This window comes from Indicator indicator, unplaced genomic scaffold (genome assembly GCF_027791375.1).
Source record: "Indicator indicator isolate 239-I01 unplaced genomic scaffold, UM_Iind_1.1 iindUn_scaffold_61, whole genome shotgun sequence".
Taxonomy (NCBI): domain Eukaryota; kingdom Metazoa; phylum Chordata; class Aves; order Piciformes; family Indicatoridae; genus Indicator; species Indicator indicator.
This window is the reverse complement of record NW_026539192.1, coordinates 258,278-326,195: the sequence shown is the minus strand read 5'-3', so window position 1 is coordinate 326,195 and position 67,918 is coordinate 258,278. Positions and strand designations below refer to the sequence as shown.

The window sequence follows — 67,918 nt, the reverse complement described above, 5'->3', positions numbered from 1 at the left end:
CAGCTGCCAGCTCTGGAGAGCCCAGATGCTGACCTCAGATAGTGCATTGCTCAGGACCTCTGCCAGCTGCCTTGCAAAGGGCTGCTTTGTGCAGCAGAGATCACATGAAGTGTTGCCAGGGAAGAAAGCAGGCAGCTGGGAGGGGGGGAAGCATCTAAACCTCTCACATTTTAAGGTGCTCTTTCAGTTTTGGGGTCAAGGAGAGAGGATTTGGGTCAAGGAGAGAGAACTGGGGGAAAGGAAAGAGGATTGAGGTCAAGGAGAGAGGATTGGGGTCAAGGAAAGAGGACTGGGATCAAGGAAAGAAGATTGAGGTCAAGAAAAGCGGATTGGGGTCAAGGAAAGAGGATTGGGGTCAAGGAAAGAAGATTGAGGTCAAGGGGAGAGGATTGGGGTCAAGGGGAGAGGATTGGGGTCAAGGGGAGAGGATTGGGGTCAAGGAAAGAGGATTGAGGTCAAGGAGAGAGGATTGGAGTCAAGGGGAGAGGATTGGGGTCAAGGAAAGAGGATTGGGGTCAAGGAAAGAGGATTGGGGTCAAGGGGAGAGGATTGGGGTCAAGGGGAGAGGATTGGGGTCAAGGGGAGAGGATTGGGGTCAAGGAAAGGGTTGGGGTCAAGAAGAGAGGATAGGGGTCAAGAGGAGAGGATTGGGGTCAAGGAAAGAGGATTGGGGTCAAGAAGAGAGGATTGGGGTCAAGAGGAGAGGATTGGGGTCAAGAAGAGAGGATTGGGGTCAAGAGGAGAGGATTGGGGTCAAGGAAAGAGGATTGGGGTCAAGAGGAGAGGATTGGGGTCAAGAGGAGAGGATAGGGGTCAAGAGGAGAGGATAGGGGTCAAGAGGAGAGGATTGGGGTCAAGAGGAGAGGATTGGGGTCAAGAGGAGAGGATTGGGGTCAAGGAAAGAGGATTGGGGTCAAGGAGGGAGGATTGAGGTCAAGGAAAGGGAAGGAATTCTTTACTCTGAGGGTGGTGAGACACTGGAATGGGTTTCCTAGAGCAGCTGTGAACACCTCATCCCTGGATGTGTTTATGACCAGGCAGGATGAGGCCCTGGGCAACTTGGGCTAGTGGAAGGTTTCCCTGCCCATTGCACACTGGATGACCTCTAAGGTCCCTCCCAACCCAACCCATCCCAACCCAACCCAACCCAACCCATCCCATTCCAGAATTCTATGATTCAGTGAAACTGAGCAACAGGCTCTGAACCCTCAGCACCTGAGACCTCCAGCTTGGAGCTGAGGCCCTGAGCATGCCCCAGGGTGGGGGCTGAAGGGTTTGGCTGGCAAGGAGGTGCTGCAACCCAGCAATTATGTCAGAGCCAGCAGCCATCTCCTCAGCAGCTGCTCCTCTTTAGCATCTGCTCTTGGAGGGACTTGAAAGGAGCCAGTCCAAGGGAGGGAGGACGTGGTGGGGACAGGGAGCCTTGGCTCTTTGTCAGCCCTTAATTGAAACCAGGCCAGCCAAGCCATGCTGGTCCTGCTCAGTAATTAAAGGGAAAGTCAGGGCCTCTGTCTGTCCTTTGACAGTTGTCTGTCTGTCTGTTTGTGAGGCTCTGCAGCCTGGGGACGGTGCTTGGGTAAAGAACAAAAAAAAAAAAAAACCAAAAAAAAACAAAAACAAAAACCAACACCTGGGAGGGGAAAAAAAAAAAAGAAAAGAAGAAGAAAAATGCCAAACAGAATCAGAATTGTCAGGGCTGGAAGGGACCTCAAGGCTCAGCCAGTTCCAACCCCCCTGCCATGCCCAGGGACACCTCACCCCACAGCAGGTTGCTCACAGCCACCTCCAGCCTGGCCTTGAACACCTCCAGGGGTGAAGCTTCCACCACCACCTCGCTGGGCAGCCTGTGCCAGGCTCTCACCACCCTCCTGGGGAAGAATTTCTTCCTCACATCCAATCTCAGTCTCCCCATTTCTAGTTCTGCTCCATCCCCCCAGGTCCTACCACATCAAGTGTTCCAGAAACCTGTGGCCATGGCACCTGGGGCCATGGTTTGGTGGCCATGGTGGGGTTGGGTTGATGTTGGCCTGGATGATCTTGGAAGGCTTCTCCAAGCCAAACCATTCTCTGATGCTATTCAGAGCTTGCAGTGCAGGCTCCCAGGTCTGGAGCAATGGTTGGTGCCAGTGTGGGCACAGCTGTGGCCACCCAAGGAGGAGCTTCCTAATGCAGGAGATTTAGGTCAAGAACTGAAGGGAGTTCCCCTCAGAGGCAGAGTGAAATCCAAGCAGGACTTTGCACCTCTGAAGGCACACAGGAGGACACAGCTCTGGGAGGAGGCCTTAGCACTCCCCACCCTTGCTCACCTTTATCTCCCTGCCCTGCTGGTTTGCAACCATTCAGAGAGTTCACCTCTGGAAGAGGAGCAAGTTCCAAGCCCTGCAGGCTTCACTGAGCTGTGGTGGCAGCCCAGGGTCCCAGCTGGCTGCTCTTCAAACCTTGGGTGGCTTGGGAACAAGAGCTGGGCTGAGTAGAGGTTGGGTGGCCACCTCCTTGGGGGACAAACTCTTTATATCCCTGCCCAACCTGCTGAAGACAACCAGCAGAGAGCTGCTCCTCCAAGCTGCCAGCTCTGCAGTGATGCATCCCAAGGTTTTTGTGTTGGGTTTGGGGTATTTTGTGTTTTTTTTTTTTTTTTTTTTTTCTGGGGGGGGTGTGTGTGTGTGTTGGTGGCCAAATGAATCAGAGAAGTGACTCCAACCATTCATTAAAGCAATGAGGACATCCTCTGGAAAGCTCTGCCTTCTGTGATCTCCTTAATCTGAGTGTCCATCTGGAGAACCTTAATGAGTAGCTGCTGCTAACCACAGCATTGCTGCTCCTCCTGCCTCAGCTTTGCTGCTGCCATTCTGCTGAGGTTGGTAGCTGTGCACAGGGAGCCACCTCCTGCCCCCACGGGCCTGCAAAGTGTGACTCTGTGTCTCCAGCTTCCCCAGGGCTTGGTGACATCACCAAACCAATCTTCTGCCTTGATGATCCCAAGCTTTCTCTCGTGGACTAAGCATGGAGCCCACACCTCCAGCCCCAGCTTGCTGCCTGCTTTTTGTTTTCTCAGGCAGGAGGACTCCCAGGCCAGAGGTGGTTTAGTCCTCTTGGGTTGTCTCCCCTGCCAAGCCTGTTTCACAAGGGTCAGCAGCAGGCTTTGCTCCCTGAGGAGCATCTCCCCTTGCCCCCTGTCTCTCCAGGGGGGTGCTGTTTAATTCATGCAGTCCTAGAATCATTAAGCTTGGAGGAACTCTCTGAGATCATCCAGCCCAGCCATGGCCACCAAACCATGACCCAAAAGGGGATGCAGGGCAGGCTGTGGATGAGGTCTACCTGGACTTCAGCAAAGCTTTTGACACTGTCTGCCACAAGAAGCTCCTGGCAAAGCTGGCAGCTGGTGGTTTGGACAGATTCCCTCTGAAATGGGTCAAGAACTGGCTGGAGGGCCAGGCCCAGAGAGTGGTGGTGAATGGGTGAATGGCTGTCAATGGGTCCAAGTGGCTGTCAATGGCTCCAGGTCCCAGTGGGGGCCAGGGACAAGTGGAGTCCCTCAGGGCTCAGTCCTGGGACCAGGCTTGTTCCACATCTTTGTCAGTGCCATGGACAGAGGCATTGAGGGCACCCTCAGCAGGTTTGCTGATGGCACCAAGCTGTGTGGTGCAGCAGACAGGCTGGAGGGAAGGGATCCATCCAGAGGGATCTGGACAGGCTGGAGGGAAGGGATCCATCCAGAGGGACCTGGAGAGGCTGGAGGGAAGGGATCCATCCAGAGGGAGCTGGAGAGGCTGGAGGGAAGGGATCCATCCAGAGGGACCTGGAGAGGCTGGAGGGAAGGTATTCATCCAGAGGGATCTGGACAGGCTGGAGGGAAGGGATCCATCCAGAGGGATCTGGACAGGCTGGAGGGAAGGGATCCATCCAGAGGGACCTGGAGAGGCTGGAGGGAAGGGATCCATCCAGAGGGATCTGGAGAGGCTGGAGGGAAGGGATCCATCCAGAGGGACCTGGAGAGGCTGGAGGGAAGGGATCCATCCAGAGGGACCTGGAGAGGCTGGAGGGAAGGGATTCATCCAGAGGGATCTGGAGAGGCTGGAGGGAAGGGATCCATCCAGAGGGACCTGGAGAGGCTGGAAGGAAGGGATCCATCCAGAGGGAGCTGGAGAGGCTGGAGGGAAGGGATCCATCCAGAGGGACCTGGACAGGCTGGAGGGAAGGGATCCATCCAGAGGGACCTGGACAGGCTGCAGAGGTGGCCACAAGCCAACCTCAGGAGGTTCAACAAGACCAAGGGCAAGGTCCTGCAGCTGGGTTGAGGCAATCCCAAGCACAAATGCAGGCTGGGCAGGGACTGGCTGGAGAGCAGCCCTGAGGAGAGGGACTTGGGGGTGCTGGGGGAGGAGAAGCTCAGCAGGAGCCAGCAGTGAGCACTTGCAGCCCAGAGAGCCAAGCAGAGCCTGGGCTGCAGCAGCAGAAGTGTGGCCAGCAGGGCCAGGGAGGGGATTCTCCCCCTCTGCTCAGCTCTGCTGAGACCCCACCTGGAGTGCTGCATCCAGGTCTGGAGCCTCTGTTCCAAGAGGGATCTGGAGGGGCTGGAAGGTGTCCAGAGCAGGGCCATGAGGAGGAGCAGAGGGCTGGAGCTGCTCTGCTCTGAGGACAGCCTGAGAGAGTTGGGGTTGTGCAGTCTGGAGAAGAGAAGGCTCTGAGGTGACCTTCTGGTGGCCTTCCAGGATCTGAAGGGGGCTCCAAGAAAGCTGGGGAGGAACTTTGTAGGCTCTCAGGAAGTGACAGGACTGGGGGGGAATGGAACAAAGCTGGAAGATTCAGGCTGGAGGTGAGGAAGAAGTTCTTCCCCATGAGAGTGGTGAGAGCCTGGAATGGGTTCCCCAGGGAGGTGGTTGAGGCTCCATCCCTGGAGGTGTTTGCAGCCAGGCTGGATGAGGCTCTGGCCAGGCTGAGCTGGTGTGAGGTGTCCCTGGGCATGGCAGGGGGGTTGGAACTGGCTGAGCCTTGTGCTCCCTTCCAGCCCTGAGTGATTCTAGGATTCTATGATGATTCTATGAATGGTGCCACTTGCCAGTTGGGGGCCAGGCACTGGTGGTGCTGGGCCCCATCCTGTTCAATATCTCTATTGATGATGTAGATGAAGGAATTGAGTCCATCATCAGGAAGTTTGCAGATGACACCAAGTCAGGAGCAGGTGTGGATCTGTTGGAGGGTAGAAGGGCCCTGCAGAGGGACCTGGCCAGGCTGGCTGGGTGGGCAGAGGCCAATGGGATGAGATTGAACAAGGCTGAGTGCAGGGTTCTACACTTTGGCCGCAACAACCCCAAGCAGTGCTACAGGCTGGGGACAGAGTGGCTGAGAGCAGCCAGGCAGAGAGGGACCTGGGGGTGCTGGGGGTAGCTGAACATGAGGCAGCAGTGTGCCCAGCTGGCCAGGAGAGCCAATGGCATCCTGGCCTGGATCAGGAATAGGGACAGGACAGGACAGGAGCAGGTCAAGGGAGGTTATTCTGCCCCTGGACTCAGCCCTCAGGCCACACCTTGAGTCCTGTGTCCAGTTCTGGGCTCCTCAATTCAAGAGAGATGTTTGAGGGACTGGAAGGTGTCCAGAGAAGGGCAATGAAGCTGGGGAGAGGTCTGGAACACAAACCCTGTGAGGAGAGGCTGAGGGGGCTGGGGGTGTTCAGCCTGGAGAAGAGGAGGCTCAGGGCAGACCTCATTGCTGTCTACAACTACCTGAGGGGAGGTTGTAGCCAGGTGGGGGTTGGGCTCTGCTCCCAGGCACCCAGCAGCAGAAGGAGGGGACACAGTCTCAAGCTGTGCCAGGGGAGGTCTAGGCTGGGTGTTAGGAGGAAGTTCTTCCCAGAGAGGGTGATTGCCCCTTGGGATGTGCTGCCCAGGGAGGTGGTGGAGTCCCCATCCCTGGAGGTGTTCAAGAGGAGCCTGGATGAGGCACCTGGTGCCAGGGTCTGGTTGATTGCTTAGGGCTGGGTGCTAGGTTGGACTGGATGAGCTTGGAGGTCTCTTCCAACCTGGTTGCTTCTGTGACTCTATGATTCTATGACCTTCACACAATCTCTGACCAACCTCCAGGGATGGGGACTCCAGCACCTCCCTGGGCAGCCTGGGAGCCTTTGCTGGGAAGAAATTGTTCCTCATGGCCAACCTGAACCTCCCCTGGGGCAGCTTGAGGCTGTTTCCTCTTGTCCTGTCCCTTGCTGCTGTGAGAAGAGCCCAACCCCGACCTGGCTCCAGCCTCCTGAAGGCAGCTGCAGAGGGTGATGAAGTCTCCCCTCAGCCTCCTCTTCTGAAGACTAAACAACCCTCAGCTGCTCCTCATGACCCTTGTGTACAAGTCCCTTCCCCAGCTTGCTTGCTCTTCTCTGGACCTTCTCCAGCCCCTCAGTGTCCTGTTGATGGGAACTCACTGGAATTCAGTGCCTGAATTTCCCTCCTCCCACACTCTCCCTCTTTGCTCCACTGCTGGAGGACATCTCTGGAGTCCCTGCTTGGCTCAGGGCATGATGGAAGAAGCTTTCTGGTCACTGAGTCACAGAATGGGTTTGGGTTGGAAGGGAGCTCAAAGCTCAGCCAGTTCCAACCCCCTGCCATGCCCAGGGACACCTCTCACCAGCCCAGCTTGCTCAGGGCCTCATCCTGCCTGGCCTTGAGCACCTCCAGGGGAGGAGGCAGCCACAGCCTCCCTGAGCAACCTGTTCAGACTCTCCCCAGCCTCACTCTCAAGAATTTCTTCCTCCTCTCCAGCCTTCTAACCTCCACAGAAGAGCCAAATGTCCCTTGGCTTGCTGCAGCAATCTTTCCAACCTCAAACCCCAGAGCTGGCTCTCCAGGATGCTCTGGACAAGGGTCACCCTCCTGGCCCCAGTGCCACCCTTGTGCCCTTGGCATGTGGTTGCTCTCCCTCTGTGCTGACACTTCCCAATGCTTAGTCCCTGGCTGCTGTGCTTTCATCCTGACCCTGCCATACCAATCCCACCCCAATTACTCAGTGCCCAAATATTCCACCAGGCCCTGAGTGATGGCACAGAGCTGGGCAGGTGATGCAAAAGTGCCTGGCAAATTCCTATGCAAAGGAGGAAGGCTGCAAGGGCAGGAGGTGGACACTCAGAGGTGCTTGGGACAAAACCTTTTGGTCTCTTGCAAATTAGGGTGGGAAGAGGGTAGGGAAATGCTGGCACAGGTTGCCCAGGGATATGGTGGAGGCTCCAGCCCTCGAGATATTCAAAGTCAGGCTTGATGGGGCTCTGGAGATGTCCCTGCTGAATGCAGAGGGGTTGGACAAGCTGAGCTTTGAGGATCCCTCAGCCCAATGCATGCCATGAAATAAGAACCACCAAGGAGAGTTTCTCAGCTTGGGTCACCTGGTGACACCAATCACAAAGGAGACTTTGAAACCCACAGAGGCATGGAATGGGTTGGGATGGAAGGGAGCTCGAAGCTCAGCCACCTCCAACCTCTCCTCCATGCCCAGGGACAGCTCTCAGCCAGACTCAGCTGCTCAGGGCCTCATCCAGCCTGGCCTTCAGCACCCCCAGGCAGGAGGCAGCCACAGCCTCCCTGGGCAGCCTGTGCCAGAGTCTCAGCAGCCTCCTGCTGAAGAACTTCTCCCTCAGCTCCACTCCAAGGCTGCTCTGCCTCAGCTCCAAACCCTTCCCCCTTGGCCTGGCTCCAGCCCCCTCAGCAAAAGGCTCTCTGCAGCCTCCCTGCAGGATCCCTTCAGGCTCTGGCAGGCAGCTCTGAGGTGCCCCTGGAGCCTTCTCCTCTGCAGGCTGCACCCCCCCAGCTCCCTCAGCCTGGCCTCCCAGCAGAGCTGCTCCAGCCCTGCCAGCATCTCTGTGGCCTCCTCTGGCCTCCCTCCAGCAGCTCTGTGTCCTTCTCCTGCTGGGGACAGCAGAGCTGGACTGGGGACAGCAAAGCTAGACTGGGGACACCAGAGCTGGACTGGAGACACCAGAGCTGGATGCAATCCAAAGAAGCTGCCTTGCCCTGCTACTGGACTCTCTCCAGCAGCTCTGTGTCCTTCTCCTGCTGGGGACACCAGAACTGGACTGGTGACACCAGAGCAGGACTGGGGACACCAGAGCAGGACTAGGGACACCAGAACTGGATGCAATCCAAAGAAGCTGCCAAGCTGCCTTGCCCTGCTGCTGGCACCCTGCCTCCTGCAGCCAGGCAGCCAGAAGTCCCTGAAGCTCTGTCTGAAAGCCACAGCTCTGCACCCAACATTCAGGTTTTCCACCACACGAGTAAAGAACTGCCCAGAATGTGATCAACTTGCCCAGAATGTGCCCAAATTGTCCTGAAGGAAGCCTCTGGATGCACTGCCAGGGCACCAAGCATGGCCAGTGCAGTGCAGAGGGCACCCAGGAGCTCTGGCTGGGAGGTTGCTCTCTGTGTTCCTGGCATGGGACATTGCCTTTGGCAGTGATTCTCTCTTCTTCTCATCTTCCTGCCACCATACTCCTCCTCATCTCATCCCTACTGGTGACAGGACTGAGATTGGGCACCCTCAGCACAGCAGAAAGGTTGCAGCAGGAGGGTGAAGCTTCTGTGAGGTCTTGGCTGGCAGCAGTGTGAATGGAGGTGGTGCCCCTGGCCAGAGAGCACTGGGAACAGCCTGGAAGGAGCTCAGGAATTGTCTTGTCCATCTTTCTTTTTTTGCCCCAGAGAGACATCACTGGCCAGGGCCAAGCCAGGCTGAGGGTGAAGAGCTGCAGTGGAGGAAGGTCAGTGAGAGGCAAGCAAAAAGTGCCCAGGGGTGAGGGCAGTAGCCCAGACCACCACCTCTGCCCTGCTCCCCACAAATCCACCTCCTGCTTTGATGTGGGAGCAGAATCAAGCTGCAGTGAAGACACCTGAGGAAAGGTGGCCCCATGAAAGCAGAGGGAGATGTCCCAGGGGCCTCATTATCCATCTTAGTGGTGACTTCAGGAGCCCTCTCACCAGCAGCCACACAAACTGCCCAGCCTGCAGGCAGGGAGGGGGAGCAGCAGCGTGGCCAAGCCTCTGCCAACCTCATTTCATCAGCAGAGGGTCTTCAGGAGTGGGAGAAAGCAGGCTGGGAGGGCTGGGGTGTTACAGCTGCAGTCCTAAGAGGAGCTTGGGAAATCCCCCAGGCTCTCCCTGTCTGCAGGGATGGCTTAACAAGACCCAGTCTGGGAAGGTGATTAAGCAGAATTATTTAATCCTACTGCACCTGGCTACCTGTGAAGCTCAGAGGTGTGCAGCTCCTGATGGTTCAAGGACTGTTTAAGACAAGGACCTCAGAGGTTTTTCCCCTTCCCCCCCTAAATCTGGGTGAGAGCTGCTGCTGGAAAGCTTTGCTGGATCTCCCCAGCCTGAGAGCAGAGGATTCAGAGAGCCATGGAGCTGCTGGGGCTGGGAGAGCCCTTGGAGATCAGCCAGCCCAGCCACTCACCCACAGCTCATAGCACCACTGCTGCTGCTGAGCCACCCCCACCACTGAACCACAGCCCTCAGCACCACAGCCCTCAGCACCACAGCCAGCTGGCTCTAGAACCCCTCCAGGGATGGGGACTCCACCACCTCCCTGGGCAGCCTAAGCCAATGCCTGGGAACCCTTGCTGGGAAGAAATTGTTCCTCATGGCCAACCTGAACCTCCCTAAGTGCAACCTGAGGCCATCTCCTCTTGCCCTGTCCCTTGTCCCTTGGCACAAGAGCCCAATCCCCACCTGGCTCCAGCCTCCTCTCAGGGATTTGCAGAGAGCCAGAAGGTCTCCCCTCAGCCTCTTCTCCTCCAGATTAAACAACCCCAGCCCCTCAGCCATTCCTCATGGGAATTGTGTTCAAGACTCTTTCATCCCCCTGTGCTCTGCTCTGCTCTGCTCAGACCTCACCTGCAGCACTGCCTCAGCTCTGGGGCTGAGCACAGGAAGGACCTGGAGCTGCTGGAGAGGCTCCAGAGGAGGCCACCAAGAGGCTGAGAGGCTGCAGAACCTCCCCTGTGGGGCCAGGCTGGGAGAGTTGGGGCTGTGGAGCCTGGAGAAGGCTGCAGGGAGAGCTCCAGCAGGAGCTGAAGAGGCTCCAGGAGAGCTGGGGAGGGGCTGGGAGTGGCAGGATGAGGGGGGATGGATTGGAGCTGGGAGAGGGGAGATAGAGAGTGGAGAGGAGGAAGAAATTCTTTTGAGTGAGGCTGGGGAGAGCCTGGCACAGGCTGCCCAGGGAGGTTGTGGCTGCCTCCTCCCTGGAGGTGTTCAGGACCAGGCAGGATGAGGCCCTGAGCAAGCTGGGCTGGTGGGAGGTGTCCCTGGGCATGGCAGGGGCTTGGAGCTGGCTGAGCTTTGAGCTCCCTTCCAACCCAACCCATGCTATGATCTATGAAACTCTTCCTTGTCAAGGGGAAGGTCAATCTCTTTCCACAGCTCTTCAGACACTCTCTGACCCACAGTGTTCCAGGGCAAAGCATGGAGACAATCCCAGAATGGTTTGGGCTGGAAGGGACCTTAGAGATCTTCTGGTTCCAAGCCTCCTGCCATGGGCTGGGACACCTTGAAGAAGGTCTCTAGGACAGGGCCAGATGAAGAAGGTCTCTATGAAGAGGACTTTTTCCACCTGACTGGAGCCTGTGCTGTCCATGTCTGTGGCCAACACAACAAAACTCCCTGCACTTCTCCTCCTCAGCAGCCCAAGTCCCACCGGGGTGCTTCCCCCTTTGAAGCTGCTGGGAGCAGTGCTGAGGGCTGCCAGCATGTGACTGTGAGCTGGCTTTGTGAAAGCTCAGCAGATGGAAACCACAGGCACTGCCCTGAACCTCTGATGTGCAAGGTTGGGCACCTGGGAGAAGCCACTTCTTAGGGCTGTGAGGAGGAGCCAAAGGTGGAGGTGCAGGTTTGATGCTTTCAGCCCATGGGGAGCAGCCTGGCAGCAGGGTGCACGTCAGGGGGGGACCTCAGGGCTTGCAGCTGGGGGAGGAACTCACAGGCCCTGGGGCTTGGAGGGTCTGCAGCCTTCACATGATGTGTGTGGCACCCCTGCAGCACCCTGTGGTGGGTGGCCAAGCAGAGGTATGGAGGACAGCAGGGACCTGATTCAAAGCAGACCCAGAATGCTCCCAGCTGGGAAATCTGGCAAGCTGCTGTCCTGAGGGAGGTGGAGTTGTGTCCTTCTTGCCATGAAAAGGAGCCACAGCCTCCCTCTGTGCTCCTGCTGGAGCAGTGTGGCTCTTGGACACCATCCCTGATGCCTCACCTGTGCCCCAGCACAGCTGCACCATGCCAGGGACAGAGCAGGACCAGAGCCACTGGTGCCAGGAAGCTGGCAGCCTGGCCTCTCCCTGCTCCTCTGCCTGCCCCTGGCTGTGCTCACCTCAAAGAGCTCCTGGGAGTCCCAGAGTGGCTCAGGTTGGAAGAGAGCTCAGAGCTCATCTCCTCCAACCTACCCTCCATGCCCAGGGACAGCTCTCAACCAGACTCAGCTGCTCAGGGCCTCATCCAGCCTGGCCTTGAGCCCCCACCCCAGGCAGGAGGCAGCCACAGCCTCCCTGGGCAGCCTGTGCCAGAGTCTCAGCAGCCTCCTGCTGAAGAACTTCTCCCTCAGCTCCACTCCAAGGCTGCTCTGCCTCAGCTCCAAACCCTTCCCCCTTGGCCTGGCTCCAGCCCCCCTCAGCAAAAGGCTCTCTGCAGCCTCCCTGCAGGATCCCTTCAGGCTCTGGCAGGCAGCTCTGAGGTGCCCCTGGAGCCTTCTCCTCTGCAGCCTCCCTGCAGGATCCCTTGGTGCTGCTTTCTCCCATCCATGAATTCCCTGTGCTCCAGCTTTGGCTTCAGGCCAGGCACCCAACCATCCTCCACAGCTCTGGCACCAGCACCCCAGCACAAAAAGCCATTTCCACCTTCCATTCACTGGAGAGAGTTGCTGCTGCTTGGGTGACCTCAGGCAAGAGGGACAGGAAGGACACAGTGCCCAAAACTTCCTCTGCTTGCTCCAGCTGGGACTGAGATGGATTGAGACTGAGACTGAGACTGAGACTGAGGCTGAGACTGAGACTGAGACTGAGACTGAGACTGAGGCTGAGACTGAGGCTGAGACTGAGACTGAGGCTGAGACTGAGACTGAGACTGAGACTGAGACTGAGACTGAGACTGAGACTGAGGCTGAGACTGAGATTGAGACAGACTGAGACTGAGATTGAGACTGAGGCTGAGGCTAAGACAGATTGAGACTGAGACTGAGATTGAGACTGAGACAGACTGAGATTGAGACTGAGACTGAGACTGAGACTGAGACTGAGACTGAGATTGGAATTGAGATTGAGGCTGAGATAGATTGAGATTGAGAGTAAAATTGAGAATGAGATAGAGACTAAGATTGAGATTGAGACTGATATTGGGATTGGGACTGAGATAGATTGAGATTGAGAGGGAGACAGAGTGAGATAGAGACTGAGACTGAGACTGAGATTGAGATTGAATTTGAAATTGAGATTGAGACTGAGACAGATTGAGGTTGAGGTTGAGATTGAGACTGAGATTGAGATAGATTAAGATTGATAATGAGACTGAGATTGAGATTGAGATTGAAATTAAGACTGAGATTGATTGAGACTGAGATTGAGATTGAGACTGAGATTGAGGCTGGCATTGAGCTGTAAGGTTGAGATCTTACATCTGACTGAACATCTCCTTGCAAGATCTGCATCCTGAGACACTTGGACCAAGGCATCCATGGTGGAACCACTGCAGGGTTATCATGGGATGGGTTTTTATAGCTCATTTTGTAGAGCCATGGAATTGCTTCAGCTGGAAGAGACCTTTCAGGTCATGGAGTCCAACCATCAACCCACTGTGGCACCTGGACAAGACCTTCACCAGCAGAGACTCCACAAATATTCTCACAAATAGATTCATGGAATGGGTTGGGTTGGGTTGGAAGAGACCTTGAAGCTCAGCCAGTTCCAACCCCCCCTCCTGCCATGGGCAGGGACACTTCCCACCAGCCCAGGTTTCTCAAGGCCTCCTCCAACCTGGCTTTGAACACCTCCAGGGAGGTGGAATCCCAACCAGCCTAATTCCTTTGCATGACTTGGAATTCAGGACAAGCTCTTTCCATGCCACTGTCTAGGAATCCTCCCACAACCAGCATGGACTTCTTAGGGCAAGCTCTGCCCTCAGCTGTGATTTTCATTGAGTCACAGAAGGCATCAGGTGGGAAGGGACCCTCTAGAAGGCTCATCTAGTCCAACCCCCCCGCAGTCAGCAGGGACAGAGAACCATGGAGTGGCTTAGCTTGGAAGGGTTCTTAGGGATCATCTGCTCCATAGAATCACAGAATGGGTTGGGTTGGAAGGGACCTCCAAAGGTCATCCAGTCCAACCCTCTCTGCAGGTTGGAAGGGACCTCCAAAGGTGATCCAGTCCAACCCCCTCTACAGGTTGGAAGGGACCTCCAAAGGTGATCCAGTCCAACCCCCTCTGCAGTAAGCAACCAGAGCAGGTTGCCCAGAGCCCTGCTGAGCTTCACCTTGAACATCTCCAAGGATGGGGCCTCAGCCACCTCCCTGGGCAACCACTTGCAGTGGTTCCACCACCCTCATGGGAAAAAAATTGATCCTGAGACGAGATCAGGTCTGAGCTCCGATGCCTGGCTGGGCGGTCAGAGACCTTGGCTGAGGCAGAAGAAGGAAACTTTCTCTCTTCCCAAGCAAAAGCCCCATGGGAGCGGGAGGGAAGGAAATGTTTGGCTGCTGGTACACCGTGCGCATGATAGGGTTACTTAGGGGGGCATTACGGGGGGGGGTTGGGGTATATGGTGCTGGGGGGTTGTTGATGGGTAGCATGCGGTATGGCCCGCTTCAGCGGGTGGTATCGACTCAATCGCCACTGGCACTAGATGACCTATGGAATAGAGGCCACTCAGCACCTAGACACTAGCAACAGATCAGACTAGATCGCACATCGTAGACTTAGAATAGCAATCGAATAGATAGACTACGACATAGACATAGCACATCAGCTAGCATGACATACGACATAGCAATACGAATAAAAAGATAGACTCAGACATAAGACTCGAAACGAAATAGACTGCGTTAGAAGAGAATAGCACATACGCGGTCCCATCGCATAAGAATCGAATAGCGCGACCCTAGCATCGAATACGCTAGGCAACTAGAATCGACATAGCACTAGAACATCGCATAGCATAGCCTGGCGGACTAGACTAGAATAGAATAGAAATAGATCGAATAGATAGAATAGCATCGAATCGCGGGACAAATAGACATTCGACATAGAATAGCATAGCATACAGGACCTAGCACATAGTAAATCAGATAGAATAGAATACGAATAGGAATCGAATAGAGGCAACTGAATCGATTCGCCTAGCCATAGAATAGCAATCAGAATCGAATAGAGGAAACACTACGACATAGCCATAGCCTCGAATAGCTAGGAATCCGCAATAGAATAGGTAAAATAGCCTAGATACGACTAGCACGAGGTCAACATAGAATAGACTCTAGATCGAATCGAGAATAGAATAGATAGCATAGAATAGAATCGAATCGATAGACTAGAATACGAGTACCATCGAATAGATAGATAGAACTAGACATGAATAGAGGCCACATAGAATAGACTAGCATAGGAATTAGATTCCGCAATAGCCTAGAATAGATAGCATAGAACTAGCCTAGAGTAAAATAGAATAGAATAAGCATAGATTGAATAGACACTCGAATAGAATAGAATAGATAGAATCGAATAGAACTCGAGGACACCTCAGCATAGAATGTATAGAATAGCTAGAATCGAATAGCATCGCATAGAATCGAATAGAATAGACATTGGATAGCACACTAGAATAGAATCGACCTCGAATAGATAGAATGATTAGAATCGAATTGAATAGAATAGAATTGGGATAGAATCGCATAGAATAGAATAGACTAGCAATAGCAATCGAACTCGACGGCGAAAACACTAGAAACATCGCATCGATAGAATAGAATATAATAGACATAGAATGACAGAATAGACCTTAGACTTGGCTCGCCTACGAATAGACTAGCATCGAACGCCTCGCCTAGCATCGACCATAGATCGCACTCGATAGACTAGACTAGGCAATCGGACTAGACTAGACTCGAATAGATAGCATAGAACAATCGCTCGGCCATAGGATAGAACTCCCGAGGCACCATCTAAATCGCTAGCAATAGACTCGCATATCAATCGAATAGGATAGCCTAGACTAGAATAGAATAGATAGGAAGAGAATTCATAGCGGACAACATAGAATAGGCATAGCATCGCAAATCGCTACGAACTAGCATCGAAGACATCGAATAGAAAATAGAATAGATAGAATAGCATAGACAATCAATAGAATCGCAAATTGGATAGACATACGAATAAACCTAGATCGCCTAGAATCGAATCGACTCGAATAGATAGAATAGAATAGGATAGGATCGGATGCATAGAGGACCAATAGACATAGATCGCCATAGAATCAGATAGAATAGGGTAGAATAGGCATAGCCTAGATACGACTCGAATAGACACCTAGAATCGACATAGCATCGACCATAGCATCGCTCGACCAATCAGCAATAGATAGGACGAGACATCGAATCGAGGAAATCCGAATAGACTCGCATAGCATCGAAACGCGCGACACACTAGCCTCGCACTAGAATGCGACCTAGAATCGCCTGAATAGCACGACAAATAGGCCATAGCCATCGCAGTACAAATCGCACTCGAATAGAAATAGAATTGGGATTGACTAAAATAGAATAGAATAGCCCAATAGACTAGCGTCAAATAGAATAGAATCAGAACTGGAATAGAATAGAATAGAATCGAATGGACATAGAATAGAGGCATAGAATCAGAGTAGAATACGACACTTAGCCACGAACTCGAGTAAACTAGAATCAGAATAGACAATAGGGAATCGAATCAGCATAGAATAGGGGGGTGCAATACGCATCGAATAGAATAGGCACTAGCGTAGAATAGAATATTCAGAACTCAAGAATCAGAATAGAGTCAGATGGCACACTCGACATGGAATAGCATCGAATAGAGTAAACTAGAATGGGGAATACGAATAGACTAGACATTGGATCGACTCAACCTCAGACTAGACAATACGCACATAGACAATAACGTCACAAGATGCAATCGACATGAATAGACTAGCCATAGCGTAACCATAGAATGGCAGTTAGACTAGAATAGCCTCGAACTTGGATACGCACTACACAATAGACATCGCCTCGAATCGCCAAGAGTTCCCTCGCATCGACATGACATCGCTAGAATGGAATAGCGTAAACACCACTGAAATATCCTAGCCTAGCCAAAGATCGCCTGGACCTGCCATAGCATCGCACTAAGCCTAGTCCTAGCCATCGACTCTCCTTGCCCACGCCTCTCACTACGCCACGAAGGCCTCCACTCTTCCACTCCATTCCACTCACCACTCCACTCCACTCTACCACCTCCACTTACCCCATCCACTCCACTCCACTCCACTCCACTCCACTCCACTCCACTCCACTCCACTCCACTCTACCCCACTCCACTCTACCCCATCCACTCCACTCCACTCTACCCCACTCCACTCTACCCCATCCACTCCACTCCACTCCACTCCACTCTATCCCACTCCACTCTACCCCATCCACTCCACTCCACTCCACTCCACTCCACTCTACCCCACTCCACTCCACTCCACTCCACTCCACTCCACTCCACTCCACTCCACTCCACTCTACCCCACTCCACTCTTCCACTCCACTCCATGGCAGCTGCAGTCCCATCACCCCCAGATGCTGACCTCAGTGGATACCTTTCCCTCCCTGCAGCTCAGCCTCTCCCAGAAAGCAGCAGCATAAGGGTCCTGGAACAGCTCAGGGACCTCAGAGCTCATCTCCTCCAATCTCTCCATCATGGGCAGGGACACCTCCCACCAACCCAGGATGCTCAGGGCCTCATCCAGCCTGGCCTGGAACACCTCCAGGGAGTGGGCAGCCACAGTCTCCTTGGGCAACCTGTGCCAGGGTCTAACCAAATGTCCCCTTTCTGGTTTTCCATAGAATTTCAGAATGGTAGAGGATGGAAGGAACCTCTGGAGGTCATTCAGTCCACCCCCATCCTGCTCCAGCAGGGTCACCCAGGGCAGGTTACCCAGGAACACATCCAGGTGGGGCTTGAAAGTCTCCAGAGAAGGAGACTCCACAACCTCTCTGGGCAGCCTGCTCCAGGGCCCCATCAGCCTCACACCAAAGAAATTTCTCCTCATGTTGAGGTGGAACCTCCTGGGGTCCAGCTTGTATCCATTGTCCCTTTTCCTGTCACAGGACACCACTGGGCAGAGCCTGGCCCCTTCCCCTTGCCCCCCACCCTGCAGATATTTGTAAGCATTGATCAGCTCTGCCCTCAGCCTTCTCTTTTCCAGGCTAAACAGCTCTCAGGGTTCTCATTGCCACCAGGATTTAAAGGCTGCCTTAGATCTGGAGGTGCTGGAAGGTGTCCAGAGAAGGGCCATGAGGATGAGCAGAGGGCTGGAGCTGCTCTGCTCTGGAGACAGCCTGAGAGAGTTGGGGTTGTGCAGGCTGGAGAAGAGAAGGCTCTGAGGTGACCTTCTGGTGGCCTTCCAGGATCTGAAGGGGGCTCCAGGAAAGCTGGGGAGGGACTTCGGAGGGTGTCAGGGAGGGGTAGGACTGGGGGGGATGGATCCAAACTAGAAGTGGGGAGATTGAGATTGGATGTGAGGAAGAAATTCTTCCCCAGGAGGGTGGTGAGAGCCTGGCACAGGTTGCCCAGGGAGCCTCATCCCGGGAGGTGTTCAAGGCCAGGCTGGAGGTGGCTGTGAGCAACCTGCTGTGGGGTGAGGTGTCCCTGGGCATGGCAGGGGGGCTTGGGCTGGCTGAGCCTTGAGGTCCCTTCCAGCCCTGACAAGTCTCTGATTCTCTGGTTCTGTGGTGCAGTGGTGGCCCTGCTAGAGTTAGATGCTGGCTGGACCTGACCAAGGTCTTTGCCACCCATAGTGCTCCTCAGCTCCATGCGTTCCAGGGGGCACCTGAAGCCCAACTGCACCAGGGCCTCAACTCCATGCCTCTGAGCCCCCCCTGATCACCTCTTGACCAGTTCCATCCTTGGCTCCATCTCACACAGGGTGGGAAGTGAAGAGAAGCCCCAGCCCAGCCCCCTCAGATCCCCTCAGGCAGCATTTTGGGGCCAAAACAGGGATTTTTTGTGGCCAGCTCACTGGGATTCACAGAATCAATAAGGTTGGAAAAGACCTCAAGGATCATCAAAGTTCAACCCAGTGGGAAATGACCACCACATCCCCCAGGAAATCCAGGAGCCTTGGTGAGGCTGGGATGCAGATATGGAACCTCCCCCTCCACCTCCAACCCCATCCTGCTCCACGAGGCCACCACCCACTGCCCCCCAGAGCCTTACCACGAGAGGAATGCTGACGAGAAGGCTTCCACCAAGCTGCTGCCACGCTTGGGCAGGGCCAACCTTCCTCCTCCTCCTCCTCCTTTACCATCTCCAGTGGTCATTGCTCAAGAACCAGCCCCTGGAAGAGGAGAGGCATTTGGGAGAGGGGTGGGGGAGGTGGGGAGGGGGCGGGGGGAAGGTCTCCTTGGAAGCCTCCCTGAACGCCAAGGCTGTAAACAAGGGCCAGGAATAACCAACCCCTTGGAATGATTTGCCTCAACTTCTAATTACACAATAAGGAAGCAGATTAATTAAGTCAAATACAAGCCCTGACCCCGAAGCTTGCAAGCAAAGCAGTTTATTTTAATTTCCCCCTTATTTTGCAGCGAGATAGAAGCGTTTGCTGCGGCTTGGAGAGGTTGGAAGCCAATTCCTTGCTGCCAGGCAGAGACCAAACCCAGCAGAGAAATTAAATTTCTTTTTTTTTTTTTTTTTTTTTTTTTTTTTTTTTTGCATCCCAGGCACCTCCTCGAAGGTATAAAAGGAGCAGGGCAGTGCCTGAGAGAAGCTAAAGGAGCTCTCCTTCTTCCACTCCTTGCTCCTCTCTCTTGCTCTCCTGCCTCGCTGCCACCCCAGGTCGTCCTCCTCCACCACCACCACCACCATGAGTCGACAGTGCTACACCTCCAGCTCCCTGCTGGGCAGGAGAGGCTTCTCCTCCGCCTCTGCCGTCTGTGCCCTGGGCAGGGGCACCGCCAGCTCGGCCTCCGTCTGCCAGCCGGTGGGGCGGAGGTGCGGGCTCGGGGGGGGCTTCAGCAGCCGCAGCGTCTGTGACCTGGGCAGGGGGCAAAGGATTTCCTTCGGGGGCAGCTGCCGGGGAGGCGGCGGAGGAGTCGTTTACGGCGGGGCCGGGCGCTGCGGTCTGGCCTATGGAGGAGGTCGTTTCGGCGTGGGCACCGTCGTGGGCTTCGGGAGCTGCGGAGGCTACGGAGGGCTGGGCGGCTACAGAGGGCTCGGGGACGGCGTGGCCGTGGGAGGCTACGGAGGCGGCGTGGGGATGGGCGTCGGAGGGAGATCCGAAGGGATCCGGGGAGTCAGCATCCACCCGGAGCTCCTCAAGCCTCTCTGCGTGGGGGTGGACCCCGAGGAGTGCCAAGTGAGGACCCACGAGAAGGAGCAGATCAAGAACCTCAACAACCAGTTTGCCTGCTTCATCGACAAGGTGAGACCCTGCCCCCCTCCCGGGCCCGGGGCATGGATGGGCTCCAGGGAGCCCCTCGGGAGTTGGCTCTCCTGGCACCTTCCCGTGGTAAATGCTGTGCTGCAGTGGATGCGAACTCCAGCACAGGAGGTTCCACCTCGACACGAGGAGGAACTTCTTCTTCACAGAGCCCTGGAGCAGGCTGCCCAGAGAGGTTGTGGAGTCTCCTTCTTCTCTGGAGACTTTCCAGCCCCATCTGGATGTGTTCCTGTGGGACCTGTGTTGGATTCTGTGGTCCTGCTCTGGCAGGGAGGTTGGACTCAATGATTTCCTGAGGTCCCTTCCAACCCCTAACATCCTCTGATCCTGTGATCCTGATAGGCCCTGGTGGTCCTGCTGGGATCTAAGCCTCCCCACAGGGGGTACCACATTGGTTTTTGACCTTTGGATGGGCACCAGCCTGCTAAAGAGCTAAAGCAGGAGCACACTGTAGGGATGCAGTGAAGCCAAAGCTGTGAGAGAAGGGCTGGAGACATGGAAATAGGAACAGGCAAAGGAGGAGGTTTGGTCACAAGTGAATTCTCTGAGGTCGCCAGCACAGCTCTCTGAACTCCGAAGGACTTCTGCACCTTTAGAACAGGTCCTGGGCTCCACCAAGGAGATGTAGGAAGAGATGTCTGGCCAGATTCAGAGAGTCAAGGAATGGGCTGGATTGGAAGGGACCTCAAAGATCAGCCAGCTCCAACCCCCTGCCATGCCCAGGGACACCTCCCAGCAGCCCAAGCAGCTCAGGGCCTCATCCAGCCTGGTCCTGAACACCTCCAGGGAGCAGGCAGCCACAGCCTCCCTGGGCAACCTCTTCCAGGCTCTCCCCATCCTTACTCTCCAGAATTTCTTCCTCCTCTCCATCTCCAATCCATCCCCCCTCATCCTGCCATTCCCATCCCTTGTCCCAAGGCTCTCCCCAGCTCTCCTGGAGCTCCTTCAGCTGCTGGAAAGCTTCTCTAAGGTCTCACTCTACAGAATTTCTTCCTCATCTCCAGCCTAAATCTCCCTTTGTGAGATGAACAATTCCAACTTCCCTGTTTCTCTGCACTTTGATTGAAAGAATTTGGTGGCTTCCAGTTTGAGCTCTCCCTGGTTTCTTGGCTAAGCCCAAAGGTTTTCACTCCTGGTTGGAGATGTGCTACAGGAAACCATTTTGCCAGTGGCAGAGAAATCTTTGCTCTGTTTGATCTTGATTCTTTTTTTTTTTTTTTTTTATCTTCTGAGCTATTCTGCAGCTGGAAAAACCAAACCAGCCCTTAACTCCTGTTCCTGCCATTTGAAAACACAGACAAAAAAATGATTTATTCATGCCCCATAAAACTCCTCCAGAGCCTTTTAATCTATGAGTGAAAGGCATGAGAAACATCCATGGCTGGAGCTGGAATCAGATACAGGCAAATGAGAGCCTGCATGGAGCTTTGAATGCCATCAAGGCTCATCAGAGGAGGCAGTGGAGTGGTGGCAGGGGGAGAGGTGGTGCTGGGTTTGAGCTGAGATTTGGTTAAACAGAGGATTGGCCTCACCACAGCGTTGCTCAGCCTGTGCTGCAAGTCCTGGGTGGGACCAGGTTGAGCAGGGAGAAGATGCTGGTCTCACTCAGCTCCTAACCATTTGCATTTCTCCTTTTATTCTGTTCCTTCTTTCATTCTTCTCCTTTTGGAAATGGAGAACCCCCCAAGTGCCTTAGTTTGGGACCAGGAGGAGTTGTTGCATGACCAGTGCAGAAACTCTGCAGGTGGAGTTGTTGGACAAGTGGAGAACTCCCAAAGTGCCTTAGTTTGGGACCAGGTGGAGTTAGTTTAGGACCAGGTGGAGTTGTTGGACAAGTGGAGAACCCTTCAAGTGCTTTAGTTTGGGACCAGGTGGAGTTAGTTTAGGACCAGGTGAAGTTGTTGGACAAGTGGAGAAGCCTTCAAGTGCCTTAGTTTGGGACCAGGTGGAGTTGTTGGACAAGTGGAGAAGCCTCCAAGTGCCTTAGTTTGGGACCAGGTGGAGTTGTTGGACAAGTGGAGAAGCCTCCAAGTGCCTTAGTTTGGGACCAGGTGGAGTTGTTGGACAAGTGGAGAAGCCTCCAAGTGCCTTAGTTTGGGACCAGGTGGAGTTGTTGGACAAGTGGAGAACTCCCAAAGTGCTTTAGTTTGGGACCAGGTGGAGTTGTTGGACAAGTGGAGAACTCCCAAAGTGCTTTAGTTTGGGACCAGGTGGAGTTGCTGGACAAGTGGAGAACCCTTCAAGTGCCTTAGTTTGGGATCAGGTGGAGTTATTGGAGAAGTGGAGAACTCCCAAAGTGCCTTAGTTTAGGACCAGGTGGAGTTGTTGCACAAGTGGAGAACCCTCCAAGTGTCTTGGTTTGGGACCAGGTGGAGTTGTTGCACAAGTGGAGAACTCCCAAAGTGCCTTAGTTTGGGATCAGGTGGAGCTGCACAAGTGGAGAAGCCTTCAAGTGCCTTAGTTTGGGACCAGGTGGAGTTGTAGCATGAGGAGAACCCCCCAAGTGCCTTAGTTTGGGACCAGGTGGAGTTGTTGCATGACCAGTGGAGAACCCTCCCAAGGTCCTTAGTCTGAGGTCCCTATGGAGTTGGTGCCTGACCCTCCTCCCATCTTTTGCTTCCCCCCCAGGTGCGGCTGCTGGAGCAGCAGAACAAAGTGCTGACCACCAAGTGGGAGCTGCTGCAGCAGTATGTCCTGCCAGCTTCCAGGAGGAACCTGGAGCCTGTCTTTGAGAACTTCATCTGCAACCTGAGGAAGCAGCTGGAGTGTGTGCTGGGGGAGAGAGAGAGGCTGGAGAATGAGGAACGTTGCCTCAGGGACCTGGTTCAAGAGTTCAAGTGCAAGTGAGTAGCAAGCAGGGAGAAGCTGCAGACCAGAGCCTGGCCCTGACTGCTGCTCCTGAGCCTGAAACCAGGGCAGCTGCACTGGCTGGGGCTGAAAAGTTGGGCACAGGATGGGGAGCAAGGCAGGCAAGGCCAGCATTGGGCTGGTTTCCCCTACTGGGGTCCCCTTGCTGCCCCTCAGAGGCTGTGCTGGACTGGGACAACTCTCCAGCCCCAGGGTTTCCCAAGGGAGAGGGGCAGGGAACCACTTTTCCTCTCCCTGATGCTCCTGCTCACCACCATGGTTGGCCATATCAAACCTCCCACCACCATCTGTGCCTGGGGCTCCCCCGTCTCTCCTGTCCCTGCTGCCACAAAACCCTCAGCCTCTTTGTCTCCACCCCAGGCTTTCTCCACTGGGGTTCCCAGAGGGAATTGTTTGCTTTAATCTGACCTGCAGATGTTCCTCAGCAGCTCCCTGTGTGCCCTGCTAAGCCACCAGGCAGGACACTTGGTGGCTGGTGGCACACAGCACAGGTTCAAAGAGAGATTTTTTTCTCCAGAGACCTCACAGTCAAGCAGCTCAGAGGTTTTTTTTTCCTTGCTGAGCCAGCACCCAAGGAGGTCAAACTCATGGAATCATCTTGGCAAAGTTCTCCCTGGTGCCAATTACTTGGTCATCAGGTCCTGGCTTTCCTTTCCATTGCACCTGGGAGTCACAGAGGTTGCTCAAGCTCCTGACCTCCCTCCAGGCTTTCTCAGTCAGAGTTTCCCCACAAACACCCAGGGCAGAGTCCTGCCTGCTTCAGAAGAACATCAGACAAAGCAGCAGGGCTGGGAGAAGCAAACCAAGCCTCCAGCTGAGGTCCAGGGCTTTGCTTTTCTGGTGGTTTGGCCTCGTTTCTGCCACCTCACCCCAGACGCTGCTGGCGTGGATGGTTTCGAAGTGCTGAGTGGGGAGGAGGCCAAGAGCAGAGAGGAGTTGCAAAGGCAGTGGGGAGAGGCTCTGGGTTGAATCACCCTCCCCATGCTCTCCACTGGTCACTTGGGTGGTGGGGATGGGACCTCTGGGGCTCTGCATCCCACCCCTCTCTCTCTCTCCCCCTTCCTTCTGCAGATATGAGGATGAGATCAACAAGCGCACAGCTGCTGAGAACGAGTTTGTGGTCCTCAAGAAGGTGAGACCCCAGGGCCAGTGCCAGGGAGAGCAGGGAGGAGTGTGGGCAAAGCCTGGGTGAGAGGCCAGGGAGGAGTGCCAGGAGTGTTGGCAAAGCCTGGGTGAGAGCCCAGGGAGAGGAATGGGAAGTCCTGGAACCAAGACACTGCCTGAGCCCTCAGCAGGTAGCCCCCAAAAAGAGGGAACCCAATGGATCTGGAGAACCTCTCCCAGGTTGGGGAGCACCTACAACACAACTCCAGAGCTTGAGGGCTGGAAATCACAGGACCATGGCATGGGGTGGGTTGGAAGGGAGCTTGGAGGTCATCTTGCTGCAGTGAGGTTTCCTCCACACCGCACAGCAGCCGTGGGCTTTGCCACAGTCCTCCTTGCTTCACCTCTCCTCACCCAACCCAACCTGTGGTGTCCCTGCAGGATGTGGACTGCCTCTACCTGACCAAGGAGGAGCTGGAGGTGAGGGTTGGACTCCTCAGGCAGCAGCTGGAGTTCTTGAAGTGCATCTATGCTGAGGTAAGAGCTCCCTGCCCACTGCCCTGGGGGACAATGCATCCTCTGCTGCTCCTCTCAGCTCTGACACCAAAACTAAGCACAGGGCCAGGCACCTTCCCCCCAGATCCTGGCATTTCACCCCCAAAACCTGACCCTCTTTGCCTGGCTTTGTCCCCACCACCACTGCACACACTTTGGGCAGGCTGAGGGGGCTCTTGGTTGCTCTTTTGCTCTAGACCACCCCTCAAATCCTAACCCAAACCACCCCTGGCACCCAGCTGAACACCTCACCCTTCCCAAATAATTTGTAGAATCATGGAATGGTTTGGGTTGGAGAAGGCCTCCAAGATCATGGAGTCCAACCATCAGCCCAGCACCAAAATCCCTCTGAGGTCACCCAGTCCAACCAGCAACCCAACCCCACCATGGCCACAGGGTTCTGGAACAGCTCCAGCGATGGGGACTCCACCACCTCCCTGGGCAGCCTGGCCCAGTACCTGGGAACCCTTGCTGGGAAGAAATTGCTCCTCATGCCCAACCTGGACCTCCCCTGACTATTTTTGCCCCCCAAATGTGGCATTTTTTACCAAACCACAGAAAGGACCTTCTGCATCTGCCTCTTTCCCAACCAAACCAGCAGCTTGGTGGCAAAAGGACTCCAAAGCTGCTGCCCCTGAGGAATTCACAGCCCAGGGAACTGCTGGAGCAGCCAGAACCACCCAGCTGCAATGAAGGCAGTTGCTCCACCAGGATTCTCCACCCTTCCTTCAGGAGCTCCAGGCAGCAACCCCACATTGTGCCACCAAAACAGGTCCCAGCTGCCAGGTTCTTGGTGGCAACCAATCATCCACCTGGAGAACCCCAAGCTCTGCTTCATGGCAGGTCCTCCCCCAGTCCTCCACACTCTAGCTGGGTGTTGATGGGAGGTCCTCCCTTAACCCTCTGAGCTCCAGTTGGGTGATGGTGGGAAGTCCTCCTCCCCTGACCCTCCAAGCTCCAGTTGGGTGTTGATGGGAGGTCCTCCCCCAACCCTCCCTGCTCCAGTCAGGTGTTGATGAAAGAACCTCCCCCAACCTTCCACCTTCTCACCAGGGCCTCCTTTGCCTGGGGCAGCTGGTTTGGGCTGGTGGAGGGAAGGGGCCTGAGATGGGTTGGATGTTGCAGGAGAGAGCTCAGCTGGACTGCCAGCTGTGTGACACCTCTGTCATCGTGCAAATGGACAACAGCAGGGACCTGGACATGGAAGGCATCATCAAAAGTGTTGAGTGCTGCTATGAGGAGATTGCCCAGAAGAGCAAGGCTGAGGTGGAGGCCTTCTACCAAACCAGGGTGAGTGCTCACACCACCAGCACAGGTGCCAATGAAACCCCTTGGCCACCAACCCCCTGAGGACCATTTCTGTCCTGTCTGACTCAGCTCCAAGCCACCCCACAGTGGTTTGCTAGAGGAAGGCCATGGCAGAAACCCCAACCCAACCTGAAAGCTGAGCTTTGAGGCTTTGCTGTGAGGACAGAGCACAGCAGATCCTGGTGTGGCTTCAGAGAGGTGTCCTCTGTGCACCTCCATCAGGAGCACCTTCCCTTTCCCAAGGGCAGATGCTCAGGACCTGCCCAGAGCTGTCATCCAGGCTGGGCTGAGGTCAGGTCTCGGTGCTTCCTTGGGAGCATCAACATCAAGGAGGCCCTGGAGAGGCACCACCTTGCCTGGGAGGGCTGCTGTGGGTGGTTTAATGTCATCCTCTTCCCATGCCATAGCTGGAGGAGCTCCACAGCAGCAGGGGCAAGTTCTGTGATGACCTGAGGAACAACCAGAGCGAGATAGCTGAGCTGAACAGGATGATCCAGAAGCTGCAGTGCGAGTCAGACAACGTCAAGAAACAGGTAGGGGCAAGGGCTGGGTGCTGCCTGGGCAGTGGGGAGGGCAACTTCTCCAGCCAAGGGCTTCTTCTTCACCAGCTCCCACTCTGCTGAGCTGCAGAGAGCCTCCCAGCCCAGCTCCAGCTGATGGTTTGTAGCTTCTCATCCTCTGCTGAGGCAGGAAGGAGCAGGTTCATTCCTCACTGAGCCTCACAGGGACACCCAACTCCTTCATCCCAAACAGCTTGGCCACCACATGTCCTCCACCATTCCCTTCACCCCAGGCCCACCACATATCCACCCTCATCCCTTTCACCCCAGACCCACCACACGTCCACCACCCCCTTCACCCCAAACCCACCACACGTCCACCACCCCCTTCACCCCAGACCCACCACACATCCACCACCACCCCCTTCACCCCAGACCCACCACACACCCACCACCACCCCCTTCACCCCAAACCCACCACACATCCACCACCCCCTTCACCCCAGACCCACCACACATCCACCAGAACCCCCTTCACCCCAGACCCACCACACACCCACCACCACCCCCTTCACCCCAAACCCACCACACATCCACCACCCCCTTCACCCCAGACCCACCACACATCCACCAGAACCCCCTTCACCCCAAACCCACCACACGTCCACCACCACCCCCTTCACCCCAGACCCACCACACGTCCACCACCACCCCCTTCACCCCAAACCCACCACACATCCACCACCACCCCCTTCACCCCAGACCCACCACAGTCCACCACCACCCCCTTCACCCCAAACCCACCACACATCCACCACCACCCCCTTCACCCCAAACCCACCACACATCCACCACCACCCCCTTCACCCCAAACCCACCACACGTCCACCACCACCCCCTTCACCCCAGACCCACCACACATCCACCACCACCCCCTTCACCCCAGACCCACCACACATCCACCAGAACCCCCTTCACCCCAAACCCCCCACACATCCACCACCCCCTTCACCCCAGACCCACCACACATCCACCACCACCCCCTTCACCCCAGACCCACCACACACCCACCACCACCCCCTTCACCCCAAACCCACCACACATCCACCACCACCCCCTGCACCCCAGACCCACCACACATCCACCACCACCCCCTTCAACCCAAACCCACCACACATCCACCACCACCCCCTTCACCCCAGACCCACCACACATCCACCACCACCCCCTTCAACCCAAACCCACCACACATCCACCACCACCCCCTTCACCCCAGACCCACCACCTGTGTCCACTGTTATCCCCTTCACCCCAGACTCATCACACATCCACCACTAGTCCCCTCACCCCAGACCCACCACACATCCACCACCCCCCTCTTCACCCCAGACCCACCACACATCCACCACCACCCCCTTCACCCCAGACCCACCACACATCCACCACCACCCCCTTCACCCCAGACCCACCACACATCCACCACCACCCACTTCAGCTTGGCCCCCTGCCTAAATCTGGGCTCTCTGGCAGTTCCTAGCTGAAGAACAAGGGGGTGCAGGAGGAACCTGGTGGAGATACCTCCTGATGTGCCACCCCTGGCCACCCTCTTGGCCCTTGCTGCCCCCCCAGATCTCAGCTCTGCAGACAGCCATCTGCGACGCGGAGCAGCGCGGGGACTGTGCCCTCAAGGACGCCAGGCAGAAGCTGATCGACCTGCAGACTGCCCTGCAGCAAGCCAAGGACAAGATGGCATGTCTGCTGAGGGACTACCAGGAGCTGCTCAACGTCAAGCTGGCCCTGGACATCGAGATTGCCACGTACAGGACACTGCTGGAAGGAGAGGAGAGCAGGTAGGAGCTGGCTGCACCTCGGAACCCTGGAGGGCGAATCACAACAGGAGAAGGGAGAGGTGGGGAGGAGTGGTGAGGTGGAGGCAGCTACCCAGGGGTGCAGAAGGGATCTCCTCCCCTTTTCCCTCCCCATGGGTGCAGAGGGGGCCTCCATCCTTTTTCTGTCCCCATGGGTGTAGAGGGGACCTTCACTTCTTTGCCCTCCCCATGGGTGCAGAGGAGACCTCCATCCTTTTCCTACCTCATGGGTGCAGAGGGGACCTCAACCCTTTTCTGTTCCCATGGGTGCAGAGGGGACCTCCACTTCTTTTCCCTCCCCATGGGTGCAGAGGGGGCCTCCATCCTTTTTCTGTTCCCATGGGTGCAGAGGGGACCTCCACTTCTTTTCCCTCCCCATGGGTGCAGAGGGGGCCTCCATCCTTTTTCTGTCCCCATGGGTGCAGAGGGGACCTCCATCCTTTTCCTACCCCGTGGGTGCAGAGGGGACCTTCACCCCTTTGCCCTCCCCATGGGAGCCCAGAGGACCACACTCTCTGCCTTCTCCTCCTCCCAGGGCAGCTGGTTCACAGCTGCAGCCACATCCTCAGCTTGTGGCACCAAGAGAGGATGGGAAGTTAAGACATTGATGGGACCTGGGGATCCAAGGTGCTTTGGTGGCCAGTTGGGACCAAACCAAACCTCACACCTGGGTGGGTGGAGGAGCTGAAGTGCCTGCAGGCTTTCTGAGGAGGCAGTGGGTGGGCAGCTCCTCTGTTTGCTTGGGTGTCTGAGGAATGAAAACATCTCTGAGACCTTTCTCTTCTCAACAGGATATGCACCGGCAACCCTGTCAGCGTAGGTAAGAGGATGAAGCATTCCCCTCCTTGCCTTCCAGGTCCTTCAAGCTCAGAAGTCTCCTGCTTGGTCCTTCAAGCTTAAAAGTTACCTTCTTGGTTCTTCAGGCTTAGAAATTTCCTTCTTGGTCCTTTGAGCTTAGAAGTTTCCTTCTTGGTCCTTTGAGCTTAGAAGTTTCCTTCTTGGTCCTTTGAGCTTAGAAGTTTCCTTCTTGGTCCTTTGAGCTTAGAAGTTTCCTTCTTGGTCCTTTGAGCTTAGAAGTTTCCTTCTTGGTCCTTTGAGCTTAGAAGTTTCCTTCTTGGTCCTTTGAGCTTAGAAGTTTCCTTCTTGGTCCTTTGAGCTTAGAAGTTTCCTTCTTGGTCCTTTGAGCTTAGAAGTTTCCTTCTTGGTCCTTTGAGCTTAGAAGTTTCCTTCTTGGTCCTTTGAGCTTAGAAGTTTCCTTCTTGGTTCTTCAGGCTCAGAAGTTTCCTTCTTGGTTCTTCAGGCTCAGAAGTTTCCTTCTTGGTTCTTCAGGCTCAGAAGTTTCCTTCTTGGTTCTTCAGGCTCAGAAGTTTCCTTCTAAGTCCTCCAAGCTCAGAAGTTTCCTTCTAAGTCCTCCAAGCTCAGAAGTTTCCTTCTTGGTCCTTCAAGCCTAGAAATCTCCTTCTAGGTCCTTCAAGCTTAGAAGACTCCTTCTAACTCATAGAATGATAGAATTGTCAGGGTTGGAAGGGACCTCAAAGATCAGCCAGTTCCAAACCCCTGCCATGGGCAGGGACACCTCACACCACAGCAGGTTGCTCACAGCCACATCCAGCCTGGCCTTACCTCCAGGGATGAGGCTTCCACCACCACCTCCCTGGGCAACCTGTGCCAGGGTCTCACCACCCTCCTGGGGAAGAATTTCTTCCTAACATCCAAATTCTTCAAGCTTAGAAATTTCCTTCTAAATCTTTCAAGCTTAGAAGTTCCCTTCCAAGCCCTTCAAGCTTAGAAGCTCCCTTCCAAGTTCTTCAAACTCAGAAGTCTCCTTCTAAGCCCTTCAAGCTTAGAAGTCTCCTAAATCTTTCAAACTCAGAGGTCTCCTTCCAAGTCCTTCAACTTTAGAAGTTTCCTTCAAGTCCTTCAAGCTCAGAAGTTCCCTTCCAAGCCCTTCAAGCTCAGAAGCCTGCTCCTCAGCTGGGCTCTCCCCCTCCTTCCCCGGCTGTGACCGAACCTGTTTCTCTCCCACAGCTGTGGTCAGCGGCGGAGGCACCGTCGGGGAGTGCCGGTCCCTGTCTGGAATAGGAGGCAAATGCTCCGTCAAGACCGGAGGGGCTGCTGCAGGGCTGGGGGTGGTCTCCTCCTTCGGCGTGGGCGGCGCTGGCTTCAGCACCCGCAGCGTGGATTGCCTGCCCAGGGTGGGGGCAGGGTTCGGGGCCAGGAGCGCCGTCAGCTGCGTGGGGCGAGAGGTGCTGACGGCCGAGGGGGGGCTGCAGTGCGCCCCCGCCGTGGGCACCTTGGGCAATGTGATGTGCGCGGGGGTGGAGCAGTGCAGCCCGGGGGCTGTCATCATCCCCGGCGCGGGGGTGTGCGGCGCTGGCAGCAGGTACAGCACAGCCGTGCGGGTGGTCAGGACAACTCGGTAGGGAAGCAGGGGGGAGCCACCCAGCAGCGCTGGAGGAGAGATTCAGCATTTCTGCAGTAAAAAAAAAAAAAAAAAAAAAAAAAAAAAAAAAGAAAAAAGAAAAAGAAATCAACAGTATTCTCCCTTCCTCCTGCCAGCTCCAGGGGTCACACAACCATGCCAGCACAGCCCCCCCACAGCCCAGCTACAGCTGCTCTGCCCATAACTCTCTGCATGATCAAACCCCCACCTTCTCCTCATGGGGGGAGGGGAACAACCTCCCCCCCCCGTGGTCTCAGCTTTGTGAGAACTTCATTTCAGACAGCCCAGACCTGTCTCCTGCTTGGCTCCTCAGCCATGGAATCATAGAATGGGTTGGGTTGGAAGGGACCTTAAAGATCCTCCACTTCCAATCCTCCCTCACCCTGCCATGGGCAGGGACACCTCCCACCAGCCCAGGATGCTCAAGGCCACATCCAAGCTGGCCTTGAACACCTCCAGTGCCTCCTTCTTGGCTCTTCAGCCATAGTTTGATAGAATGGTTTGGGATGGAAGGGACCTTCAAGATCATCCAGTTCCAAAACCCTGCCATGGGCAGGGACACCTCCCACCAGCCCAGGGTGCTCAAGGCCACATCCAAGCTGGCCTTGAACACCTCCAGGCATCCACAACCCCCCTGGACAAGCTGCTCCAGTCACCCTTCTCTGCTTGAACCCGACTGCAGCAGGGAGTTTTAGTCTTCTCCTGGTTCTGCAGCTCTTGCATAAGGAATCCAACTTGGCTCATCCCAACCTGGGAAGGAGAAAGCCACATTTAAATTGCCCAGGATGGAGCTGCAGCTGTCCTTTCCCTCCTGGAATGACAGCAGCAGATGCCCTTTGTGCTGTCCAGAAGAAGGTTGATGGTGATGGTCATGCCCCTTGGGCTGAGTTTCTACAGCAGCTTTTGGCAGAGCAGATCTGAACGCCACACAACGAGCACCTTACACTCCTGTCCTTAGATGCATGGTGGTGGCCCTCTGTGTGCAGCAGATAGGTGGACTTCAGGCTTTCAGAGTGTCAGTGAACAGAGGTGGTTGTCCTTTGCTTACTCCAAACTTGCAGCTGTACCTTCAATAAACTCCATGCAAAATTCATATTTCTGCTCCCTGGGCTTTGATTTCCCTCCCTGACCTCTCCACGGCATCACAGCAGAGGAGTGTGGGCAGCAGGGCAAGGGAGGTTCTGCTGCCCCTCTGCTCTGCTCTGCCCCAGGCAGCACACAGCTGGAGGAGGCCTGGGGCCAGTTCTGGGCTCCCCAGCTGCAGAGGGCCAGGGAAGGGCTGGAGAGAGTCCAGAGGAGGCTGGGAAGCTGCTGAGGGGCCTGCAGCAGCTGTGTGAGGAGCAAAGGCTGAGAGCCCTGGGGCTGAGAGCCTGCAGAAGAGCAGCCCCAGAGGGGAGCTGAGCAATGCTCAGCAAGAGCTAAAGGAGCTGTGGGCAGGGGGCAAGAGGCTGGGGCTGGCATCTGCTGAGTGGTGCCCAGGGCCAGGCCAAGGGGCACAGAGTGGAGGCCAGGAGGAGCTCCAAAGTTGTTTGGGGTGAGGCTGCTGGAGGCCTGCAGCAGGCTGCCCAGAGAGGTTGTGGAGTCTTCTGGTATGGAGAGCTTCTAACCCCCCCTGGATGTGCTCCTGTGTGCCCTGCCCTGGGTGATGCTGCTGGAGCAGGGGGCTTGGACTGGATGCTCTCCAGAGGTCCCTTCCAAGCCCTCTCTGCTGGGATCCTGGGATGTTTTCTCAGGCATGAATCTCCCCAGGGTGTGCTTGCAGCTGACAAGAAGTGGAGTTTTACCCCAGTGGCTCTTTTGAGCCTCTCCCTGCTCTCCTTCCTGCTGCACCTTTGCATCCCTTTATTCCTGGATGATCTCTGGAGGTCCCTTCCAACCTCTAACATTCTGTGGGTTCATCACCATCATGCTTGCTTGCAGGGAACCTTGACAATGTCTATAAACACCTGAGGGGTGGGGGCCAAGCAGAAGGGGCCAGGCTCTGCTCAGTGGTGCCCAGGGCCAGGCCAAGGGGCAAGGGACACAAAGTGGAGCCCAGGAGGTTGCAGCTGAGCAGGAGGAGAAAGTTGTTTGGGGTGAGGCTGCTGGAGGCCTGGAGCAGGCTGCCCAGAGAGGTTGTGGAGTCTCCTGGTGTGGAGAGCTTCCAGCACCCCCTGGATGTGCTCCTGTGTGCCCTGCCCTGGGTGCCCCTGCTGGAGCAAGGGGCTTGGTTTGGATGCTCTCCAGAGGTCCCTTCCAAGACCTCTCTGCTGGGATCCTGGGATGTTTTCTCAGACATGAACCTCCTCAGGGTGTGCTTGCAGCTGACAAGAAGTGGAGTTTTACCCCAGTGGCTCTTTTGAGCCTCTGTCTGCTCTCCTTCCTTTGCATGCCTTTATTCCAGCCAGAGACTCCTGTGGCCACAAGGAAGTCTGGAAAGGTGGAGTCAAGCAGGATGCTGAAGTGCTGCTGGGGATGAGCAGCTCCCTTGGGATGTCTCTCACACTGTCTGGGATCTCTGGAGGCAGAACAATAAGAAGCAGTTGAAAGAACTCAGTGAGAACCAGCCCAGGGAGCAAAAAGAACAAAGCCACCCCACACCCTGCCACTGAAACCCTCTCACCTGAGCAGGTTGGTTTCAAATGAGGCAAGAGGGAAGGAGACCTTCCCAAACCCCAGCCCTGGGGCCTCCCAAGACTCATCTCCTCAGAACACAGGGACTGAGCAGTCAGGAGGATGTACCTGGACTTCCCCATCCAGCATTGGCCTCTGGTTGGACCAGGGGAGGTTCAGGTTGGACCAGGGGAGGTTCAGGTTGGACCAGAGGAGGTTTGGGTTGGACCAGAGGAGGTTCAGGTTGGATATTAAGGAAAAAAAATGTTTTCACCCAAAAAGGTCATCAGGCACTGGCCCAGGCTGCCCAGGGAGGTGGTGGAGTCTCCATCCCTGGAGGGGTTTAAAAGCTGTTTGGATGAGGAGCTGAGGGACATGGTCTAAGAGTTGTGTGCAGGGGGGTGCTGGGTTGTGGGTGGAATTGATGATCAGAGAATCAGGGAATGGCTCAGGTTGGAAGGGAGCTCAAAGGTCATCTCCTCCAACCTCCCCTCCATGCCCAGGGACAGCTCTCAGCCAGACTCAGCTGCTCAGGGCCTCATCCAGCCTGGCCTTCAGCACCCCCAGGCAGGAGGCAGCCACAGCCTCCCTGGGCAGCCTGTGCCAGAGTCTCAGCAGCCTCCTGCTGAAGAACTTCTCCCTCAGCTCCACTCCAAGGCTGCTCTGCCTCAGCTCCAAACCCTTCCCCCTTGGCCTGGCTCCAGCCCCCCTCAGCAAAAGGCTCTCTGCAGCCTCCCTGCAGGATCCCTTCAGGCTCTGGCAGGCAGCTCTGAGGTGCCCCTGGAGCCTTCTCCTCTGCAGGCTGCACCCCCCCAGCTCCCTCAGCCTGGCCTCCCAGCAGAGCTGCTCCAGCCCTGCCAGCATCTCTGTGGCCTCCTCTGGCCTCCCTCCAGCAGCTCTGTGTCCTTCTCCTGCTGGGGACAGCAGAGCTGGAGGCAGGGTTGGAGGTGAGGGCTGAGCAGAGCATTGGCCAGGGGCAGAATCTCCTCTGCTGCCCTCTGCCCACACTCCTCTTCATCTCAAGGTCTTTTCCAACCAGGCCATTCTATCACTCTGTGAACATCTCCTGCAGGGCAGATCCTCTCCCACCCCTTCAGGGGACTGGGATTTAGGGGAGATCAGGTTCCCCCTTCCCTTTTCTCTGTGAGTTTCCAGTTTCCCAGAGGAAGGTCTGGATTTCCCACCGGAAGGTCTCCATGTGGCTGGGAAAGGCTTGCCAGACTGGCACCCATCACAGCTGGATGCACAGCTGGATGCCAGGAAAACCACCCAGCCCTGCCACAGCTTGTCTGGGCAGAGCCAAAGGCCCCTGAGACACCTTCCCTCTGAAGTGCCCTTTGGAGGAGTCTGTCTCACCTCCCCCAGTCTGGAGCAGCAGAGGGTGTGGGCAGGTTGCTCTGCCCCATGAAAGCTTCTCCAAGGAACCAGGAGTTGTAATTTATTCCCTCACATCCCACTCTGCTTCCTGGACTTTGCTGCTGACTCATGGCTTGTCTGCCCCATGGCTGGAGGAGGAGTTCAGCCTCCCTGCCAGGCTCAGTCTGGCAGCACCACCACAGGATGAGTGCAGCAGGTTGCAAGGGACCCTCAAAATTCTTCTTGTCCAACACCACTGCAGTGAGCATCCCCAGCTCAGGGTCCCATCAAGTCTGACCTTGAATGTCCCCAGGGGTGGGGTTTCAACCAAGCATGATGGTGATGAACCCACAGAATGTTAGAGGTTGGAAGGGACCTCCAGAGATCATCCAGGAATAAAGGGATGCAAAGGTGCAGCAGGAAGGAGAGCAGGGAGAGGCTCAAAAGAGCCACTGGGGTAAAACTCCACTTCTTGTCAGCTGCAAGCACACCCTGGGGAGGTTCATGCCTGAGAAAACATCCCAGGATCCCGGCAGAGAGGGCTTGGAAGGGACTTCTGGAGAGCATCCAGTCCAAGCCCCCTGCTCCAGCAGGGGCACCCAGGGCAGGGCACACAGGAGCACATCCAGGGGGTGCTGAAAGCTCTCCACACCAGCAGACTCCACAACCTCTCTGGGCAGCCTGCTCCAGGCCTCCAGCAGCCTCACCCCAAACAACTTTCTCCTCCTGCTCAGCTGCAACCTCCTGGGCTCCACTCTGTGTCCCTTGCCCCTTGGCCTGTCACAGGGCACCACTGGCCTGGCCCCTGCCTCTTGCACCCCTCAGGTGTTTGTAAGCATTGAGCAGATCTCCTCTCAGCCTTCTCCTCAGACCAAACTGAAGAGTCCCTAAAACAGAGACTTAAGTTCAGGATGGCAAATCCCAGAACCCCTGCATGGAGAGGGTGGGAAGGGACCTCTGGATCTCCCCCAGCCCAACCTCCACCCCTGCCCCAGCAGGGCACCCACAGCAGCTTGCCCAGGGGCACAATGCCCAGGGGGGTTGGAAGCTCTCCACAACCTCTCTGGCAGCCTGCTCCAGGCCTCCAGCAGCCTCACTGTGCAGAAGTTTCTCCTCAAGGTGAGATGAAATCTTCTCTGTTCAAGTTTGTATCCCTTGGTCCTTGTCCTATCACTGCGCACCACCCAGCAGAGCCTGGCCCCCTCCCCTTGCCCCCCACTCCTCAGCTATTGATAGACATTGATCAGATCCCTCTCAGCCTTCTCCTCTCCACACTGAACACCCCCAGGGCTCTCAATCTCTCTCCACAGGGGAGATGCTCAAGTCCCCAAATCATCCTCCTGGCTCTCCCTTGGACTCTCTCCAGCAGCTCTCTGTCTCTCTTGACCTGGGGAGCCCCAAACTGGACACAGGATTGCAGCTGTGCTCTCAGCAGGGCAGAGCAGAGGGGGAGCAGAACCTCCCCAGCCCTGCTGGCCACACTCTCCTTGCTGCACCCCAGGACCCCCTTGGCTCTCTTGGCCACCAGGGCACACTGCTGCCCATGCAGAAATTGCTGCCCATGCAGAACTTGCTGCCCAGCAGCACTCCAAGGTCTTTCTCCATGGAGCTGCTCTCCAGCAGGGCAGCCTCTAACCTGTCCTGGTGCCTGCTGTGATTCCTCCCCAGGTGCAGGACCCTGACCTTGTCCTTACTGACATTCATGTGGTTTGCCTTCCCCCAGCTCTCAGCCTGTCCAGGTCCAGGATGGCAGCAGAGCCTGAGGGGTGTCAGCCAACCCCCACCCCAGTTCTGTATCATCAGCAAACTTGCTGAGGTTCCACTCAATGCCCTCCTCCAGGTCATTGATGAAGATATTGATCAATACTGGACCCCCTTCAGTGCCTGATCCTCTGCCTCTGCTTCTCTCCCAGCACAGAGGTTGAGCTGTGGTGGCTTCAGGCTCTCCACCTCTGCAGGGCTTTGCTTCAGGGCTGGGAGCAGGCAGGGTGGGGGAAAGCCCAGAGGAGCAGAAGGGAAAACTCCTCCACCTGAAGAGGATGGCTTGCAACATGGTCATCTTCACCTCTCCTGCCCCAACACAGCCCTGGAACTTCATTTCTATGGAAATGAGAAGCAGAAACACCCAAAGAAGAAGCTTCCAGAGGCTCATAACTTAATGCTGATCACCTCCCTGCACACCAAAAGCCAGCAGCCAGCTCCTCAGGGGACCAAAGCAGTCCAGCAGCTCCTGGCAGAATCCCTTTCATCATCATTGCCCTTCTCAACCCCAAGAATTGCAACACTCAAGTTTTCTGCAGCCTGCTTGGAGATATTGATGTGGATCAGGCTACTCTGGAGAGCAAGAAAAGAAAGAAAAAGAAAAAAAAAAAGCCAGGAGCAGGTTGTTGGGTGGCAGTTTGGAGCTTGGTGTCCCTCTGGGTGTGTCCCTTGGTCAAAGCTTAGCAGAGCTGATCCAAACTGAGAGATGCAAAAGGGCCACCTCTGCCCCTGGGGATGGAGCCCCCAGCCCTCATCTCCTCCACACAACAAAGTGGAGCAGGAAGGAGCTGGGGAAGGTCTCACCCAGCCTCAAATACCTGGTGGACAGTGGGCTGGAGGCAGAAGAGTGTGGGAGCCTGAGCTGCCAACTTCCCTCTTGCTTCTTGGCAGCTCCACCTTTAATCCCATTACCTCCATTCAGCTCTGACATCTGATCCAAACCTGTTTGGCAGCTTCAGGACCAAGCTGCCTTTGCTGGGGTCAGGCAAGCATGAAGACAAAGCCTCCAGTTCCCATCCCACCCAGGCTGGGAATTCCATGCAAAGCATCCAGGCAGGAGATGCTGATGAGTCCCAAGTCACATCCCAAGCAGGTTCAGACCAACATTTTCTCCAAAGAGAAGAAAACCTCTCTGGGTTGAGAGCACCTCTGAAGCCTTGAGGGGGTTGGGGGAGGAGAAGCTCCCCAGGAGCCAGCAGTGCCTTCAGGCAGCCCAGAAGCCAACCCTGGCTGCAGCCAGAGGAGTGTGGGCAGAGGGCAGCAGAGGAGATTCTGCCCCTGGCCAATGCTCTGCTCAGCCCTCACCTCCAACCCTGCCTCCAGCTCTGCTGTCCCCAGCAGGAGAAGGACACAGAGCTGCTGGAGGGAGGCCAGAGGAGGCCACAGAGATGCTGGCAGGGCTGGAGCAGCTCTGCTGGGAGGCCAGGCTGAGGGAGCTGGGGGGGTGCAGCCTGCAGAGGAGAAGGCTCCAGGGGCACCTCAGAGCTGCCTGCCAGAGCCTGAAGGGATCCTGCAGGGAGGCTGCAGAGAGCCTTTTGCTGAGGGGGGCTGGAGCCAGGCCAAGGGGGAAGGGTTTGGAGCTGAGGCAGAGCAGCCTTGGAGTGGAGCTGAGGGAGAAGTTCTTCAGCAGGAGGCTGCTGAGACTCTGGCACAGGCTGCCCAGGGAGGCTGTGGCTGCCTCCTGCCTGGGGGTGCTCAGGACCAGGCTGGATGAGGCCCTGAGCAGCTGAGTCTGGTTGAGAGCTGTCCCTGGGCATGGACGGGAGGTTGGAACTGGCTGATCTTTGAGCTCTCTTCCAACCCAACCCATTCCATGACTCTGAGTAGCCTGGGCTGGTGGGAGAGGAGAATACTCAGCAAGTCAAATCTCCACTCTCAGCAACCCAACCCTGCAGCCTGAGCCTGCCTGGCACCATTTCTCCAGGGACAATCAGCTCCCTGCTCTCCTGCATTCAGTGGAACACAAACCACCTGCTTCATTTTTCCTTCCAGAGGATGCCAGGGAGATTTTCAGCTCCTCCTTAGTGTCTCTGTGGCAGGTGAAGGTATTTTGAGGGCATGCAGAGTCCTGTCCTGCAAATAAGTTTGAGCTCCAGTCATGCACACAGCAAGGGCAAGGCCACCAGGACAGCAAGAGGCTGAAAACAACCCAAAATGCTTTAAAAATGAGGAGCAGTTGTGGGAGAGTTTTCCATGCTGGTGAAACCTTTGCTGTTGGCAGCAGTTGGGAATGGAAAGGTTCAAAGGTCTTGAGAAGAAACCACAGCTGGGAAGAGCAAGAAGCTCAAGGCTGATTACATCTCTGTGTCAACATGCAGAGAACCCTGGTCCAAGGAGTTGGGCAGTCTTCTCCAGAAAATATTCCCCTGCCCTGGAAACCTTTCTTGGATCATGCTGAAAATTCATTGAGCACATGGTCAGCAGCACAGGGAGGGGATCCTGCCCTCTGCTCTGCTCTGCTCTGCTCAGACCTCACCTGCAGCACTGCCTCCAGCTCTGGGGTCCCCAGCACAGGAAGGACCTGGAGCTGCTGTGGAGAAGCCAGAAGAGGCCAGAAAGAGGCTGAGAGGCTGCAGAACCTCCCCTGTGGGGCCAGGCTGGGAGAGTTGGGGCTGTGGAGCTTGGAGAAGAGGAGAAGGCTGCAGGGAGAGCTCAGAGCAGCTTCCAGGAGCTGAAGAGGCTCCAGGAGAGCTGGGGAGGGACTTGGGACAAGGGCTGGGAGTGGCAGGATGAGGAGGGATGGATTGGAGCTGGGAGAGGGGAGATGGAGAGAGGAGAGGAGGAAGAAATTCTTTGCAGTGAGGCTGGGGAGAGCCTGGCACAGGCTGCCCAGGGAGGCTGTGGCTGTCCCCTCCCTGGAGGTGTTCAGGACCAGGCTGGATGAGGCCCTGAGCAGCCTGGGCTGGTGGGAGGTGTCCCTGCAGATATTTGTAGGCATTGCTCAGCTCCCCTCTGGGGCTGCTCTTCTGCAGGCTCTCAGCCCCAGGGCTCTCAGCCTTTGCTCCTCACAGAGCTGCTGCAGGCCCCTCAGCATCCTCACAGCCTCCCCTGGACTCTCCCCAGCACTTCCTTTTCCCTCTTGAACTGAGGAGCCCAGAACTGGACCCAGACCTCCAGCTGTGGTCACACCAGGGCAGAGCAGAGGAGCAGCAGAACCTCCCTTGCCCTGCTGGCCACAGTCTTCTGAATGCCTCCAGCAGACCCTTGAGTCCCTCCTGGGCAGGTTGCTGTCCCATGGGGTTCTCCTTGCCCACCAGGAGGACTCCCAGGTCCTTCTGCATGGAGCTGCCCTCAAGCAGGTCCCTCCCCACCTCTCCTGGTGCAGGAGGTTGATCCTCCCCCAGCTGCAGGACTCTCCCCTTGGCCTTGTTGATCCTCCTGAGCTTCCCTTGAGCTCTGCCCAGCTCCCACTGAGCGGCTGCTCAGCCTGAGGGGTGTCAGCCACTCCTCCCAGTTTGGTGCCATCAGCAAACTGGCTGAGGGTCCACCCTGCTCCCTCATCCAGGTCATTGCTGAAGGTGGACTGGCTCCAGTCCTGGCCCCCTGGGGTGCACCACTGCATCCTCTCAGTAGTACTGGAGGGACTTGAGCAGCAACTTCTCCTTTTCCCACCTCTTTTTATTTCTCCTCTTTCTCACTCTGCAAGCCCTGGGAGGCTGAGCTGCCCCTGCCCAAGCCCTGGGAGGCTGAGCTGCCCCTGCCCAAGCCCAGGCATTAGATAACTCTTCTAGCTGAGCAGCTCTTCACCAGCTCCCAGAGGTGTGCCCCAGGGCCATCAGGGTGCAACTGAGTCTCGGGCAGACAGCTGCCTGCCTGGCACGTCAAAACCATCAGGGCACCAAATTGATCGCTGGACTTCCATGCAACCAAGCCCAGCTCTCCAGAGGGATAAAAAGGCCTTCCCCAGCTGCCTGCCAGCAGAGAGCTCACACTCTCTGCTTGCTGCCTCTCCCCGGTGCTGGGCTCTTACCTCCTGCCGTGATGATCAGGCAAAGCTCCAGCGTGAGAGCCAGCGGCGGGGGCAGGTCCTACAGCACCGCCTCAGCCATCGTCCCCTGCAGCAGCAGGGCTGGCTTCAGCTCCGTCACCGTGGCACGGGCTGGGGGAGGGGGAGGTGGGTTTGGAAGGCTCATTGGAGGGGGTGGTGCCGGTGGGTTTGGCAGCAGGAGCCTCTACAACCTCGGTGGTAGCAAGAGGATCTCCTTCGGTGTCGGCAGCAGCTTCCGCGCCGCCTTCGGGAGCGGAGCTGCCTCTGCTCTTGGAGGTGCTGGTGGTAGCTGTGGGATTGGGGCGGGGGGAGCTGCTGGCACTCTTGGGCTTGGGCTGGGTGGTGGAGGTGGTGGAGGGCTTGGCTTTGGTGGAGGTGGTGGAGGGCTTGGCTTTGGTGGAGGTGCCGGGGGGCTCAGCTTCGGTGGCGGACCAGGAGGCGGTGGAGGGTTTGGCTTCGGGGGGCTGGGAAGCTTCAGCGGGGGGCTGGGGGCCAGCAGGAGCCCAGCAGGGTTTGGTGGCAGCCCCCATGGGGTTGGGACAATCCAAGAGGTGACTGTCAACCAGAGCCTCCTGGCACCACTGAACCTGGAGATCGATCCAAGCCTCCAGCAGGTGCGGAAGGATGAGAAGGAGCAGATCAAGAGCCTCAACAATAAGTTTGCCTCTTTCATTGACAAGGTGAGACTGCACCAGGTGCTGAGGACCTCAGCAGAGGGGCAGCAAGAGCCCTGCAGCTCCAAAAGGAGAGCTTCCCAGCTCTGCCAGCTGTTGCCTGCCTCCTGGCTGCAGGCCTTCCTCACAACAGAATGTTCTGGAGGCTTAGAGGGCAGAAAGCTCAGCTGGAAGCTAACCAGGAGAGGCTTAGATCCAGGTTTTGTGCCTGAGAAATGGGAGAAATCAGCTCCACTGGAGCAAGGCAGCCTCAGGGCCTTGCCCCAGCTCTCTGTGGGCTAGCTCAGAAGCTGTCTTAGACCTTTCTGCCTTCCTCTCTGCCAGATGAAGTCCTTTGACTGACTCAACTTCAGCCCTTCCTTGGCTTTTGCTTGGGTAAATGTGAGAAAGCTCTAGGGACCGCAGGTCTGGGGAGGTTCTCTTCCCACTCTGCTCTGTCCACAGCTGGAAAACTGTGTCCAGTTCTGGGCTCCCCAGCTCGAGAAGGACAGGGAACTACTGGAGAGAGTCCAACAGAGGCTATGAGGATGCTGAAGGGACTGGAAAATCTGTGAGGAGAAAAGGCTGAGAGCCCTGGGACTGTTGAGCCTGGAGGGAAGAAGGCTGAGAGGGAACTTTAACAATGTCTATAAACACCTGAGGGGTGGGGGGCAAGCAGAAGGGGCCAGGCTCTGCTCAGTGGTGCTCTGTGACAGGCCAAGGGGCAAGGGATAGAAGCTGGAGCTCAGGAGGTTGCAGCTGAGCAGGAGGAGAAAGTTGTTCGGTGTGAGGCTGCTGGAGGCCTGGAGCAGGCTGCCCAGAGAGGTTGTGGAGTCTTCTGGTGTGGAGAGCTTCCAGCACCCCCTGGATGTGCTCCTGTGTGCCCTGCCCTGGGTGCCCCTGCTGGAGCAGAGGGCTTGGACTGGATGCTCTCCAGAGGTCCCTTCCATGCTGTGATTCTGTGGAGGAAGTGCTGCCTTTTAACCTGCAGAGCTCAGAGCTTCCATGAAGGCAGCTCAAGACCTCTTGCAGGGAAAGCAAAGCCAAAGGATGGTAAAGAGGGCAGGAGATGGAAGAGCTGAAGCCACATCTCCTAACCATTGCTCACTGGCTTGATAAATTGAGTTGTCTTCTGAAGAGAACTCTCCACTGAGGACAGCTTCTGCTTGAAGCTGACACAGCCCTGGACAGTCTGGAGAATATCCATAGCTGGAGTGATTTGGGATTTCCTTGGGTTCATGGAATGCCAGAATGGTTTGGCTTGGAAGGGACCTCCAAAGCTCACTGAGTCCAACCCCCTGCACTTCTTTGGAAGGATTCCCTGCCCAGGATGGGAAGGGGTTGGAACTAGATGACCTTGGAGGTCCCTTCCAACCCAAACCACTGGAGGGTTCTGTGGGTTGTGTTGTCCCTCAGCCCCAGCTGCTGCTGACTGGCCAGCAGCGTGCTCAGAGGGATCTCCTGCTAAGCCTCTTCTGCCTCCCACTGCTCAGGTTCGCTTCTTGGAGCAGCAGAACAAAGTGCTTGAGACCAAATGGACCCTGCTGCAAGAGCAGGGGCAGAAAAACACTGCAGGCAAAAACAACCTGGACCCACTCTTTGAGGCTTACATCAACAACCTGAAGAGGCAGTTGGCCAACCTGCTCAACGAGAGGGGACGCATGGATGGGGAGCTGAAGAACATGCAGGACCTCGTGGAGGACTTCAAGAACAAGTGAGTGCCCTGCCAGCAGCACAGCCAGGAAGCCCAGGGCTGAAACTGGGTGCAAATGGTTGAGCTCAGTGTTCCAGGGTCTCCCCACCCCCATGGTGAAGAGCTCCTTCCTAACATCCTAAAATCCTTCAAGCTGAGAAGTTTCCTTCAAATCTTTCAAGCTTTGAAGTTTCGTTCTTGGTCCTTCAGGCCTAGAAGTCTCCTTCTAGGTCCTTCAAGCTTAGAAGTTCCCTTCCAAATCTTTCAAGCTTAGAAGTTCCCTTCTAAGCCCTTCAAGCTCAGAGGTCTCCTTCTAAGCCCTTCAAGCTCAGAGGTCTCCTTCTAAGCCCTTCAAGCTCAGAGGTCTCCTTCTAAGCCCTTCAAGCTCAGAAGCCTCCTTCTAAGCCCTTCAAGCTCAGAAGCCTCCTCCTAGGTTGGGCTCTTCCTGTTCTGAGACTGACCCAGAGAACAAGCCAGGAGCCCTGGGCTGAAATTGGATGCAAATGGTTGAGCTCAGCAGTAGGCAGGAGAGTTGAACTCCCTCAGATGGAAGGCAAACACCTCTAGAACTGTCAGGGTTGGAAGGGACCCCAAGGATCTTCCAGTTCCAACTCCCCTGCCATGCCCAGGGACACCTCACCCCACAGCAGGTTGCTCACAGCCACCTCCAGCCTGGCCTTGAACACCTCCAGGGATGAGGCTTCCACCACCACCTCCCTGGGCAACCTGTGCCAGGCTCTCACCACCCTCCTGGGGAAGGATTTCTTCCTAACATCCAATCTGAATCTCCCCACTTCTAGTTTTGCTCCATCCCCCCCTGGTCCTATCCCTTCCTGACACCCTCAAAAGTCCCTCCCCAGCTTTCCTGGAGCCCCCTTCAGATCGTGGAAGACCACAATAAGATCTCCTGGGAGCCTTCTCCTCTCCAGACTGAAAAGCTCCAACTCCCTCAGCCTGTCCTCAGGAAAATCATCTAAGATGCCTCCAGTTCTGCTGTCCCAGCAGGAGAAGGACACAGAGCTGCTGGAGGGAGGCCAGAGGAGGCCACAGAGATGCTGGCAGGGCTGGAGCAGCTCTGCTGGGAGGCCAGGCTGAGGGAGCTGGGGGGGTGCAGCCTGCAGAGGAGAAGGCTCCAGGGGCACCTCAGAGCTGCCTGCCAGAGCCTGAAGGGATCCTGCAGGGAGGCTGCAGAGAGCCTTTTGCTGAGGGGGGCTGGAGCCAGGCCAAGGGGGAAGGGTTTGGAGCTGAGGCAGAGCAGCCTTGGAGTGGAGCTGAGGGAGAAGTTCTTCAGCAGGAGGCTGCTGAGACTCTGGCACAGGCTGCCCAGGGAGGCTGTGGCTGCCTCCTGCCTGGGGGTGCTCAGGACCAGGCTGGATGAGGCCCTGAGCAGCTGAGTCTGGTTGAGAGCTGTCCCTGGGCATGGAGGGGAGGCTGGAGGAGATGAGCTCTGAGTTCCCTTCCAACCTGAGCCACTCCAGGACTCTGTGAGTCTCAAGCAGCTTCCTCCTCCTTGTTGCCCCTGCATTATCTCACGCTGCCATTCCAACCCTTTGAGAATGAGGATTCTCACAGACACCAGCTGGTGGATTTGGAAGCACCATCCCCAGCCTAGACACCCCTGAAGTCCTACCTGCAGGAGGTGTGACCCAGCAGGTCCTTCCCCCTGTCCCTGCAGGTACGAGGAGGAAATCAACCGGCGCACGGCAGCAGAGAATGAGTTTGTGGTGCTGAAGAAGGTAGGTGAGACAGGAGGTGCTGAGCTAACCCTGCCCCTGCACATTCCACAGCCTGGGAATGTCCTAGAGGATGGGAGATCCCAATGGAGTTGCATCTTCCCCCTTTAGAAGTTGGCACCTGGAGGATGGTTTGGGGGAGGGAAAGAACGGAGGAGCTTGGAGGATGGAGTTGAGTTCTTATCCCACTCCCATCCCATAACACAGACCAAGGATGGTCAATGGTGCCAGGAACCCCAGCAGCAGCAAAGCCAAACGACCTCCACCTCCCTCCTCACCCACTCTCAAAGTTCCATGGCCAAGGGATGCCCTCTGGGTGCCCTCTGGGTGGGATGTGCCAAGCAGAGCTTCTGCAGCCAGGCAGCAGTGAGAGGAACCAACCTCTCCCTCCAGGCTCTTCCCTGGAGGGCCCAGGTGCTGCAGGTGGCCCTCTGCTTGCTCCTTTGCAGGACGTGGATGCTGCTTACATGAATAAGGTGGAGCTGGAGGCCAAGGTGGATGCCCTGACCGATGAGCTCAGCTTCCTCCGAGCCCTCTACGACGCGGTACAGACTCCCTCCCCCCACGACTTCTGTCCTGCTCTCACCCCCTGGAGGGTGACCACTGTCTGAGCAGGGAGGTGGAGCTGGTTGGGGGTCTCGTGGTGCTTCCTTGCAGGAGCTGGCACAGCTCAGTGCCCAGGTGTCAGACACTGCTGTCATCCTCTCCATGGACAACAACCGGGACCTGGACCTCAGCAGCATCATCGCCGAGGTCAAAGCTCAGTACGAGGACATCGCCAACAGGAGCAGGGCTGAGGCGGAGGCTTGGTACCAAACCAAGGTGAGCAGATCCCTGCCTGCTCTGGCAGCACCTCTGGGCTACCCTGGGACACCTCAGGGGGTTGACTCTTCCTTCTTCCCCCTCCCCAGTTTGAGGAGCTGCAGGCCACGGCTGGCAGGCATGGGGACGACCTGCGCAACACCAAGGGGGAGATCTCGGAGCTCAATCGCTTGATCCAGAGGATCCGCTCCGAGATCGAGAACGCCAGGAACCAGGTAGGGAGGAAAGAGGGAGGAGCCCTGCTCTGCCCTCTCACCACCACAGCTCTGCTGTGCTGCTCAGGGACTTTGGCTAACACAGCGTTCAAGGTGGTGTATTCACTCCTGAAGAGGTCACCAGGCTGTAGCAGGTGGCGAAGCCAGGATGGAATTTCATAGGAGCAGGGAATTGTTTGGGTTGGATAAGGTCTCTGAGATCATCCAGTCCAGTCAGAAACCCAACCCCACCATGGCCACCAAACCATGCCCACAAGAGCCATAGCCACAGGGCATGGGGACTCCACTACCACTTCCCTGGGCAGCCTGGGACAGGCCCTGACCACTCTTGCAGCACAGAAATTGTTCCTCAGGGCCAACCTGAACCTGCCCTGGGGCAGCTTGAGGCCATCTCCTCTTGTCCTGGTCCTTGGCCCTTGTCCCAAAAGCCCAACCCCCCCCTGGCTCCAGCCTCCTCTCAGGCACTTGCAGAGAGCCAGAAGGTCTCCCCTCAGCCTCCTCTCCCCCAGCCTCAACCCCCCCAGCTCCCTCAGCTGCTCCTCCCCAGCCCTCTGCTCCAGACCCTTCCCCAGCTCCCTTTGCCCTTCCCTGGCCCTGCTCCAGCCCTCAAAGTCCTTCTGGCCCTCAGGAGCCCAACCCTGCCCCCAGCCTTGCAGCTGTGCCCTGCAGCAGGGCTATCTGTGGGTGAATGACCTCGGGTGCCCCAACCAGAGTGCTTTTCTTCCTTGGGTGACTCTTCCCCACGAAGCCAAGCAGCTCTCAGGACTCCCAACCCCTCCCCTTGCAGTGTGCCACCCTGCAGACTGCCATCAGCGACTCGGAGGAGCGCGGGGAGCTGGCCCTCAAGGATGCCAAGGCGAAGATGATTGAGCTGGAGGATGCCCTGCAGAAAGCCAAAGCTGACATGACCAGGCAGCTGAGGGAGTACCAGGAGCTGATGAACGTCAAGCTGGCCCTGGACATCGAGATTGCAACCTACAGGAAGCTGCTGGAGGGGGAGGAGAGCAGGTGGGAGCAGAAGCCCTGCAGCACTAACTGTCCTCTTGCCCCTGCCAGCTGCTGCTGCCCCTGTCAGCTGCTGCTCCCCCTGCCCACATCCTTCCTTCTGCTCTAACCTGCCCTTTTCTCTGCCCTCCAACAGGCTGAGTGGAGAGGGACTCAACCCCATCAGCTACTGTAAGTATCTTGGGGCTTGTCTTGCTTTGGGACCTCTGGGAGCAGAGGCTGGGAGCAGCCTGGGGAAAAGGGAGGGCTGGTCCCACAGAAGATGTTCAGACCCCTCCAGCACCATGAGTGGCTTCACAAGGGGCAGAGGATGGGGTCAAGTGCTGCTATGGGTCCCAGCCCTGCTGTGGTGCTTTCTGGAGCTGGGTGACCACCCAACAGATGTCCAACCCTCTGGTTGCTTTTTCTTGCAGCTGTCATCAGCTCCAGCTCAGGCATGGCTGGTGGAGCTGGCTTAGGAGGAGGATTTGGTGGACTGAGTCTAAGTGGAGGAGGTGGTGGAAGCAGTTTTGGCCTTGGAGGAGGAGGTGGAAGCAGTTTTGGCCTTGGAGGAGGAGGTGGAAGCAGTTTTGGCCTTGGAGGAGGAGGAGGTGGAGGAGGCTACATCCTTGGAAGTGGAGGAGGACTTGGCCTCGGGGGCGGCAGTGGTCTCGGAGGTGGATTCGGAGGAGGCAGTGGCCTGGGCTATGGTGGAGGTGGTGGCAGCAGCCTGAGCACCAGCGGAGGGAATTTCAGCTCTGGAAGCTCAAAAGGCACCAACCCAGGTGTGAAAATCGTCTCCAAAACCTCCTCCAGCAAAAAGAGCATCAAAAGCCAAAGCCTGAAGAACGCTGCCCAGCCTGAATAAAGCCAGCACCAGGCCCTCCCCAAAGCCATCCCTCCTGCAGCACCCCTGTATCACCCTCACCCCAAAACCCCTCCACCTCCCTCTGCCCTGGCTCCTTGCACCTTCAGCATCTGGCCCGCAGCTCAAGCAAAGCAGAGGAGCAGCTATTGAGCAGACCTCCCTGAGTGCCCACCCCAGGAGTAAGAGACAGAAGTCAAGAGAGGAAACTGTGTGGGGCTGAGAGACTGGGCAGGAGTTTTGCTGCTTTGGGAGCCTCAACCAGCATTTGGTTTTCTCCTCTAAACCCTTTGCAGGTAATTAATGCTGTCTGCAGCAACCTCTCCTAGAAGGGCTGGGGAGCTAATGAGTGCCTGCTGGATGAGTCCTTTCTCTCTGCTCTAATTAAGACATTTGCAGCCTGGGCTCTGGTTCCCAGGTGTGACTTTGCATAGCTCTTTGGAAGTCAAAGGCAAGGTTCTGCTTGGCCTCCACCCACAGGGACCTGCCAAACATCTGCCAGCTCACATCTGCAGGAGGAGGAAAGCCAATCCCCACCCTTCTGCTGGCAGAACTGATTCATCTTCTCTGCCAGCACAGCCCCTGTGGTGTTAGTGTTGGGGTTCCTCAGAACCCTGGAACCATGCAACTGCTGGGCTTGGAAGAGCCCTTGGAGATCAGCCAGCCCAGCCACTCACCCACAGCTCCCAACCACCACCACCACTGCTGCTGAGCCACCAGCACTGCACCACAGCCCTCAGCACCACAGCCCTCAGCACCACAGCCAGGTGGGTCTGGAACCCCTCCAGTGATGGGGACTCCACCACCTCCCTGGGCAGCCTGGTAACCCTTGCTGGGAAGAAATTCTTCCTCATGGCCAACCTGAACCTCCCTTAGTGCAGCTTGAGGCCATCTCCTTTTGTCCTGTCCCTTGTCCCTTGGCACAAGAGCCCAGCCCCCACCTGGCTCCAGTCTCCTTTGAGGGAGTTGTAGAGGGTGATGAGGTCTCTCTTCAGCCTCCTCTTCTGAAGACAAAACAACCCCAGGTCCCTCAGCTGCTCCTCACAGGAGCTGTGTTCAAGGCCCTCCACCTGCCTGGTTGCTCTTCTCCAGCCCTACTCCAGCCCCTCCATATCTTTCTTGGGGTGAGGGACCCACACCTGCCCCCAGCACTCCTGTTGTGGCCTCACCAGTGCCAAGCAGAGAGGGACAACCACAGCAATGCTGTTGATGCTTTCTCCTGAAGGAAAGGAGGGATTGATGCTTCTGAGCATGGGAGTGTGGGGGCAGTTTTCATGGGATCATGGAATGGAAGGAGAGCATCCAGTCCAAGCCCTCTGCTCCAGCAGGGGCACCCAAGGCAGGGCACACAGGAGCACATCCAGGGGGTGCTGGAAGCTCTCCACACCAGGAGACTCCACAACCTCCCTGAGCAGCCTGCTCCAGGCCTCCAGCAGCCTCACACCAAAGAAGTTTCTCCTCCTGCTCAGCTGCAACCTCTTGGGCTCCAGCTTCTATCCCTTGCCCCTTGGCCTGTCACAGAGCACCACTGAGCAGAGCCTGGCCCCTTCTGCTTGCCCCCCACCCCTCAGATGGTTATAGACATTGTTAAGGTCCCCTCTCAGCCTTCTCCTCTCCAGGCTCAACAGCCCCAGGGCTCTCAGCCTCATGTTGAGCTGAAACCTCCTGGGTTCCGTTTATTTTTCTTTCGTTATTTTTCTTTCTCTTTCTTTCTTTCTTTTTCATTCTTTTTCTTTCTTTCCTTCTTTCCTTCTTTCTTTCTTTCTTTCCTTCCTTTCTTTCTTCTTTTCTTCTTTCTTTTCTTCTTTCTTCCTTTCTTTTCTTCTTTCTTCCTTTCTTTTCTTCTTTCTTCCTTTCTTCTTTCTTTTCTTCTTTCTTCCTTTCTTATCTTCTTTCTTCCTTTCTTTTCTTCTTTCTTCCTTTCTTCTTTCTTATCTTCTTTCTTCCTTTTTTCTTCTTTCTTCCTTTCTTCTTTCTTCTTTCTTCCTTTCTTCTTTCTTATCTTCTTTCTTCCTTTCTTTTCTTCTTTTCTTTCTTCTTTCTTTTCTTCTTTCTTCCTTTCTTCTTTCTTTTCTTCTTTCTTCCTTTCTTTTCTTCTTTCTTCCTTTCTTTCTTCTTCTTCTTTCTTCTTTCTTTCTTCTTTCTTCCTTTCTTTTTCTTCTTCCTTCTTTTCTTCTTTCTTCTTCTTCTTTCTTTCTTCTTTCTCCTTTCTTTTCTTCTTCTTCCTTTCTTTTCTTCTTTCCTTCTTCTTCTTCTTTCCTTCTTCCTTTCTTTCTTTCCTTCTTTCTTCCTTTGTTTCCTTTCTTCCTTCCTTTCCTTCCTTGCAAACCTCTGAGTTTCCAGTACCCGGCAGGTTCCCACATCTCCACTCCCGGGGCTAGAGCACCCCCTTGCTACCGCCCAGCCACCCTCCCTTCCGTCGGGAAGGTGCCTGGCAAGCAGCAAGCCCATCCCAGGAGCAGCCCTTCCCGATAGCTCCCCTCAAAGCGCCGCGGAGTGACTCAAGGCTGCTGGCAATCAACCAGCAGCGACAGGAGCTGCTGGCGGTGAGCTCTTGGCTGCCGCTGTCGATCGCAACGAGAAACGAAAAATAAATAAAATCGGTACAAAACAACCTCCCCCACAGAAAAAAAAAAAAACCAAAAACCAAAAACAAAACCAAACACCTCCAAACCTCTTCTGCTCAGGCTCTTTCAAGTTCCCAGACGGAACAAACAGTGGTTGGAAGCACACCAACAGGAACAAGCCAGGAGATGCAGCAGATCCCCTGGAGCTGCCTGCCTGGGATTAAGCTCTGCTGGGTTTTTGCTCACGTAGCTGATTCTGAGAACCTCTTTTGGTTCAGCTTTCATCTCTCTGCCCTGCACTGCCACTCTCCCTGGCAATTAAACATCACCAAGCTGGGCAACCCTCAGGGCACAAGGGCAGAATCCACTCTCCAGAAGGGTTTGGGTTTGAGGGAGAGGATTTGGATCCTCTGGGAATATCTCGTGGCACAAGGGCAGAAGCCAGTGTCCAGAAGGGATTTGGAACCCCTGGGCTATCCTCCCTGCACAGGGGCAGAACCCAGTGCCCAGAATGGTTTGGGGTTGAGGGAGGGGATTTGGAACCTCTGGGAGTATCTCCTGGCACAGGGGCAGAAGGCAGTGTCCAGAAGGGATTTGGAACTCCTGGGCTATCCTCCCTGCACAGGGGCAGAACCCAGTGCCTAGAAGGGTTTGGGGTTGAGGGAAGGGATTTGGAACCTCTGGGCTACCCTCCTGGCACAAGGGCAGAACCCAGTGCCTAGAAGTGTTTAGACTGAGGGAAGGGATTTGGAACCTCTGGGCTACTCTCCTGGCACAAGGGCAGAACCCAGTGCCCAGAAGGGTTTGGGGCTGAGGGAAAGGATTTGTGACCTCTGGGCAACCCTCCTGGCACAAGGGCAGAACCCAGTGCCCAGGAGCATTTTGGATTGAGGGAAGGAATTTGTGAGCTCTGAGCAAAAGGGCAGAACCCAGTGCCCAGAAGGTTTTGGGGCTGAGGGAAGGGATTTGGAACCTCTTGTGCCCAGCTCTTCATGGACACAGAAGAGGTCTTCAGCTCTCCTGCCTGAAGCATGACTGATGGGGATGGAAGCTCCTGGGGGAGGGCTCATCCAAGAGCCCAAGATCAAGAGGCTGTTTCAGAAAGAAATTCCAACTGGATGATCTCAGCAGAGTAGAGAAGGGGGTGGGAAGGAGCTGGATGGAAAGAGGGTGAACTCCCCTTGATGGAAGATCTTGGAGAGACAGGGATGATGTTGGAAACTGCTGCTTCAGTGCAGGAATCTGGGGATGGAAAAAAAAAAAAAGAGGTGATAAAGATCCCACTTCAGAGGGAGCTTTGAACCCTGAGCCTGACAGGGAGATTCAAATGAAGAGCAAATGTTTCAAGCACCTTTTGAATAGCTCTTTTATAGCTCTTGCAGCAACATCATCTGGAAATTCCAGGTGTTTTGGTAACAGGGATTTGTTTACCTGCTGCCTTTGGAAGCCAAAGATAACTAATGTCCTCAAGAGCCATGGCCACAGGGTTCTGGAACAACTCCAGGCATGGGGACTCCACCACCACCTCCCTGGGCAGCCTGGGACAGGCTTTGGGAAGCCTTCCAGGGGAGAAGTTTCTCCTCATGGCCAACCTGAACCTGCCCTGGGGCACCCTGAGGCCATCTCCTCTTGTCCTGGCCCTTGGCACAACCCCCCCTGGCTCCAGCCTCCTCTCAGGCACTTGCAGGGAGCCAGAAGGTCTCCCCTCAGCCTCCTCTCCCCCAGCCTCAACCCCCCCAGCTCCCTCAGCTGCTCCTCCCCAGCCCTCTTCTCCAGACCCTTCCCCAGCTCCCTTTGCCCTTCTCTGGCCCAGCCCCAGCCCTCAATCTCATCTCAACTCACCTTGGCTCCTACAATTCCATTATCCCTTAGCTCCCTTTCCCAAAACAAATCCAAACCACTGAGCCAACACTCAAACCTACCTCAGCCCCCACCTTTCCCAACAGGACACAAGTCTGCTCCCAGAGCTGGCAGCCCTGGGGCTGAAGCCCCCATTGGGTGCTGCTAAACCCTAGCCTCCACCTTGCAACAGCTTCCCTCCAAGCAACCTTGCACAAGCCAGGTGAGAGCACAGCTGCAATCCTGTGTCCAGTTTGGGGCTCCCCAGGTCAAGAGAGACAGAGAACTGCTGGAGAGAATCCAAGGGAGAGCCAGGAGGATGATTTGGGGACTTGAGCATCTCCCCTGGGAAGAGAGACTGAGAGCCCTGGGGGTGTTCAGTGTGGAGAGGAGAAGGCTGAGAGGGGATCTGATCAATGTGGATAAATACCTGAGCGGTGGGAGGCAAGTGGGAGGGGGCCAGGCTCTTTTGGGTGGTTCACAGTAATGAGCCAAGGAACAACAGGTTCAAACTTGAACAGAGAAGATCTCATCCCAACATGAGGAGAAACTTCTGTACAGTGAGGCACGGGAACAGGCTGCCCAGGGGGGTTGTGGAGTCTCCTTCTCTGGAGGCTTTCAAGCCCCACCTGGATGTATCCTGTGGGGACTACCCGAAGTGATGCTGCTTTGGCCGAGGAGGTTTGGACCTGATGATCTCTTGAGGTCCTTTCCAGCCTCTGCTGTACTGTGATACTGTCACACCGTGATACCAGCCCTTGGCTCCTGGAGGCAAAAGCAGCTCGCAGGGGCTCGGGAGAATCGTGTTGCATCCTGCCCCTGAGCGCAGACCTCAGCGAGTTGTCCCAATCCAATGCTAATTCCATGACTCAGAGCTGCTGGCTTCGGCGGAGGGGAGGAAGGGGCGGGGGGGGGAGCTGCCTCACTCCGTTACTTCCCTGCCTGCAAACAATGCATTTTTCAGCAGCCCCGCCGCAGCCGAGGTGTGTTTGACAAAGGCAAGTCGCTGCAAGGCACCTCCAGCCCTGAGCTCCGGTGCCAAGTTTTCCAAGCAGATAAAAAGAGGAGGCTCCCAGCCTCTCCCATCACAGGGGTTTCTGTCTTCCTTTGCCCTCTGCTCTTTTCCCTGCTGCTCAGCTTTTGTCCACCACCCTTGGGGTTTTTTGGTGTCTAATTTCTTTTTTTTTTTTTCTTCTTCTTCTTTTTTTTTCTTCTGGAGTCCTCTCCTCCTGCTCTTTGCATTTCCCCCCCCACTATGAGTCGGATCTCTTTCAGGTCATCCACTGGAGGAGGCATGAGGGGGTTTAGCTCAGGCTCTGCTATCGTAGGAGGTAGCAGCGGGGCCAGGAGCAGCTTTAGCTCCGTCTCTGTCTCCAGAGTCGGAGGAGGAAGAGCTGGAGGTGGAGGAGGCTTTGGAGCTGGCGGTGGCTTCGGCAGCAGAAGTCTTTATAACCTAGGGGGAAGCAAAAGGATTTCCTACAGCTCGGTTGGTGGAGGGCTGCGGAGCGGAGCCGGTGGTGGATACAGCTTTGGAGGCTTTGGTCTCGGCTATGGTGCTGGAGCTGGAGCTGGCTTTGGCTTAGGAGGAGCTGGTGGCGGTGGAGGCTATGGGCTGGGCAGCGGATTTGGGCTGGGAGGTGCTGGATTTGGGGGCAGAGGTGGCCCTGGGTTCCCTGTGTGCCCTCCGGGGGGGATCCACGAAGTGACTGTGAACCAGAGCCTGCTGGCTCCCCTCAAGCTGGACATCGACCCTGAGATCCAGAAGGTGCGGACGCAGGAGAGGGAGCAGATCAAGACCCTCAACAACAAATTCGCCTCCTTCATCGACAAGGTGAGGGCTGCTGGGGCTTGAGCCTCAAAGCCTTGCGTGGTGGCACTTGCCTGGGGAGCAAAGAGCAGGAAGAAAACCTTCCCTTGGATGCAGGAACTTGCCTGAACCAATCCCACCAGCCAGCAGCGTGGGATGGCTGCAGACCAAGAGCTGCCTCCTGGTTCTTCCTTGCAAGGATGGGTTTGGCAGAGCCTTCTCCTGTTGAATAACTAACCCCCTTCCCCTCCCCAGCCCCTTTGCTGAACAACTAAATCCCTTTCCTCCCTGCAAAGAAGACCCCTGGGGCTGGATGGATCTCCTGCTGGCCAAGCTCTGCTCAGCACAAAGGGATAACCCCCAGTTTGAACCAGTCAGGTGGGCTGGAAAGAGTGGGGTTGGAGAAACCTCTCCAGTTGCCTGCTTGAAAGGGCTTGGTGAACTTCTTCACCTTCTTTTTTGAAGCTTTTTTTTTTTTTTTTTTGAGGAGCTGGTGCCCCAAATGAGGTCCTCCAAGGATCTCCTGACCTTTCCTTCCTGTGCTGAATGACCTCTCCTTTTCCCCTGCCAGCCAGAGCTCTGTGTGTGTGTTCCCCACATGGGCTCCAGCACCTTGTGCTCCGTTTTGTCTCTCCCCCAGGTGCGTTTCTTGGAGCAGCAGAACAAAGTGTTGGAGACCAAGTGGAGCCTCCTCCAAGAGCAAGGTCACACAGTCACCAGGAAGTCCCTTGAGCCTCTTTTTGAAGCCTACATCAACAACCTGAGGAGGCAGCTGGACAGCCTCTTGGGGGAGAGGGGACGCTTGGACTCCGAGCTGAGGAACATGCAGGACATGGTGGAAGACTTTAAGAACAAGTAAGGAATGGAAGCTCTGTGCAGAAGTGGTTAGCAGAGGGGGAGGGCAGTGCAGGTTGGCTTCTGATGCACCTCTGGGCTCTACTCCCAGGCTGCCAGATGAAGGTAGAGAAGCAAAACTTGGGCTCAGGATTCAGCTCTAGGAGCTGCTTTTAGTGCAGAATTCACCCAGCCCTGTGGAGCTGCTGCAGAGTAAGGGAGGTGGTGGTCTGATCCCTCCCAAAATACTGCACCCAGAGGCAGAACAAAGTCACTCCTGAGTGGCCTGGATGTGGTAAAAGAGAGTCAGAAAGGGTTGGGTCGAAGGGAGCTCAAAGCTCAGCCAGCTTCAAGCCCCTGCCATGCCCAGGGACACCTCCCACCAGCCCAGGTTGCTCAGGGCCTCATCCTGCCTGGTCCTGAACACCTCCAGGGAGGAGGCAGCCTCCCTGGGCAGCCTGTGCCAGGCTCTCCCCAGCCTCATTCTCCAGAATTCCTTCCTCCTCTTCATTCTCCAGAATTCCTTCCTCCTCTTCACTCTCCAGAATTCCTTCCTCCTCTCCACTCTCCATCTCCCCTCTCCAAGCTCCAATCCATCTCCCTTCATCCTGCTACTCCCAGCCCTTGTCCCAAGTCCCTCCCCAGCTCTCCTGGAGCCTCTTCAGCTACTTGAAGGCTGCTCTAAGGTCTTCCTGGAGCCTTCTCTTCCAGCCCCAACTCCCTCAGCCTGTCCTTGTAGGATCTTCAACAGCTCCAGGTCCTTCTTGTGTCCTCCTCAAAGCCATTGCCTGTCATCCTGGCACTACAAGCCCTTCCCCAAAGCCCTTCCCCAAAGCCATGAGCTCCCAAATCCCCAGGCTGTCCTTTTGCCAAGGAAGTCTTGGTCTCTCCAGAGGGCTCCAGGCCACCAGTGTGTGCCCAGCCCTGCTCCCATGTGAGATGCTGAGATCTTTGGTCACTGCCAACAAAAACAACGTCCCTGGGGAAGGAACAAATCCCAACCTGAGATAAGGTGTCTAGGGAAGTGGGGATGAGTCATGCCAAGGCCATGTCAGATGGCATCTGCTGACTGTGAGGGATTTTAGGTGGTTTTTGTAGGTGAGGCTGCTTAGATTTCATTGGCCAGGGTCTGGTGAGAGCAACCTCTCCATCCACAACCTCTCCCTCCACAACCTCTCCCTCCACAACCTCTCATCCACAACTTCTCCATCCACAACCTCTCCACTCAGAATCTCTCCATCCACAACCTTTCCCACCACAACCTCTCCATCCACAACATCTCCCACTCCAATCTCTCTATCCATAACCTCTCCCTCCACAACCTCTCCCTCCACAACCTCTCATCCACAACTTCTCCATCCACAACCTCTCCACCCACAACCTCTCCACCCACAACCTCTCCACCCACAACCTCTCCATCCACAACCTCACCATCCACAATCTCTCCACCTACAACCTCTCCCACCACAACATCTCCCACCCCAACCTCTCCACCACAACCTCTCCCTACCACAACCTCTCCAAGATCTCCATATTCAACCAGATCTGGCCAAATGCAAATCTGATCACACCCCTGGAGGCCTGAGCTGTGTCTGTGTGTCAGAGACAGGTTTTGGTGGTGGGGGAGGACATGGGGAGGCAGCACTCAGAGCTGCTGGCAGCAGCTGCTTTGCTGCACCTTGGCTGCATTTCAGACTTGTTGCCTATTCAAGGCCAAGAGGACCAAGTCTGAGTGTTGGAGCTCCTTGTCTGGGGAGGAGGACACTTTGTCTTTCCAGTTGAGTTGGTTCCCAGTCCCCCTGGCTACTTCCCACTTCTTCCTGTGTCCTCCTGGAGATCCATCTGCAGGGATTCCTCTGCCAGCACTGGAGGGACTGGCACAGACCTGCTTTAAGGGCTGGGATTTTGCCTCAAGAGCTGACTTGTTTGGTCTACTTTCTAGCTGAGCCCTGCCCTGCTTATCTGATGAGAAGATGTTGCTCAGAGCTATACAAAGTTCCTCAGAACCCAGGTCTGAGGCTCTTGCCCAACCATGGCTCAGGCAGCACTGACTAATTGGTTGCTTAATTAGCTGCTGCAGTGCCATCATTAGTGAGGAATAAAACCAAATGTCAAACAGTTCCTTTAGTGTGGGGCTGTAGACAGAGCAGCTTCCCTGAGAGCCTTCTGAAGGATTTGGTTTCACTGAGAACCTTCAGAAGGATTTGGTTTCACTGAGAACCTTCTGAAGGATTTGGTTTCACTGAGAACATTCAGAAGGATTTGATTTCACTCAGAACCTTCTGAAGGATTTGGTTTCACTCAGAGCCTTCAGAAGGATTTGGTTTCACTGAGAACCTTCAGAAGGATTTGGTTTCACTCAGAACCTTCAGAAGGATTTGGTTTCACTCAGAGCCTTCAGAAGGATTTGGTTTCACTGAGAACCTTCAGAAGGATTTGATTTCACTCAGAACCTTCTGAAGGATTTGGTTTCACTGAGAACATTCAGAAGGATTTGGTTTCACTCAGAGCCTTCAGAAGGATTTGGTTTCACTGAGAACATTCAGAAGGATTTGGTTTCACTGAGAACCTTCAGAAGGATTTGGTTTCACTGAGAACATTCAGAAGGATTTGGTTTCACTCAGAGCCTTCAGAAGGATTTGGTTTCACTGAGAACATTCAGAAGGATTTGGTTTCACTGAGAACCTTCAGAAGGATTTGGTTTCACTGAGAACATTCAGAAGGATTTGGTTTCACTCAGAGCCTTCAGAAGGATTTGGTTTCCTCACTTTCAAAGGCACTGATTAAACCTCATCCATTTTAGCCAAGGACTCAGCACACCAGGGAGGGTTCAGAGCCAGGAAGCTTCTACTCAGGAGCACAGCTGGGGCTTGGGTGGTCTCACCTCTGCTTCCCACCTTGGCTTTGCTCTTCATTGCCACCCAGACCCTCCTCTCCCTCTCTGACCCTGACAGGTATGAGGATGAGATCAACAGACGCACCGGGGCGGAGAATGAGTTCGTGGTGCTCAAGAAGGTGAGGGAGCTGCCAGAGGAGCTCAGCTGGGGGGCAGCAAAGCTGGGGGGGGGGTGGGCTGGGGGCTGCAGCCTCAGGGGTGGGCAGGATGGGATGCTGCCATGCCCAGGAGTGGGTCAGGCTGGGATGCTGCTATGCCCAGGATTGGGTCAGGTTGTGGTACTGCCATGCCCAGGAGTGGGTCAGGCTGGGATGCTGCTATGCCCAGGATTGGGTCAGGTTGTGGTACTGCCATGCCCAGGAGTGGGTCAGGCTGGGATGCTGCCATGTCCAGGATTGGGTCAGGCTGGGATGCTGCCATGCCCAGGAGTGGGTCAGGCTGGGATGCTGCTATGCCCAGGATTGGGTCAGGCTGGGATGATGCCATGCCCAGGAGTGGGTCAGGCTGGGATGCTGCTATGCCCAGGATTGGGTCAGGCTGGGATGATGCCATGCCCAGGAGTGGGTCAGGCTGGGATGCTGCTATGCCCAGGAGTGGGTCAGGCTGGGATGATGCCATGCCCAGGAGTGGGTCAGGCTGGGATGCTGCCATGTCCAGGATTGGGTCGGGCTGGGATGATGCCATGCCCAGGAGTGGGTCAGGCTGGGATGCTGCTATGCCCAGGATTGGGTCAGGCTGGGATGCTGCTATGCCCAGGATTGGGTCAGGCTGGGATGCTGCCATGCCCAGGATTGGGTCAGGTTGTGGTACTGCCATGCCCAGGAGTGGGTCAGGCTGGGATGCTGCCATGCCCAGGATTGGGTCAGGCTGGGATGCTGCCATGTCCAGGATTGGGTCAGGCTGGGATGCTGCCATGCCCAGGAGTGGGTCAGGCTGGGATGCTGCTATGCCCAGGAGTGGGTCAGGCTGGGATGATGCCATGCCCAGGAGTGGGTCAGGCTGGGATGCTGCTATGCCCAGGATTGGGTCAGGCTGGGATGATGCCATGCCCAGGAGTGGGTCAGGCTGGGATGCTGCTATGCCCAGGAGTGGGTCAGGCTGGGATGATGCCATGCCCAGGAGTGGGTCAGGCTGGGATGCTGCCATGCCCAGGATTGGGTCAGGCTGGGATGCTGCCATGCCCAGGATTGGGTCGGGCTGGGATGCTGCCATGCCTAATAGGCATTTGGGTCCTCTTGAGGCCATCACCTTCTCCATGTCAATGTTTTCTGAGCACAGCTCCTCCAGCTGCCCTCCAACCATTTGTCTTCTTGTGGCTCAGCCCAGCTCTGCCCCTGGTCACATCCCCAGAGCCATCTCTTTGCCCTCTGCTCAAGTTCTGCCTCACAGCAGCTCTCCAACATTTCAAACCCCTCCACTCCTGACCACAGCCTAAGGAGAAGATCTCCAGACCTGGAGGCAGAGAGGTGGTCCCAGGGGGGTTCTGAAGCTCCTTTGGCTTTAGCAGTCTTTGGTTTTCTCTCCTCCAGGATGTGGATGGTGCTTACATGAACAAGGTGGAGCTGCAGGCCAAGGCAGATGGCCTGGCAGATGAAATCAACTTCCTGAGAGCTCTCTACGAGGCGGTAAGGACTGAACCAGACCTCTCCTGCCCTCCCCACCTTGCCATCTTCCACTGCTCCCTGCTGGGCAGCTCTCCGTGCCCTGGAGCTCTGTCTACCAGGCTCAGTGCTCTTACAGCACTAGAAGAGGAGGTGGTCTCTGCCTTCTCACCTTAGAGTGAGGTGGGTTTGAGCTCTTCATGGCTTAGTAGTCATGAGGTCTTGGGTGGCAGGTTGGACTTTGATGATCCTTTGAGGTCTTTTCCAACCTTACTGACTCTGTGATTCTGTAGGGCACAGTCTGAAGCTGCACCAGGGGAGGTTTAGGTTGGAGGTGAGGAGGAAATTCTTCACAGAGAGAGCTGTTAGCCATTGGAATGTGCTGCCCAGGGAGGTGGAGGAGTCACCATCCCTGGAGATGTTCAAGAGGGGATTGGATGTGGCACTTGGTGCCACGGCTTAGTTGTCATGAGGTCTTGGGTGGCAGGTTGGACTTTGATGATCCTTGAGGTCTTTACCAACCTTATTGACTCTGTGATTCTCTATCAAGTGATGGGACAAGAGGAAATGGCCTCAAGCTGCACCAGGAGAGGTTCAGGTTGGCCATGAGGAACAATTTCTGTCCTGTAAGAGTGGTCAGGCACTGGCCCAGGCTGCCCATGGAGGTGGTGGAGTCCCCATCATAGGCTCACAGGATGTTGGAAGGGATCTCTGGAGATCATTAAGTCCAACCCCACTGCCAGAGCAGGACCATCCCTAGAGGTGTTCCAGAACCCTGTGGCCATGGCACTTGGGGCCATGGCTTGGTGCTGCTGGGTTGCTGGTTGGCCTGGATGACCTTGGAGGGCTTTCCCAACCCAAACAATTCCATGGATCTGCAAGACAGGGAAGGGGAGAGAGCTGCAGACAGAGTGAGGAGAAACAGAAGGAATTGGCTCAGCGGAGAGGGCTCCTGAGCCCCCCCTCTGCATGGCCTCCCCCCCAGACACCTCAGCACCACCTCTGAGCCTTTTGCACCTCCTGCAGGAGCTGTCCCAGATGCAGCAGCAAGTGTCTGACACTTCTGTGGTGCTGTCCATGGACAACAACCGAAACCTGGACCTCAACAGCATCATCGCGGAGGTGAAGGCTCAGTACGAGGACATCGCCAACCGCAGCCGGGCGGAGGCTGAGGCTTGGTACCAAAACAAGGTGGGCACCCAGGGTGGGGGCTGGCGCTCCTGGATGCACACTGGGCAATGGCAGGGAAGGGTCACAGCCCTCCCCCAGGGATGTTCATGGACTCTGCCTGCTGCAACAGGCTCAGGCTTGAAGATCTTCAGCAGGGGAGCACTGCTCTTGACTCCCCACCTAGGCCTGCTGGTGAGGCAAGGGGCAGGATCCTCAATGCCCTCACCCTGGGCTCAGGGGGAGCCACTGGGAGGTGTGGTCTTAGACACAGAGTGCTCCTCTTTGCCTTCTCAGATGGAGGTGACAGCCCAGAGGAGCTCCTCTTTGCCTTCTCAGCAGAAGGTGACAGCCCAGAGGAGCTCCTCTTTGCCTTCTCAGCAGAAGGTGACAGCCCAGAGGAGCTCCTCTTCACCTTCTCAGCAGAAGGTGACAGCCCAGAGGAGCTCCTCTTTGCCTTCTCAGCAGAAGGTGACAGCCTAGAGGAGCTCCTCTTCACCTTCTCAGCAGAAGGTGACAACCCAGAGGAGCTCCTCTTCACCTTCTCAGCAGAAGGTGACAACCCAGAGGTGCTCCTCTTTGCCTTCTCAGCAGAAGGTGACAGCCTAGAGGAGCTCTCTGCAATGCCCCAGCTGCATGCATTGTGCCTGGAGGTGTTCCAGAACCCTCTGGCCGTGGCTCTTGGGGCCATGGCTTAATGGCCATGGTGGTGTTGGGTTGAAGGTTGGGCTGGGTGATCTCAGAGGGCTTTTCCAACCCAACCAATACCATGACTCCAGTAACTCAGGGGCAAACTCTGCTCTTCCTCAGGGGGACACTTGTCCTCTACCCTTAACTTGTATTCAAAGCTTGCTCTGAGCCCTGTGGGTGCCTGACCAATGCTCTCTCCACCTTCAATCTGTTAGAGGGTAGGAGAGCTCTGCAGAAGGATCTTGCCAGGCTGGTCAGATGGGCAGAGCCCAAGGGCTTGATGTTTAACAAGTCTGAGTGCCAGGTTCTACACATTGGCCACAGCAACCCCAGGCAGAGTTGGGACAGTCAGAGTGGCTGGAGAGCAGCCAGGCAGAGAGGGACCTGGGGGTGCTGGTTGAGAGCAGCTGGACATGAGCCAGCAGTGTGCCCAGGTGGCCAAGGAGGCCAATGGCATCCTGGCCTGCATCAGGAAAAAGTGTGGCCAGCAGGAGCAGGGAACTCATCCTGCCCTGTGCTCAGCACTGGTGAGGCCACACCTGGGGTGCTGTGTCCAGTTCTGGGCTCCTCAGATCACAAAAGAGGTTGAGATGCTGGAAGGTGGCCAGAGAAGGGCAACAAAGCTGGGGAGGAGTCTGGGGCACAAGGCTGGGGAGGGGGCTGAGGAACAAGGCTGGGAAGGGGTCTGAGGTACAAGGATGGGGAAGGGTCTGAGGCACAAGGCTGGGGAGGGGGCTGGGACACAAGGCTGGGGGCTGGGGCACAAGGCTGGGGAGGGGGCTGGGGCACAAGGCTGGGGAGGGGGCTGGGACACAAGGCTGGGGAGGGGTCTGAGGCACAAGGCTGGGGAGGGGGCTGGGACACAAGGCTGGGGAGGGGTCTGAGGCACAGCCCTGTGAGGAGCAGCTGAGGGAGCTGGGGGTGTTCAGCCTGGAGAAGAGGAGGCTGGGGGGAGACCTTCTGGCTCTCAACAACTCCCTGCAGGGAGGCTGCAGCCAGGTGGGGCTTGGCCTCTCCTCCCAGGCAAGCAGTGCAGAAGAGAGGACACAGCCTGGAGCTGGGCAGAGGGGGAAGTTTAGGCTTGGTCTTAGCAAGGAGCTCTTCCCAGACTGAGAGATTGGCCTTGGGATGGGCTGCAAAGGGTTGGGGGGGGGGGGGGGTGTCGAGGGTCAGGAGGGGTTGGGGTCAGCATCCCTGGAGGTGTTTCCGAGCAGCCTGGCCGAGGCTCTCAGCCGATCGGTTGGCGTTGGGCGATCGGTGTGGACTCGACGAGCTCAGAGGTCTCTGGTGGATCGATTGATTGATTGATTCTGTGATTGGTTCCCCCTCCCCTCTCCCCTCTCCCGGGGCAGTATGAGGAGCTGCAGGTGTCAGCGGGGCGGCACGGCGATGATCTGCGCAACACCAAGATGGAGATCTCGGAGATCAACCGCGTGGTGCAGAGGCTGCGCAACGAGATTGAGAGCGTCAAGAAGCAGGTGGGAGGCAAGGAAGGAGGCAGGGAGGGAGGCGGAGCCTGCTCAGCTGGGCTGCTGGGAGGTGGCCCTGGGTCTTGGCAGGGGGGTTGGAACCCAATGAGCCTTGAGGTCCCTTCCAATGTATCCAGAGAAGGGCCAGGAGGAGGAGCGCAGGGCTGGAGCTGCTCTCACAGGTTGGACTTTGATGGTCCTTGAGGTCTTTTCCAACCTTATTGAGTCTGTGCTATGGAGACAGACTGAGAGGGTTGGGGTTGGACAGTCTGGAGAGGAGAAGGCTCCCAGGGGATCTTATTGTGGTCTTCCACGATCTGAAGGGGACTACAGGAAAGCTGGAAAGGGACTTTTGAGGGTGTCAGGGAGGGATAGGACCAGGGGGGGATGGATCCAAACTGGAAGTGGGGAGATTGAGATTGGATGTTAGGAAGAAGTTCTTCCCCAGGAGGGTGGTGAGAGCCTGGCACAGGTTGCCCAGGGAGGTGGTGGTGGAAGCCTCATCCCTGGAGGTGTTCAAGGCCAGGCTGGAGGTGGCTGTGAGCAACCTGCTGTGGGGTGAGGTGTCCCTGGGCATGGCAGGGGGTTGGAACTGGAAGATCCTTGGGGTCCCTTCCAACCCTGACAGTTCTAGAGGTGTTTGCCTTCCATCTGAGGGAGTTCAACCCTCCTGCCTACTGCTGAGCTCAACCATTTGCATCCAATTTCAGCCCAGGGCTCCTGGCTTGTTCTCTGGGTCAGTCCCAGAGCAGGAAGAGCCCAACCTAGGAGGAGGCTTCTGAGCTTGAAGGGCTTAGAAGGAGGCTTCTGAGCTTGAAGGGCTTGGAAGGGAACTTATAAGCTTGAAAGATTTGGAAGGGAATTTCTAAGCTTGAAGGACCTAGAAGGAGATTTCTAAGCCTGAAGGACCAAGAATGAAACTTCTAAGCTTGAAAGATGGCAAGGGGTTGGAGCTGGATGGTCCTTGAGGTCCCTTCCAGCCCTGACAATTCTCTGATTCTTTGATTCTCAGGACATGGAAGCTCTTTGTCAGTTTTATTTTTCAATTTTCTGTGGTGGAGGTTTATTGTTTGATGCCATCTGAGCTCTGTGTTAAACCCCTGGCATCAGCAGGTGGTGGTGGTCAGGCCTGGCACAAAGAGCCAACTCCTGGCATCAGCAGGTGGTGGTGGTCAGCATGGCACAAAGAGCCAGCTCCTGGCATCAGAAAGCCAAGTTTTGTCCCAAGGCTTGGCCACCTCTGCCTCTGCCCACCAGAGAAGGTGCCCCCAGTGCCAGGCCATGCTGTGAGAGCTGCTTTCTTGCTGGGGAAGCAGGCTGTGAGCTGCTAGGTCACCTCAGCTGAGGTGTGTGGCACAGCAAGGAGCTGGAGATGTCTCTGCTTTCCTTGGGCACCTTCCTACTGGCCCCTTCAGGAGCTCTTGGTGCCACACTGGAAGCCACCAGCCAGGTTCTGCCACAGCATAGCAATGCTCAGGAGGGCACTTTGGGGTTGCCCAAGCTGAGCAATGATCTCTTCCCCTTGCCTTCAGTGTGCCAACCTCCAAGCAGCCATCGCTGAGGCCGAGGAGCGCGGGGAGCTGGCCCTCAAGGATGCCAAGGCCAAGCTGGCAGAGCTGGAGGATGCCCTGCAGAAGGCCAAGGCTGACCTGGCCAGGCAGCTGAGGGAGTACCAGGAGCTGATGAACGTCAAGCTGGCCCTGGACATCGAGATTGCAACCTACAGGAAGCTGCTGGAGGGAGAGGAGAGCAGGTGAGGACAAGCTGCTGGAGCTGCTGCGTGCTCAGAGGGAGAGCTCAGCACCAGGGGCTGGAGCACCAAGGGAGGTGGGACAAGGGCAGGGGGAGGGTTGGTCTGTAGGAAAAGGTTCATTTCTCCAGCTCTTGGCACCTAGAAAGTGAGCAGCTCCCTTTCACCTGTGACAGAGACACAGCCCAGCAGAGGACAGCCTCTAGTGAAGGCCACAGAAGTCCAAGCAGATGGTCCCAGGGCTGACATTGCCTCTTGGCTGTGCTTTGGCACTGCTGCCATGGAATCAGGGAGTGGGTTTGGGTTGGAAGGGAGCTCAAAGCTCAGCCAGCTCCAAGCCCTTGCCATGCCCAGGGACACCTCTCACCAGCCCAGCTTGCTCAGGGCCTCATCCAGCCTGGCCTTGAGCACCTCCAGGGAGGAGGCAGCCACAGCCTCCCCTGGGCAGCCTGTGCCAGGCTCTCCCCAGCCTCACTCAAAAGAATTTCTTCCTCCTCTCCACTCTCCATCTCCCCTCTCCCAGCTCCAATCCATCTCCCTTCATCCTGCTACTCCCAGCCCTTGTCCCAAGTCCCTCCCCAGCTCTCTTGGAGGCTCTTCAGCTCCTGGAAGCTGCTCTGAGGTCTCCCTGCAGCCTTCTCGTCCAGCCCCAACTCCCTCAGCCTATTCTTGTAGCATCTCCAACAGTTTCATAGATTCATAGAATGGTTCCAGGTCCTTCCTGTGCTGGGGGCAGCCCCAGAGCTGAGGCAGTGCTGCAGGTGAGGTCTGAGCAGAGCAGAGCAGAGGGCAGAATCCCCTCCCTGTGCTGCTCTCTGCCTTCTGCTGCTGCAGCCCAGCTCAGGTTGGCTTCTGAGCTGCCACTGACCATTGCTGGCTCCTGGGCACTGTGCCCTCAACTGCCACCCCCAAGCCCTTCCTCTCAAGGCTGCTCTCAAGTCTTTCTCCACCCAGCCTGGATTTGTGCTCGGGATTGCCCTGACCCAGCGGCAGGAACCTTGCACCTTCTCCCTGCTTTGGCCTCACGCTTTCCTTTCCCTCCCCCAACAGACTCGCTGGAGAAGGAGTCGGAGCCGTCAGCGTCTGTGAGTATCTCTCCCACCCCTTTCCCCCCCCCCTTTCCCCCCCCCTTTTTCCCCCCCCCCTTTTTCCCACCTTTTTTTCCCACCCCTGCTCATTGCCCCCTCCCCACCGGGGGCGATGCTGCAGGACTTCCCCCTCCCAGCTTCGGGGGAGCCTAAAGCAGCTTCTTGCTGTGTCTCCTTCCCGCAGCCGTGGTCAGCAGCTCCAGCGGGATGAGCTACGGCGGCGGCATGGGCATGGGCATGGGCGGGGGGCTCGGCATGGGAGGGGGCGGCGGCGGCGGCGGCTACAGCCTGAGCAGCGGCGGCGGCTTCGGCGGCGGCAGTGGCGGCGGCTTCGGTGGGAGCTCGGCGTTCGGCGGGGGGCTCAGCTACGGAGGAGGCAGCAGCACCGCCTTCAGCTCCGGGAGCAGCCGAGGGGTCAGCTCCAGCACGGGAGGCAGCGTGAGGATCGTTTCCAAGACCACCACCAGCAAAAAGACCATCAGATAAAGCGGGGGTGGGGGGCGTCCCCCGCTCCCTCGCCCGCTGCCTGCCTCCCCCGAGGCGAGCGCTGCCCTGCGGTGTACATAAGCTGCGCTTTGAGCTTCTCCTCCTGCTGCCCCCCCTGCGAAGGGCAGGCAGGACCCCACTGCAAGAATCTGGAGCGCCTTTGGCTAAAGCAGAGGTTGTAACAGGGTCGTGGCCAGGGCTTTGGAGGGGACCCTGGGGGTGGCCCTCTGCCAGCGCGGTCCTTGCTCTCTGAAGCATGGTCTTGGTCTTCCTTGGTCGTCTTTGCTGCCCCCTGGGAGTCAGGCGTTGAGAGAGGAGTGGAAGCACTTCCCTCAACGGGGTGGGGAGGGGGGCAGTCACCTCGGTCCCACGGATTGGCTCTCAGTCGTGGAGGGGACAGCCTGCTGAGACCAGTCCTGGGGTCTCAGCAACGAAAACAGCTCCAAGATGCCCCCAAAAGCCTCTGCCCACAGCACTGTGTTACAACCTCCCAAACGTTTGGATTGCAACCAAAGATTTTTCTTTCCCAGCCCTTTCTGTCTTCTCAGGCACCTGTGGGAGAGGTTTCTTGGGTTGGTTTTTTTGTTTTTTTTTCTTTGCTTCCTTGGTTTCTAGCTCCTTGTCCTCATGGCTGCAGCCTCCTCACTTCCAGGCCTACCATACTCTCTGGTCCAATAAAGAGCATTTGTCATTTTTAAACTTGGCTGCTTTGGGGCTGTTTTGTTCCCTTCCTGGTGTGGGAAGTGATTGGTGCTGTGCCCCAGCTGCAGCTGGGAGTCCCTGCAGGAAGTTCAAGAGGAAGGGTCCTGGTCCTGAGGAAATAAAAGGAAATTTTAGGCTCTGGGGCAGGGTGGGAAGGGTGGGGGGATGGGTGGAGGGAGGGATGGGTAGGTGGATGGAGGGATGGATGGAGGGATGGGTGGATGGATGGATGGGGGGATGGATGAGTGGAGGGATGAGTGGGTAGATGAATGGGTGGGTGGATGGGTGGATGGATGGATGGATGGATGGATGGATGGATGGATGGATGGATGGATGGATGAGGCTTCCACCACCACCTCCCTGGGCAACCTGTGCCAGGCTCTCACCACCTTCCTGGGGAAGAATTTCTTCCTCACATCCAAGCTGAATTTCCCCACTTCTAGTTTTGTTCCATCCCCCCCTGGTCCTATCACTCCCTGACACCCTCAGAAGTCCCTCCCCAGCCTTCTTGCAGGACCCCTTCAGATCCTGGAAGGCTACAGTAAGGTCTTCCAAGGTGCCCCCAGCAGCCTCCCCCCCTCAGCTCCCATCTAGCCCCCCGGGGAGGTCTCAAAGACCTGATGGCAGGAGGCTTCCAGCCAGGCTCCTGCTCTGTTCCCAAGCTCCCTCCTGTGGCTCCTTGGGCATCCCTGGGCTCTTGCTCCCCTGCCAGGCTGCAGGACCAGGCATGAACCTTGGCAGCAGTGAGAGGGAGGTAGGAAGAGAGCCCCAAAGGCAGGAGCTGGAGCTTGAACCAAGGGTGAGGAAAGTGCTCAAGGGGGGGAGCAGATGAGGCAGGGCCTGCAGCCCAGTGGGGTTGGTGTCCACTAGCCCCCTCCTCATCCCCTGTGAGCTCCAACTAGGGGTGCAGCTAGGGAGGACCCCAGGGAGGGAGGGGAGAGAGGAGATCAGCTGAGCCTGGCAGACTCCAGCTCCTCCTGGAGGGTGGGAGGGAAGCAGAGGGCAACAGCTCCTGACTCACAGCAGGACCTCACACACCCAGCAGGGTGAGCAGAGCTGTGCAAGCTCCAGACAGCCCCAGAGGCTGTCTCCAGCAGGTGGGGACCCAGAGCCAGGAGAAAGGTTCAGGGTGATGCTCTGCAAGGACTTCAAGCTCCTAGGGTGGGGCTGGGGTGGGGCTGCCACCCAGGGCTCCTCCCTCCAGCCTGTGGGAAGGGGCAAGGAAATGCTGGCACTGGGGCAGCCCTTTGGCACCAGGGGAGGGTTTGAGAAGGGTGGAAGGGTTAAGCTTCCATCAGGTGACAGTTGCCTCAACTTCTCCAGCACCTGACCATGCCTGAAGGGAGGGAAGCCTCCAAGCAGGAGCATTTCTCCCAGGCAGGACCTCCCACCCAGGCTGTGGAGGCTGAACTCCAGTTCAGGTCTTTTTTTTTTTTTTTTTTTTTTTTTTTTTAGCACTGAAGATGCCAACTGCAGGTTTCTTTGGGTTTCTTGGTTGCTTTGAACAGCAGCTGTGCCCTCAACCACATCAACAGCTGAGGGGAGGATCTCAAAGGTCTCTTCCAGCCTCAACCCTTCCCTGATTCTAACACCTGGGCCACCACCAAGGCTGAACCCTCCAGGAAACCTGCCCCTGAGCCACCCTTGCCCATCCCCACAGTCCCTGAGCAGCTCTGCAGCTTCCTTTGCATTCCAGGGAGAGCTCAGAGCAGCTTGCAGGAGCTGAAGAGGCTCCAGGAGAGCTGTGGAGGGACTTGGGACAAGGGCTGGGAGTGGCAGGATGAGGGGGGAGGGATTTGAGCTGGGAAAGGGGAGATGGAGAGTGGAGAGGGGGAAGAAATTCTTTGCAGTGAGGCTGGGGAGAGCCTGGCACAGAGAGGTTGTGGCTGTCCCCTCCCTGGAGGTGTTCAGGACCAGGCTGGATGAGGCCCTGAGCAAGCTGGGCTGGTGGGAGGTGTCCCTGGGCATGGCAGGGGCTTGGAGCTGGCTGAGCTTTGAGCTCCCTTCCAACACAAACCATTCCATGAATCCATGAATCTTCTAGTTA

General features: G+C 56.3%; 3 protein-coding genes across 3 annotated transcripts; all 3 read left to right on the top strand.

Annotated features, from left to right (window-relative positions):
- Positions 1-19,091: 19,091 nt before the first annotated feature.
- LOC128980069 (keratin, type II cytoskeletal cochleal-like) lies at positions 19,092-30,293 on the top strand. Its single transcript, XM_054398509.1, has 9 exons — positions 19,092-19,649; positions 22,296-22,510; positions 23,607-23,667; positions 24,081-24,176; positions 25,320-25,484; positions 25,910-26,035; positions 27,632-27,852; positions 28,662-28,690; positions 29,899-30,293. Exons 1-9 carry the CDS (start codon positions 19,092-19,094, stop codon positions 30,291-30,293), a joined length of 1,866 nt encoding a protein of 621 aa, XP_054254484.1.
- A 9,710-nt stretch (positions 30,294-40,003) lies between these two features.
- Positions 40,004-46,978, top strand: LOC128980063 (keratin, type II cytoskeletal 5-like). Its single transcript, XM_054398503.1, has 9 exons — positions 40,004-40,690; positions 42,157-42,377; positions 44,032-44,092; positions 44,539-44,634; positions 44,747-44,911; positions 45,001-45,126; positions 45,914-46,134; positions 46,268-46,302; positions 46,545-46,978. The coding sequence occupies exons 1-9, from the start codon at positions 40,004-40,006 to the stop codon at positions 46,976-46,978; spliced, it is 2,046 nt and encodes a 681-aa protein (XP_054254478.1).
- A 5,658-nt stretch (positions 46,979-52,636) lies between these two features.
- On the top strand, positions 52,637-65,169 carry LOC128980062 (keratin, type II cytoskeletal 6A-like). Its single transcript, XM_054398502.1, has 9 exons — positions 52,637-53,212; positions 53,829-54,043; positions 56,977-57,037; positions 58,448-58,543; positions 59,546-59,710; positions 61,729-61,854; positions 63,378-63,598; positions 64,646-64,680; positions 64,868-65,169. Exons 1-9 carry the CDS (start codon positions 52,637-52,639, stop codon positions 65,167-65,169), a joined length of 1,797 nt encoding a protein of 598 aa, XP_054254477.1.
- Positions 65,170-67,918: the final 2,749 nt, after the last annotated feature.

Coding starts and splice junctions, on each gene's coding strand:
- LOC128980069 (XM_054398509.1), top strand. CDS start 19,092: ATGAGTCGACAGTGCTACACCTCCAGCTCCCTGCTGGGCAGGAGAGGC. Junction 19,650..22,295: donor TTGCCTGCTTCATCGACAAG/GTGAGACCCTGC, acceptor CTTCCCCCCCAG/GTGCGGCTGCTGGAGCAGCA. Junction 25,485..25,909: donor AGGCCTTCTACCAAACCAGG/GTGAGTGCTCAC, acceptor CCCATGCCATAG/CTGGAGGAGCTCCACAGCAG.
- LOC128980062 (XM_054398502.1), top strand. CDS start 52,637: ATGAGTCGGATCTCTTTCAGGTCATCCACTGGAGGAGGCATGAGGGGG. Junction 58,544..59,545: donor TGAGAGCTCTCTACGAGGCG/GTAAGGACTGAA, acceptor CACCTCCTGCAG/GAGCTGTCCCAGATGCAGCA. Junction 63,599..64,645: donor CTGGAGGGAGAGGAGAGCAG/GTGAGGACAAGC, acceptor CTCCCCCAACAG/ACTCGCTGGAGAAGGAGTCG.
- LOC128980063 (XM_054398503.1), top strand. CDS start 40,004: ATGATCAGGCAAAGCTCCAGCGTGAGAGCCAGCGGCGGGGGCAGGTCC. Junction 44,912..45,000: donor AGGCTTGGTACCAAACCAAG/GTGAGCAGATCC, acceptor CCCCCTCCCCAG/TTTGAGGAGCTGCAGGCCAC. Junction 45,127..45,913: donor TCGAGAACGCCAGGAACCAG/GTAGGGAGGAAA, acceptor CTCCCCTTGCAG/TGTGCCACCCTGCAGACTGC.